This window comes from Dendrobium catenatum, unplaced genomic scaffold (genome assembly GCF_001605985.2).
Source record: "Dendrobium catenatum unplaced genomic scaffold, ASM160598v2 fragScaff_scaffold_1016, whole genome shotgun sequence".
Taxonomy (NCBI): Eukaryota; Viridiplantae; Streptophyta; class Magnoliopsida; order Asparagales; family Orchidaceae; genus Dendrobium; species Dendrobium catenatum.
Genome location: NW_021319478.1, coordinates 378,226 through 450,314, shown reverse-complemented (window position 1 = coordinate 450,314; position 72,089 = coordinate 378,226). Strand labels below are relative to the sequence as shown.

The following is a 72,089-nucleotide window of genomic DNA, read 5'->3' as shown; positions in this document are numbered from 1 at the left end:
CCCCGTGGATGGAACTGTCCCGGATAGATTGTTGTTAGAAAGATCCCTGCATATACAAGACAGAAAAACGTAAGCTCAACTGCCAGAGGAGACAACACATAATGGTGATAGGAAAAAATATGAAGAGACTATCATAAACTTACAAAACTTGGAGGGCATTTATATTGGTTAAAGACGTAGGAATGGTACCCGTCAAGCTATTGTTGTTGAGCCGACTATCCTTCCAAACAAGTTGCAAGAAAAAAATTAAATGAATATTCATAATGATATCAAAGAAGAGAGATTAAAAAAACTGAAGTGGTGAACCCATGACTCAGTTCTCGGCTGTGTAAAAGAGTAGTGCTTCCCTTTCAAATTACTTCAACAGATATGTCTATTTTCTAATAATGAGAATGAGGCGTGCAGAATGGTTTTTAGGATTTTGAATCAGCAAAAATGATTAAGAATTGAAACTACAAAGCCTTTATGATCCCCTCAGTCTACCGCTGTTACTATAGAGCTAGCTAGAACTAGGGGTTATGCAACACCCAAATCACAACCAAATTGATTCTGCTAAATGCAAAACATTTTCCAATTTAAAAACTCCATCCCTCCATGCTACTGCAGTGCAAGTTAGTCTTTTAACTTTTGCGAAAACTGCTAAGATAAGCTGCTGCAATGCAAATTAGTCTTTTAACTTCTACAAAAACCGCTAAAGATAAACTGAACATAAGGGTAAATGATCTGAAAGGAGCTCATGGTGCGATCTATTTCCTTCTAGTACTTTTGGAGCATCGGGAAAAGAAGGTTAAGCAACATAGAATTTATAAGGCATATGAGAATATGGTCCCAAAGATTTCATCTGGCTACCTAATGAAAGCGATCAAGTTTTATTTTAATTACTGGGGATCAAGTTTTCCCATGAGCACACTCCCGTCCTTAAACCCTAAAGCAAATACTCGAGAAAACTCCTAGATAAGGATGTCACTACGTTGTAGATTGGCAACGACCAGAAGTTAGGGTTTTAGTTGGGGGTGTTTGATGAGAATAGATGATAAAACATATCAAAATCTCATAATATTGTTGTACCGGATCAACTTGATGGACCCGATCTACCAATGAGGAGAGATGAAATATCATATCATCTAAGGAGTCAGACTAGTGATACATGGTATGGCCACCTATCATGCCCAAAAAGGTCCGAGGGGACCAATATAATTAATTGTGGATCAAAGATTCAAGGATGTGGATGTCAAAAGTACAATTCACTAAGCTTGACCAGTTCATGTTGAAGTTGGCTCATAGACACAACATATGATTGAGTGCACTTTGAGGTGCACATATATATGACCACTCCTTGCTAACAGGCATTGACATAGTCAATTCGATTGTCTAAGATGAGGTTAGGCTTTCTAAGGGGAAGGCATATTAAGGCTCATTGGGTGAGTTATGTGCTATAGGGCGCCTTCTTCATGAGGCTTAATTCTGAAGTGTCCCTCTCTTATTGTGAAAGTTCGCATCTTGCAATAGAGGTTGCATATAAGAGTTGCCTCAAGTGGGAAGCCTTGAGTTAAACTAAGCTAGCTTACATCAAAGCCAGGTCTCAAGCACAGAGTAAAGAGGCCTATTGATTGGCTTTAAGGCATTACCTCGCTTTTAATTAAAATGACAACTAATTTGAAATTTAAAAAAATGCTAACAATGTCTAAGCCACAATATATTATATTTTAAACATGTATTAGGATGATGTCATGACTATCTCTGCTACAATTAGTAAATTCACCAAACTGTTACAATAGACAAAACAAAGTAACCAGAAGTATGAGTAAAAACAAACATCAGCAGCCATACAGGAAGCGCAATTTTGACAGATTTCCCAATGAATCTGGTATGCCACCAGTAAAATTATTCAGGTACAAATCCAAGCTCACCAAGCTCGTCAAATTTCCAAGTTCTGGAGGGATTAATCCACTAATATTGTTACTGTAAAGTTCCCTGTCATCACATGATAGAAAAAAGTCAATAACACTTCAACAAGACAAATCATAGAATCCCAGCAAGAAATATTCGAAGGTTATTATTGGTTAACTCCCTAATTTATATCTTTAGGCATTCTTACCATAAGAGAAGAACGTTTGGAATTATATACAAAAAGAAAATCATACTTGAAAAAACATATCAAATTATCACCCCCACCAAGCTCAAGGACTTCAGTCTAAAATTACTCGTAAAAGTTTCAGTTATATTCATATACAACAAAAATGACCTAAATCATAAAGAACTTAATCAACTATTAACATAGTGCAATGAGAAGAACTTTATCGATCTAATAATTTCTCAAAATAATTGTTATCAGATACTTACAAGTGGTAAAACGGGCATTATTCTTTTTCAAAATGTACCACCTTACTGGAATACTTTGATATTTAATTGTACAAAGTTTAATAAATGTCATTAAGATTTGTATAAGTGAAGCTGAGCAAAGATGATAATTGTGATGGAATGGCACCCGTAGAAAGATCTAATTGCTTAAAAGAAATATTAAGTATGCAGAACTAGCTTAGCTTATCCCACTGCAACTTCTGAATCAAATCTTACTGCCTTTGCTTAATTCTCTCATCAAAACTGCAAGCTTTAACTACTTAACATCTAGATTCCGGGGTGGGTGAACTATAATTTTACTAATTAAAAGAAACAACATACTTCTTGATCAAATTCAAACAAAACATCTTTCAAAAAAAGAGATCACGAGGATAGATCGCACTAACAATTGAATATTACACTAAGTTCACACTGTGCTACATCTAAATTGCTTTCCAAGAGATAATTGATAATATCCATTATCATTTTTTATATTTGACCTTTACAACACAAATATAAATGCTTAGCTGTTATTTTTATGTTATCAAAACTTTTGGATATTTCTAATGTCCTAATTATTAACAAAAAAGTTTAAAACCAAAAAAATAAAAAGACAAAGGAATCAACGAAAAGCCACAGGTTGCCTGGTGGTAAACTAAACCATACCAAACAACTATGTTTAAGGTTCAAAACCTGATTTAGTCACATCAACGTTTCTAAAGCATGGTTTCCTCAAGGATAGAAACCCAAAAAAAAAAAGAAAACCACTTGAAACCAATATCCAAATTTCGGATCAAGATCATGCTTTAATATTCAAAAACTAGCCTTAAAAAAGACAAGCTCAGTGGCATTTAAAAACATGCATCAGATGCAAAACTACATTACTGTCGCTCGTGGAATCAAAAAGTCAAAACCCCTCAAACACGACAGCTAAAGGTATGGACTTTAAACATCATAGAAAAATGTTAATAAATGCAGAAATCAAATATTAGGTTCTAAAAGCACATCCCAATTATGATGAAGGATTTGCAAGAACCAACAGGAATGAATCAATTCACTAATAACAAAAGGCATAGGCAAATTATGCATTTTTTCTTTAATTATGTCAGTTTCAATTTCAACATCACACAATTAAAAAAATCATTAGCTTGTCTTCAAGAATCTCTTTTTCCTACAAACTGCCACCAAGACTCAGATTCAATTATTCCATCTACAGGTAATTTGGCTTTGTTGCCTTCAACTGTTAAAAGCTGGTCAATTTTTTATCATATTTTATGCAAAGGAATTATATTGGCACAGAATTGCAAAATTTGAAGATAAAAAACACTCTTTATAAACATCATTAGCCTTATTTCAATAATAATAATAATAATAATAATTTGGATGAATCCTTAATTAATGTCTATTCAAAGCTACTTGACAAATTAACTTCATTTGTCACTTCCCTTTTGCAAAGCTTCTAGACATTACTTTCGTCTACTACGTTGCTTAAAAAGCAAAAGCTAACAATTTCACGTTGGATCCACTAAGCCATAAAAAATTCACATATTTATTTACAGATAGGATAAATAATTGAAATAAAATAGATCCAAATAATACCTTCTCATAAGGTAAATCTGATTTTAGGGCATCTACATAGTTGAAGTTAACTAGCTGTTCAACACCTTCCACATACTAATTACCAACTGATTTTATCTTTACAAAGTTTCTAATATTACCATGAAACTTCAGGCTCTATCATTAGATAAAACAATGTAGTATCAATAAAATCAGCAAAAGTATCGAAACAGAGAGCACAACCAAGCGCCACCAACAGCATGGAAATGGGTAATTAAAGGGCATCTAAATAACTTGGAAAAAAATCCATGAGAGATAAAGAAAGAATGACAATGAGAACAGAGAACAGAGAACAGAGAACAGAAGTGCTTAGAACCACTTCTTTAATATTATATACACAGGTAGCCAAGGTTAAAATTTATGCCATAAATGATATACAGATAGAGCTAGGGTTTATACTCTAGAAAAGGTAAAGAATATTTCTTCTTTACTCGACTGACTAGAATCATAAGCTAAAACAGTCTGAAACATGGTGGCCATAAGCTGTCTATAAAACCATCATTGGTAGCAGAAGCATTACTGTCATGCAAGAGAAATAAACAAACCTATAATCCTGATCTTTCCAATATCCTAAAACCCTCTTTTCCTATGAACTAGTTTTTCTTTTCTTGAATATAATTAGAGCATCTTTACCGAAGTCTATAAGAGTAAGTTGCAGATTTTCCACATTGGAACCCAAACACGTGTAGCAAACTTAACGAAGTGTTGCAATCAAAAGACTGAACCATATTCCTTATATGCCCAGCATGAGATATTCAACTAGTTGAGCAATGCAATATGTATGTCAAGTAAGATGGTAACCTCTGAAACAAGTAATAGATATCCAGCAAGAATAGAAATATATAGGTATCGCCAAATCGGTCTAAAATCATATTTTTTATCTGAAAATAATAACGTAGACTTCAGCTTTTTCAGAGGAAGGAGATTCAAAAGAACATATAAAATATAGAAAATATGGAAAGCTAGTAAAATGCATCATATGCTAAGAAGTGACAACTTGCACAAGGATGCTGCATTTTATAATACGACTTACAGGTATTGCAGATTTTTAAGCTGACCAAGCTGGGGGACTAGCGTTCCAGACAATGCTGCATTCCCAAGATCACTAGATGAAATAAACATGGTACAAATCATCAGCTAAAAAGTAGTCCATGTATTTTCTATCAGTGCAAAACATGGTCCATTTCTTACACTCTAATTACACTATTATCATTGTTGCATGTAACATGAAACCATGTGCACGGATTAACCAGGGTGGGATCCCAGCTTTGAAGAACATTATTAGGATCATTCAAGTTTGTTCGTAAACTGTGCAATGCATCACCTGTTGAAAAAGAATAATTTCATCAAGAAATAAAGAAAACAAGCAACATTCTGAGAAATAAAATCAATAAAATAGAACTTAGATAATGAAGTTCTACGTGGGAAGCCAAATGATGGTGAAAAAATGCAATTAATAGACATGCCTATAAAACTTTTATTTTTGATATTCGTCTCTCTACTTAGCTTGGAATGCTTGTTATATGTATTTTGATATGGCTCAACATTATTTCAAGTTAGGTAACAGTTGGATTGAAACCGATCTGATGAGGACATCCATAGAAGATTTCGGCACACGTACCATTGGAGGGGTCGTCGAGCGACGACCATGATTCAGAGTCTTTATTTTTGATGTTTTATTTTATTCATGTCATTTTATATTTCCTGTTTTCCATTTGTACCCCTATGAGTGAGTTAGTGTTTATTATAGCCCAAGGGCAATGTCGTCATTATGACTTTTATTTTCGGTTGGCCTATATGTAGGCTATGTCATTGTATTTGAGTTTAGTTTTTGATAAAATGAAAATTTGCTTTTTGTTCTCTTTGTGAGTTCATTCTTCCAAGATCTCTTAGTGAGTTCGTCGGAGGAACTAAATCTCTTTGTGAGTTCTAGTATTCGTCCAAGTTAATAGTGTGGAAATCTGGATTGAAGAAATTTGAGGTTAGTGAATTCGGAGCCGCTCGAATCCCTAGAAAATTCCCTCTCTTCCTCCCCTTGCCCTTGCCGCCGCCTACCCCTAAGCCTCCCAAGCCGCCGGCCACTTGGCTGCCACCTCCCGCCGTCCAGCCAACCCTCCAGGTCGTTGGCCACCACCCATGTATTCTCCCTAGTAGCCCCCCCCCCTGCCGATCCCAGCCCTCACGGCTGGTAGCCAAGCCGCCTGCAGTTACCTGGCCTCCTCCCTTGCCGCCGGCTCCCCCTTTTGACTAAGGGGTGTCATTCGGTCAACCGTCGGGTTCGGGTCGAACCCGACCCGACCCGTATATAAAAGGTCAACCCGAACCTCGACCCGTTTTATAAACGGGTCGAACATTCCAACCGGACCCGACCGAGCGGGTCACGGGTTGACGCCGACACGACCGGACCCGGTTTTTTCCCCAAACTCGCGGCCTTGGCGAGGGCCCCAAAAGCCCGGCACCGGAATAAGCCGCAGGTAGCGGCGACGTCGCGGTGCGCGGCACGCTGCAGGCGCAGCGAGGCGCGCGACAACGCGGCAGCGGGCGGCAGCGCGGCACGCGGCAGCGGCAGCAGCGCGCGGCACGCGCAGCGAGGCGCGGGCAACCGCGGGGCAGCCGGGCACTGCGGGCAGCTGGCAGCCGCGGGGCCCGCGGGCACGCGGCAGGCGGCAGCGCGGCAGGGCATCGGGCAAGCCAGCGGGATTGGAAGCGGTGAAAATTCATTTTTTTAATTAAAGTGGGTTTTCGGTTGACCGGCAAAAACTCCGCCGGTCAACGCCGACCCGACCCGTTTTATTAAAGGGTTTTGATCTGCAAGACCCCTAAACCAGGAACCCGACCCGTTTATCAAACGGGTCGGGTCCAACTCCCGCATTTTCCGGGTCGGGTCTCGGGTCGGGTTGTTCGTGTGTGTCAAATATGACACCCCTAGCTTTTGACCCCAAGTCCATTCAAATTTCAAAATCTCTGTGCTCTAATTGATTGCCTAATTAATAACCCCTATTAAGGCAAGGCAATCAATAGCATTTAGACCTATTTGAAATTCGAATTCTATTTCCCTCTCAATTCAAATCAATTTGGGAAGTTACTTAACCCATAATTAAATCTGAAATTACAATTTCAGATTTGATTAGGATTTATTTATTCTACCTTGGGCCCAACTTAATTAATATTAATTCCCTCTCCCCCTCTATGCTTGGCCAAACCCCCTCTCTTGGGTTTTCTCTCTCCATTACATTAATTACCTCTCCATTAAACTCCCCTAACTCCTCATAAACCGCCGGCCCCCTCCTTTGGGAAATAATTTGAATTCTCAAATCAATTTTCCCCATCCCACCTAATTAGAATTCCAATTCAGAATTCTAATTTTCTCAATACCCTTAGCCCACCCGACCCCCTCTCTCCTCTCTCTCACCCGAACCCTCCTCTCTTGGGTTCTCTCACCTTGCTCTCTCATCTACATGCAAAGGATGCATGGTGGATCCTGAACTTGAAGGCGTACTCGTATTGTCTACGGAAACATCCACGTTCTTCGATCTCCATTCTTCGACGTGGGGTTTGACCACGACGACACAGTTGAAGGTTACTTGGATCGAATCCTCCCCACCCTTGTGCACATCATCGAAGGCCAATTTGCAGACTACGAGTGGATCATTGACGGTCATCCTCCCTTGCCACCTCCACAACCTACGCCTCCATCTCCATCTCTACGGATCGTCGGCGCCGTCTACCTTGGAGTGATCTCGTTTCTTGTGTGGTTCTTCTTCCTCCGACAACCCTACACATAGAAGAGTGACTTTGAGCCTCGAGGTGAGACGATCGCTTTGTTAACCGCCGGATTCTAGTTGGCTAATCATTTCATTACTTTTTGATTGAGGTTGTTATTTTAAAGATCTTGCAAACTTAGTTGTAACGACTTACCTAGGCATTGTTAACTTCTAAGATCTTTATTGATTTGTTAAATTTGAGAAGCATTAAATTGTCTTATCATTGCTCTAAATTAATTTCATTAATTCCTAAGAAACAATTCCTGGTTTCACATCACGAACTCATTTGATCCACAAACATATTAGTAAGTTGATATCGAGTCAATGCCAAATTGACCAAAAATTAGCCTGTTCTCACTCCCAGACTATGATGCACCGACACTTCTCCTCAAAGAGGCGTGCAGTGTCCGACACCGTGTCCGACACTCCTCTGACACGTGTCGGACACGCCGAAAACGTGTCCGATTAAAAAAATATTAAAAACAAATTGGACACGCGTGTCCGACACGCGTATCTTAAATATTTTATAATTTTTTTTAAATATAATTTCTTATTTTGGCGAGATTTAAACTAAATTTCTTATTTTCTATCCACAACACCAAATCAACATCTGCATTTAATACCCTTCATCGAATATTCTCATTTTTATTTCTCTTTGGCAGTGAAGGTATTTTCATCTCCTGTCTTTTTGCACAATTACAAATCTTTTTCTTGTTGAACCAGAGTTAATAGCAGTGATATTCAATGATGATGATATTAAATGCTAAAAACAAACCTCTAAAGCTAATCCTAGTAGTTGAAGCTTGAATGCTTGATGTTGTAGTAAGTGATTATTTGTTTATATTTTTATGGTTGTACTAGACATTTTGTACTAAATATTTTATATTATAAGCTAGAAAAGTTATCATGCATTCATTTATTATTGTATGTCATTTTTAATATGATATTACATTAATATATATACACTATATAAAAAAATGTATTGCCGTGTCCGCGCCGTACCGTGTCCTATATTTTCAAAAAAAGCCGTGTCACATGTCTGTGTCGTGTCGTGTCCGTGTCGCCGTGTCCGTGTCCGTGCATCATAGCTCCCAGATCATGCTGATGATCAATTAGCTTCCCTAATGTTTGCTGCCAACTCATAATTGAACAAACTCTATCTACGCTTGATCGAAATTAAACTCAATCAACCACAAGCTAATTTGAGGCGCCTATAATTTGAGCATGCTAATCTCGAACCAGTATCGAGTTGTCTAAAAATTAACTCATTCCCACTCCTAGATTCCTTAGGATTGGCTCACTTTCTTAGCATTTGCCTATAGCTTGGGATAAATTGAATTGACTCTTGATTTAAAATTATGAGAACGCTAAAAATATATGTTCTAGTTTCTACTTATACTACGTGCAAAGGAATTTCTAGGTATTAGGAAAGGTGATTATAAGAGAGTCCAATCCAGCAACCATTCACAAATTGTCAACTTTGATATCCATGTCGGAAGAACAATTGATCTACTCCATACATTTTAGGATTATCTAGCAGATCCACTTGAACGACAAAGGTTATTAAGTATAAGCCAATAGAGTCATGAACAGGGTTGCAAGTGAGTCAATTTAGCTTGTAAGCTCAGCTCATTAATGGGCTCTTATTAAATTGTAATAAAAAGCACATAAGTCAAATTTGATTTCTTAATACTTATTACTCGACTCAAGAGCTCATTGAGCCAACTCATATATATAAGATCATATAACATATATAAGACTTAAAAACTATAATAACTTATCTCTATCCCTCTACCTCCCTATACTCGAGAATTCTACCTCCAGCTACTCTTCCCATTTCTACACGGTATGCACCACGTCTCCTCCTCTAGTTCAATTAGCACCACCACCTCATATAACTCCTATAACAACTCTTATATCAATTCCCTCGGTCTACTCAAAGACCCTGACCCCAACTCCACTCATTGAGCTTAAGTTCATTAATAAGCTTGAGCTCAAGCTTCAGGAAAATTAGTTGAGTTGATATCGAGCCAAGTGTGGCATTAACTCGAATTTGACTTGTTTACACGTTTAGTCAAAAGGGATGTTTGGCAAATGATGTCAAACTATAGCATGTTAGATATGCATCGCCTTTTAGCAGAATCAAGGAGATTATGATGATGATTAAGACCTTTTTCAATATAAAATAAACAAAGGAATGAAGTTAGCTTACCTTTGCCCTTAGGAGAAGCATGTACCACTAAAATAATCTAAATAATCCAAAAATGTCCTATTTTACAATTATAGAGGGGTTACCTTTCTTAGAGTCCAATAACTTCTCTACTTTCACCTAGAATTTAAGAAAGGCTACAATGAAAAAAAAAACTCACAATAATGATGTCATTATAACATTTGTGAAAGGACTCTAGACAAGACAAGAAAAGTTTGAAATTCAAGTCTAAAAACCATGCAATTACCAAAATACTTTTAGTACTAAAATGGAGGCACAATTGACTAATTTAATCTCTAGATTATTAAAAATTATTAACTAGAATTTCTAAAATAAATGGAAACAAACATTAGGTTGGCCTCAAGAAGCATAAGGGGATCATAATTACTGATAAGCCATTCATTTGCAAAGAGTAAGGTATGTTCGAGCACATCCAACTTGGGATTTTTGCATCTTTAATTGATGATTAGCATGTACTTGGTCAGCCTCGAATAAGCCATACCTATTGGTATGGGAGTAAGAGTTCCAAACTAATTATTTTTCAATTTGCTATCTTAAACCTATAGTTATCATGATCATGATTGGGAAAAGCATCTTTGGCAGCTGTTATGCCTCAGCCAAGGATGCATGATCATTACAAGAAGCAAATGAAGGCGGGAAATGACTAATATAGGTGATGACGACGAGAGGTGCACCTTCATCCTTGGTATAAGAGGGTAGAAAAATCATTCTAAAGATCATAGAAAGGGATGGTGGCTACAACCACTTCATAAATTTTTTTAGTGTACAACGAGGAGCCTTAAAAGCCTAATTAAGATCCAAAGAGGTTATAATGTTTGCAGTACCAAGTGGTGTAATATTACTATGATAAATGCTAGTCATGTAGGACACTCAAGCTAGCACAACTTTACTTGGTAAATGGGGGAAATAGAGGGTCATTCCCATACTCATTTAGTAGTAGCACCATAGAATAAGAACTACAATTGCAACTTTTTTTCTTGTTTCTTTAACATTATTGTTTAAAGGATTATGAATCTCTCAATCATCATAATGTTGGTGGCATCTTCAAAGCCACAGGTCGATAAGGCTAAGGTAGGCAACCTTAACAAGTGGTATGAGAAGGAGATGTTTCATCCAAGATCATCATTTAAGGAAAGGAAGAACTTTTTCACAAAGGGCTCCTATGCTACGTCTTTTGACACCCTTTGATACTTCTTGCAAGCTCTGATCTACCCTTGTCAAGTATCTTTGAGATTTGGGTTGATTGGAATGATTTTTTATAGGAAACCGTAAAGTTTTAAAAACTATAACTCCTGCAATAACAAATTCATCTGACAAACTCAACAACAAAAACAACATCAAGCCATTATCCCACTACGTAGGCTTGGTTACATGAATCATTTCTCTCCACTGTGTCATATTAAGTGACAAATTCTCATTTAAATCTAATAAAAACATCATTTTTAATATTTTCTGACCAAGTCTTTCAGGTCTGCCTCTACATTTCTTAACATAGGTTAAATCTAATATATTTACTCTCCTAACCAGGTCAACGGAAGTTCGGCTTTCTATGTGACCAAATCATCTAAGGCGACTCTCTCTAATCTTATCTTTCACTGGAGCTACTCCAACATTTTCACGTACATGCTCGTTTTACATTCTATCTCTAAGAGTAAATCCACTCATCCACTTGAGCATCCTCAACTCTGCAACTGTTAACTTAATTTTATGCTTCTCTTTTAATGGCCAATATTCTACGTCATAAAACAATGTAGGCCTCACCACCATCTTATAGAATTTTCACTTAAGTTTGAGGGGTACTTTTCTATCACATAACAGGCTTGATGCATTCCTCCACTTCAACAATCCAACTTGACTTCTATTAATAATATCCCCAAACTCAAAATCATTAAAGATTCAACTCAATTTTGATATCTCAAGGCAAGAAACATGGTAGTTGCAAGAAATAACTTCTAATTAGAACATATCTCTACAAATTTACTAGCCTTGAAGATGAAACATGATCAGATATCTCCCTGTACGATCAGTTATAGGCAAAATAGATGGCTAAAAAAAAAAATATATAGCAACATAGTAGACTATTTCCATTTGACATCCAAGTTTTCTCAAGCCAAATAAACGTGAAATGTCGAAGAAAGCTAACAATAAAGAAGCAGGGTCCGAATCTTATCTCCCTTCCCTGCTTGAAGACCCTCAAATTTCTTCATTATTGAGCCTTTGATTTTTTTTAAAGAAGGAAACCATATCCAATACAAAATGCGTCAGCCCTAAACATTCCCTACTAAATCACTCAAGCTGCCCAGTTCCTACAAGCTCTTCTTCATATTAACAACTATACTCCAACCAATGTGACAGGAAATGCTCAAAATCTTAACACCAAGCATGCTTCACCGGAATTTCATTCATCAACCACATTGAACTACCACAAATCTCCCATATCCCTTTCACCTCGAACACAAATCTAGCACCCATTCAAGCATTCTCCCCGCCAAATCTAAAAAAATTAAACAAATCCCCGATCTCAAACACACCACCAAACAAGAGAACATTGAAAGGAAAAATAAAAAAAATAAAAGCACAAAACTAACCTTCCAGGTTGGCCAAAACCCTAAACACGGGGTTGACCACTAAGATCAGCCATACAACCCACGCCACCTCCACTGCCTCCTCCATACTCCTCCCCCGCCTCACAGCCATCTCTACTCCGTCAGATCCATCCAATACCCTCTGAAATCCAGCATTCGCCGTCGAACCATTTCCGGTCAAAGCACCGCCCACTAGATCTCCGCCGCGGCACGGATCCGGCGGCTACGATCCCCAAAGAAGATAAGCAAGAAGATTCCAGTCGCTATCCTCCCTTCTGATCCAAAAGAATGAGTATTTCTTCTTCCTCTTCTTCTCTTCCTTTTCTCACCGCTTAATATTTTTCCTCATTCCACCCTCGAGAGGAGGAATAAGCCAGAGAACGCAAAATGGAAGAAGGATATCTCAGTTTCAGAAAGCAGAGAAGTCTGACCTGAACGGGGCTGCCCGTTGCCCGAAGGGAGAGTCAAAATCCCCAGGAGCAGAGAGGAGGACGGACGGGGAGGCTCGCCGGGTCTAGGACAGGTAGGCCTCCAATAATGCCACGTCGGATCAGTCAAAGCCCCCCTCCAACCCCAGATCACACAAATCCGTGCTTACCGCGAACAGCTGCAATTTATTAATGCACCGAAACGACACCTACCTTCCCTATGGATGAATGGGAAACCCCACGGTAAGTGGGTCAAAGTGAGGTTTTGTCAAACAATCGGATAAATCTGGCGAAACGGGACGTGCGGACATTGCCGATTTTGTCTCTCTTTTTTTTTCTGGAAAGAAATTTTGTAGTTTTGGTCCCGAATTGGGTTACCCACTCATTCCAAGTGCACATAATATAATATATGGGTCGTCCAAATTTGACACAACACGAAAAATTTAACTCAAAAAATTCGGGTGACCCCAACCCGTTTAAAAAATTGGGTCGGGTCGGGTTTTGCAGATTCGACCCGCTTGAAAAAAACGGGTTGGGTTCGGGTTGACCTCAGCGGGTTACCGGGTCAACCTGAAAACGCCACTTTTATTTAAAAAATTTTGAATTCCGCTGCCCCCGACTCGGCTACCCGTTGCACCCACCCGCGCTGCCCGCTACCCCGCTGCGCCCACACTGGCTCGTCGCGCCCACTTGCCCCCGCCCACTGCCGAAAACCCAGTGTTGCCGCGTGCCGCGCTCGCGCCTTCGCACCGCCTGCCCGCTGCCGCACTCGAAGCTCGTGAAACCCTGAGGTCCTTCTCTGCCTCGTCAGGTCGGGGTCGGGTCGGGTCAACCAGTCAACCCACCGAGTCGGGCCCGGGATCGAATTTCCGACCCGTTTACCTACTCGGGTCGGGTCCGGGTTCAAATTTCTGACCCGTTTGAACCCGGATCAGTTTCGGGTTCGACCCGAACCAGACCCGTGATCCGAAATTGACACCCCTAATGATATATATACATAAAATTTCAACTTTTTTTTTAACATTTTAAAATTTATAGGACGTTCCAATATTTAAAAATGTGGACACTTAGCTTTGTATGAAGATTCAACAATCAATTAGATGAAAGAGAATGGTGTAGCATTCATAAGAGACACTATAGTGTTTATGTGGAAACCCCTAAAAGGGAAAAACCCCACTGGCTTGACCCAATTTGAATGAATCCACTAGTATTTGCAGTTGATTACAAATGAGACCCTTTGGGGGCAAGGCCTTGGCTTAATGTAGCAAACATGATATAGAATGCATTATATGGTGGGAATTGGAAGAATTAGCATTGACATGTTTGTTTGGTTGAAAAGACCATAGTTGATAGGCGACGTAGGTCAAAAAGTTTGTAGGTGGGTGACGGTGATATGAAGGATTTCAATCGACAGGTAACGGAGGTTAGAAAAATTGTTATCAGTATTAGCTCATATGTAACGGCATTTATATTCACTGTATCCAATAGCTGTAGGACACGTATGTGGCTGTTATCTTTATATACCCTGTAATCAGAATTAATGAATACAACTTCTTCTTCTTCTCATTCCTCTGTCTTCTTGAACAGAGTTCCTCTTCTCTGCTTTCTTTAATTCTTCATGGTATCAGCGACCAGGTAACACCTTGGCCCTCTCCGCAGAATGGCGACACCGGCAGAAACATCTTCCGCGACCGCCGGAAGCAGCGCCGTGTCCAACGACACCTCTCCGATCTACCCGTCACTCAAATTTGTAGTTTCAAATCTAAAAACATTGGTACCCCATCAACTGACATCGGATACCTATCCGATCTGGAGAACGCAGATTCTCAAAGTATTCAAGGCAAATGGGTTTGCAAAGTTTCTTGATCTAGCAGCGGCCCATACAGACTCGCAAACACTCTCCGATCATGAAGCCGATGAATCAAATACCTGGATCATCACTGACCAGAACCTAGCGGCGGCTCTCTGTTCAACTATTTCCGCGCCCGTTCTACCATACGTCATGCATCTCGAAACTTCACATGAAATCTGGATTGCGCTACAAACAAGATTCCAATCGTCCTGCAGATCGAAGGTAATTCAACTAAAGAACGAGTTACACACTATCTCCATGAAAAATCTCTCGATGCAGAACTACCTATCCGAAATCAAGAAACTGGTAGATAATATTGCGTCGGCGGGAGCTACCATTGATACAGAGGATATCATACTCCACATCCTCAACGGCCTCTCACCGGCATATCAATCATTCAAAACTACTGTTCGTACAATGCAATCCAGCATGACTCTAGAGACTCTTTATGCTCTCTTGATAAGTGAAGAAATTCACATTCAGGCAGATCTTCATCGCCTGGCTATCAACTCCGAAGCTCCTACAGCTCTATACACGAACAGGGCTCGAAATAACCGTGGGCGCGGTCGAGGTAAAAACATCCAGTCATCAACAGGAACAACCAAGAACACAGCAAGAACGTCGCTACAATGTCAGATTTGCACTAAACGTGGCCATACAGCGGACATTTGCTGGCATCGTCACAATGCAAATTACATAACTCCGAAACCTTCATCCGAGCAACCCACCGCCATGCTTGCCACAGCTGACACCTCGTCCACTGATTGGTATCTGGATTCAGGAGCGTCTACCCATATGACAAATCGTTTCGAGAATCTTGATCAAGCGACGACATATAACGGCTCCGATCATGTTATCGTGGGGGACGGCAGAACAATACCAATCGCTCATTCCGGGTCTGGTATTCTTCCCACCCCCGACCGTAAGTTATTTCTAACCAATTTAATTCATACTCCAGAAATCTCTCACAACTTGATTTCCATTTCGAATTTGGTGTCCACAAATCAAATTTCTATTACATTTTCTCCTAACGGTTATGTGTTTAAGGATTTACAGTCAAACAAAATCATTCTTCAAGGACCATGTAAGAATGGCCTATACCCGCTCACAATTAGGAATGATCCGGCTCAACACTCAGCTATGACTGCTACTCAACGGGAAGGAATCAATTGGCATCAAAGATTAGTCCATCCTCATCTTCGGATTACTCAAACTATTGCTTCTACGAATCCTCTACTTCATATACCAAAATTCTTTAATTCTTGTGTTCATTGTAATGTCTGTAAGAGTCATAAACTCCCTTTCGAGAGATCTGTACACAGAACAATGAAACCGTTAGATCTCATTCATTCTGATGTATGGGGACCCTCTCCGGTCTCCTCACGCAATGCTTTTCGCTATTACTTACTCTGTGTGGATGATTTTTCTAGATTCTGTTGGTTATTTCCTTTAGCATATAAATCTGATGCAACTCGAATTTTTATTGACTTTATCACTTTTATAGAACGGCAGACAGATCGAAAAATTAAAGCACTTAGAACAGATGGAGGCGGGGAATTCATAAACCACACGTTTAAAATTTTTCTACAATCTCAAGGCATACTTCATCAAACATCATGTCCATACACACCGGAGCAAAACGGTGTAGCAGAACGTAAACATCGACATATAATGGAAACAGCAAGAACACTCATCCAGACGGCATCTTTACCTCTCGAATTTTGGACAGATGCTGCATCTACTGCAGTCTATCTTATTAATCGTCTTCCTACTCCTAATACGAATAACATTGCTCCTCTAAAACTCATGTTTAATATTAATCCTGAATATTCTCATTTCAGGACATTTGGGTGTGAGTGCTTCCCACTGTTACCACCGCAGTCCAGAAATAAACTGCAGCCGACTGCTGCCTCATGTGTATTCATTGGCTATGCTCAGCACCAAAAAGGATACAAATGCCTACACAGAGACACAAATCGGATCATTATATCTCGCAATGTTAAATTTATTGAAAATTCATTTCCATTTGCTCAAACTCATGCTTCACCATTATGTTCTGAACAGGAAATACCACCGTCTATTCTCATACCAGCCTCAACAGTGCAACAACAATACGCGTCTCATCCCAGCACCACCCAACCACACTCATCTCTCTCACTCAATCATAATTCTCGGTTACACTCTGTCACTCGTACCATTACTCCAAGCTCTCCACCAACTGAGAATATATCTCAACTTCCAGCTCCTCGACAACGCCATCCCATGATCACGTGTTTTCAAACGGGATCACTCAAACTGACATCCAAAATGAACCTTCTGCACTCTACCACTGCATCTGAAATCAGTTCAGATCCTACTACATTTGCTGAAGCAAACAAACATCACGAGTGGCGCAAAGCTATGGCTGACGAATTCTTAGCTCTACAACAACAGGGCACATGGGAACTGATTCCGCAGCCGGCAAAAGCTTCGATACTCGGCTGCAAATGGACTTTTAGAAAGAAATATAACTCCGACGGCTCCATAGCCAGATTTAAAGCTCGGCTGGTTGCGCAGGGTAACAGACAAGAGCTTGGCCTGGACTACGATGAAACCTTCAGTCCAGTAGCTAAGCTTCCAACAATTCGAATCATGTTTGCTGTCGCTCTTCACTTCGGATGGCAGGTACAGCAACTTGATGTTGCAAATGCCTTTCTCCATGGCACGCTCAAGGAAACGGTGTATATGCGGCAACCCATCGGATTCGAAGACTCCGTGCATCCAACCCATATCTGTAAACTTCGCAAAGCAATTTACGGGCTTAAACAAGCCCCCCGGCAATGGTATACCACATTTACCGAGCATCTACTACGCATAGGATTTCAGCACAGTAGAGCCGATCCATCTCTGCTTACATTCACTCAGAACAGCAATCGCATTTTTCTTCTAGTCTACGTCGACGACATCTTAATCATAGGCTCAAGCGAACAAACCATTGCTGAACTTATCACCAAACTCAACGAACAATTCCACATGAAAAATCTGGGCCAGGCAAAACATTTTCTGGGGATAACTATATCCTCGGAACCAGCTAAGCATTTCCTATCTCAAAAATCATATGCTCAATCAATTCTAGCTCAAGCTAACCTTAACTCGTGCAAATCTCTTGCTAATCCTTCATGTACTAAGATACAATTGCAACCGATGCAGGATCGAGAACTGCAGGATCCAAATATCTATCGCCGAATTACAGGAGCTCTACAATATCTCACGATCACGCGTCCGGATATAGCGTATGCTGTCAACATTCTATCACAAAATATGCACAATCCGGGCACTCAACACTCCTATCTCCTCAAGAGACTTCTCAGGTACATACAGGGAACGATCTCCTTCGGCCTACCTATCATTAAATCCAATCTGCATCTTCGCTCCTTCTCCGACGCTGACTGGGCTGGAGATCCGCTGACACGCAAGTCCACGTCAGGTTACTGTACCTTTCTCGGAGCTAATCTGGTATCCTGGACTGTGAAAAAGCAGAAAACAGTCTCACGCTCGTCGACGGAATAGGAATACCGGGCGTTAGCTGCTGCCACTGCAGACATACTATGGCTCCAACGGCTGATTTCAGATTTCGGGATAACGTCTACTGAGCCGACTCAATTATTTTGTGATAATACATCGGCCATTGCTCTTGCCCATAACCCGGTGTTTCACGCTAGAACAAAACACATTGAAATCGACCACAGATTTATTCGCGACAATATTCAGAACAACAATATACATTTACAACCTATAAGCACAATTGACCAAATTGCAGATATATTCACCAAACCGTTGTCCACGGCTCGGTTCAAAATGCTAAGGGACAAACTAACGATCACAATGGGATCATAAGTTTGTGGGGGGCTATTAGCTCATATGTAACGGCATTTATATTCACTGTATCCAATAGCTGTAGGACACGTATGTGGCTGTTATCTTTATATACCCTGTAATCAGAATTAATGAATACAACTTCTTCTTCTTCTCATTCCTCTGTCTTCTTGAACAGAGTTCCTCTTCTCTGCTTTCTTTAATTCTTCAATCAGTCGATGGAGGTCGGAAGGACCGTTGTCAAGTGATGGAGGTTAGAATCACCATAATTGGAAGGTAACCGAGGTCGAAAAGACCGTAGGATAGCGACGGACGTCAAAGGACCGTTATCTAGAGATGAATGTCAGAAGGACTATTATCTAACGACAGAGGTCGGAAATGCAATAGTTTGGCTACGGAGGTCCGAAGGATAGTAGTCGGTGGACAATGAAGGTTGAAAATATTGTATTTAGCTATGAAGGCTAGAATGATCGTAGTTGACAGATAACGGATGTCAAAAGGATTGCTATCTGACAACGGAGGTCGAAAGGACAATAGTCAGCATGTGACTGTGGTTAGAAAGACCGTTGTCGACTATGGAGGTTAGAAGGACCATAGTTCGCGGCTAATAGTGGTCAAAACGATCGTAGTCGAGGGACGAAAGTCGGAAAGATCATAGTCGGGCAAAGGTGGTCGAAATGACCATAGTGGCGGGTAACAAATGTCGAAAAGGTCGTTGTCGGTGATGGAAGTCGGAATAAAATCTGATGATAATTGGTGGTCGGTTGTAAGTCTGGTAATAATTGGTGGTCGGGCGAAAGTTCGATAACAGTCGATGGTCAAAGAGGAGCTTGATGGAAAGAGAGGTATTAGGTTTCTCTACCTCTCGTCTCTTCTTTTTCTTCCTTGCTTGATCTCCCCTCAATGAAGAATGAGAAATTTATTTATAACATTTTGGGACTGACATGATCATTAAATAGGAAGAAGATCAATGACATATTTGCAGTGTTTTGAATGAATGGCCTATATCAACTCCCTTGATTATAGACCGTTTATCAAGTATTTTGGGTGTCTTAATGATATAAGAATTCAACGATCCTTGGCTCGTTGGGTTTGTCTCGTTGAGTCGCTCTATTTGACTATAACCATGTCACATTTAGAAATTGTTTGGTCATCCAATTTATAGTTCGAACTTTTCAAATGCACTTTGGGTTTTCGATATGGACCCATTCGGACTTGTACTGGATCAAATTTGATGTCTTTGGGTTTGTCTTTTTGAGACGTTAAGTTCGACTATAAGTTTGCTGAAATCGTAGTTTGATGGTTATGAATTTAATTTCAAAAGTTTTCAACTTAATTTTACCTTGAGATTCGTGGCCGATAAAGATAAATTTTTGATGATATATCAAACAATTAATTTGTTTTTCTATATAATATATAAATTTTTATTTAAAATAGTTTAAATTTATAGTAAACAGTCATTCATTATTGTTTTTAGTTTTCTATTACGAAGTAGACAATGATATGAAGTATTATAATTATTATCTTGTATTAGTTTAAATGATATTATTATATTGATAGAATTTTATTAATCACATGTAGTCCCCAACGCAATGCAATTATATGAATAACAATAATATAATATATATTAGATTTTTAAAGGAAAAAAAATTATTCCAATATTATTTCTCCTTTGTTTTTATTCTTTCGTATAGTTATTTTTTATTAGTAATTGATTATTACTAAATTTTCTTGTATTTTTTTTTCAATCTGATTATAAGATAATATCATAAAGGTATAGAAACTAAAATTCAGTTATTATCACATACAGAATAATAAAATCCAATTTTATTTGTGTGTGTGTCATGCGACATATGTGTGTATAACGAACAATTAGGAAGTCTAAGTAATCTTTGTGAATAATAAAAATGATATGAAATTCAAAATATATCTTTTAATTTCTTTTTTTATAAGGTTAAAAGAGTTACAAGAAAAACTATATTTCTAAACATGATTTATAATTTCAAAAGTACATACTAATATAGACATGAGAACCAATTAAGCTGAAGCATATGCACCTGACCATCTATCTTTTACATGACTTGGGATCTCTTGAGAATGCTTTGTATGGGTGGAGAGCTTTCAAGGGTTTATGTCTTGGGCAAATCCTCGAAAGTAAGTGCCCTAAGCGAGTCCTTCATGATAAGTATATAAGAGAGTTCGTGAACGAGAGCACCCTGGTCAAGTGGGTGAGTCTTTTGGGGTGACTGAAAAGTTTTCTTATGTGATGTGGTTGTGAGCTAGGGATGGATGTAGTTGATCATGTGATCATGGGCTCTGTACATGTGTGCATCCTATAGCTTTGACAAAGACATTCATGGAAGATGAATGTCTTTAACTTGGGAGGCAAGTGGCTCTTCAAGTAAATGCTTGCTAACGCGAGTTCTTTGATCAAACTTGTTCAAAATATGTGCATCATTGATCGAGCTTCTTGGGAAGAGCTCGTGCAATACAAGTTTCATTATGCAAATATATAGATATCTTCAAATAATAACATAATCTACAAAGGTGAAAAAAAGGTGGATGCCGGTTAAAACTCTATGTATTCATATGAGACAAAATAAATATGTATTTCACATAAACAAATATTTAATGAAATTTTAAAATCATATGGCAAAAAAGAATTTATTAAAGTGAAAGGATTAACAAATAAAGAATGACCAATTATAAGACTTTAAATAAAATCCCCAGTAATAAAATATTAATTTAAAAACAAAAAACCTGATATCCAAGCCTAGTTTTAGCAAATTTCTTGGCTAGGTATTCATTATTTTTAATGCTAAATTACAATCTAATCCTTTGAATTAGGGGTGACAATATTTGTCACGACACAAAAATCCGACCCGGCCCCGACTCGAAAAATTCGGGTTGAACCCGACCCGATTTCAAAATGGGTCGGGTTCGGGTTTCCGGATTCGACCCGTTTGAGAAAACGGGTTGAGTTCGGGTTGACCTGACGGGTTGGCGGGTCAACCCGGAAACCCGCTTAGAATGAGCTGCCCCGGCTACCTGCACCCGGCCGCTGCTGCCCGCGAGGCCGCCAATGCTGCTCGCAGCAGAAAAAGTTGCAGCAAATGCAATTCTAACTATTCATCCTCAACAAACCAATTAATGTTAGCCTCTCACTCCAGTAACCACTCATCATTGAAGATGTACTACATATCATCCTTTTTAAATATAATTAAATGCATCAATTGACTCTTACTTAAATATAATTAATATATAAAAAAAAAAATGTCATGCATTTAAATGAATAAATGAAGTTAATAAATAGGTTAATTAAATGTATAAATAAAATGAAAGGTTGAGATTCATCTTTGATAAATTAAATGGAAGGCTTGGATTGTATTTGAAAGGAATCCCAAACAACACTTATATAGTAGTATAGATATGCATGGAAATGTAATACTGTAGCAATTAAAAATATGAACAATGAAATGCTTAAAATAATGAGATTGACTTTATTTATTAGTATAATCTTCTTCTTTTTTTCAATTAAGCTAAAGTATATGATTAATAAATCAATAAGAATCTATTTTTAATCAAAACGGGCTAGCAGATCGGATTCGGGTTGCTAGTGGGTCGAGTTCAATTTCAATTTTTTGACCTGTTTATTAAACAAGTCAGTTCAGGCTAATCGGATTCGGGTGAGGTCAATTTTGAGTTGGATCAGAATCCGACCTGTTGACCCGTTTTGACACGGCAACCCCTACTTATCCATCATATACATGTATTAAAATGTAATATTATAGCAATGAAAAAAATGAGTAATGAAATCCTTATTTAGCAATGCATTTCCTATAGCCTCTTCTCTATTCTTCAATTCCAATATTCTTTGAAATCTCTTCATTGCTAATTAACTATAAGGGGTTACTTAATTAGAACTTTATGTTGAATTTTATATAAAACTTCAAGTTTTTCTATGAGACAGTACTATATATATTGTCCTTAGTCAAGAAGATGAAGAGATACGTTCAACTTCTCATTGATTTCATCACTAATTAATCTCTAAATATAAGCGTTCGGCTGCTAAAAAGCTCCACAAAATGGACAAAGGTCCTGATAATCTGGTGAAGAAGTAAGTGGAGGAAACATTCCTGCATGGCATCCACCGAAAGATGGATGATTTCTTTCGAGTGGCCGTCACTTTCGAGCAGTTTTGAGGCTTTCAGCCATGCCTGCCTTTGAATATTCTGCCAGTAATGGTCAGGCAGGCATGAAGTTCATCAATCATGAACAGAGGACCTACTTGCAAGTCTTGAACTTTATTTATTCTCTTAGTCGTTTTTAATCACTTGTTACTATCGAGAGCTCTTATGGAATGATTAAATTTACAAATTAGTCTGAGTCGGATTTGAGTCATAGCTAACTTGAACTCGATTTGCCTATTTGAAAGTATGCAGATGCATGCTAAAGCTTGAGTACGTTGACTTACCATGTCTTCGTAAGGCTTGAGCTCGACTTGCGAGCTCGTTTCTCTCGTATATTTTGAAATCCTCATTAATACTAATGAAGACGGGAAGTCGTGATAGGAGCTCAAGAGAGAAGTCAAAGTCATAAGATCCTATCGTTGGAGAAGGCGAATTTGTGCTATAATTAGCTCACCAGAGAGTTTGAATTTGGGATTGGAGCTCAATGGAGAAGGCAAAGTTGCCGCGAGAGGTTGCTGAAGAAGATGAAATCGCGATGTGTACTTATGTATTTGTATAACTAACACTTCAAATTAGAGAGAGAGACTTTTTATTTCTAAATCATATTAAGGTATGTACATAAAAATATACTTGTTATCTAAAATAAATAAATATTATTAATATTTTTTATCTGATCAGAAGTTTGATTGTGAAGTTGGGCTTTAGCTATTCATACACAATTACCTTGAGTGGGAATTGGGCTGAGTAGAACATATTCCATTTAGTTAATGGAACCAAGTTCAATTTATGCTTGATCTAAGCACTAAGCTTGATCTCAAGCTCGACTCGAGCTCATTTATTGAGCTCGAGGACTTGAATGCCAGAGCTTGAAAGTAAGCTTGAGTTTTACTCTTTTTAAGAGCTTGAGTTTTTATTTTGAATATGAACATGAAATGCATTGCAGCTGTTAGAATACTTTCTAATAACTCAGAAAAAAGTTGGCCAACTGGTCCGAAAAGTGCTTAGAAAGCTCCTTTACAGAACCCCATCATTCTCATGGACAACAAAGCACCGCAAAAAGTATGTGGCCTAATTTTTATTAATAGAAAAAAATAAAGAACAAAAGTAGAGGGACTAAGAGCCATCTCAGATTTTTAATGTGCTGATTAGCCAAATTTAATGAATCCATATGAGCTGAATTTGAGTCATAAACAAGCTCAAATTTGAGCACTTTATGACTTAATTCAGCCACCTCGTTGATATATGATCTTCTAATATCTTACATATTACTACTGATTTTTGAATGAAACAGAAAAATCTTAATGATTTAATGTAAATCTCATGAGCTACCCCTCAAGCTCAAGAGCTCGAGCTCAAGTTTTGCCCATAAATTCAACTAGAATTCAAACTCAACTTGAGTCATTTCACACTTCTAAGAACAAGCTAGATAGCAAAGAACTTTTCTATGTGGAATATGATTGTGTTGATCAATTGGGTTGTTCAGTAGCCTCGGGCCTCAAGTTTGTCGTATTTTGTTGGGGGTGAGGGGGGTTTAACCCCTGCTTGAAAGCACCTGATTTTCTTTAGTACAACACCCCGACGTTATGGACCCGAGCACACCGGCGTTGTCTACATGAGCGCCCCAGTATTAAACGACAGAGAGCGGAGCACCGCAATGGTCTAGATACGACACCGCAGTGGATCAAAACAGAGGTTTGAGCGTCGCAGAGCCCCAAACTGATGCCGCAACACTTCAAGACGGACTAAATGGTTTTCTTTCTCGTTTTTCTAACGGGTTGCGCCCCTTCGAATTATTTAACTTGGCTTTCTCTTGTATTTCTAATAGTTAGATATTAAGAACGGCACATGTGCGAAGAGAAGCAACGAGAGATCAATAGAGAAGAGAAATCTGTATTTATTTCTCATAATTTTCAAAATAGATTTCTTGGTATGTTGTGGCTCCATGATTTTTTCCCTATTTTGAGTTTTTTCACGCTAAATCCTGATGTCTTTTATTTCTCTGTTGCTTTTATTTTCTTACTTGTTTTATTATTATGATGTTTATTTCTCCTCATCCCAACAAGAACCTATTAAAGAAGAACAGTTCATGCTTAATAATTGTGCAGACAAAATATGGTGATGTTTTCCTTCCTCTCTCGTGTACCTGAGACATCATCTTTGTTCCCCACATTCTAATTTTTCAGGTCTGATTGATTGCATGTACTACTGGCTTCCACATTCCAAACAAATTCTCCTTAAATGCAACTTCTTCTTTGCGTCTAAGGCTAAGCTTCTAATTTTTTATATAGAAAGACTAAATGAATTTTTTTCTTTGCAAGTCATCAATGGGAATTTTGATGTAATCGAGTGATCCAAATAATAGCTAGAAGGTGTTCTTATGAAACAACTTTCTTACTGTTTTTTAAAATAACTTTTTAGCATATTTTTTTTTGTTAATATTATAACATTGATTAGATTTTCCATATTAATTTTGTTTCAAATCTATATAAAGAGATTTGAGGGCTATTGTAAGTAAGAGTTAATTGTAATCCTGTTTTTCTCGATAGTAGAAATAAGAGATCATCCCCTTCCTGTGAGTGTAAGCAATTCCTAAACCCTAAACCATATAAATCTCATCATGTTGATTGTGCGAATTTCTATTTTTTTCGCTTCGTATTGCTATGTAAGGAAATCCGATTATTTTAGCGGTTAGAAATTTTGCTATTATTTGATAAAATTTGAAACGAGAATTTTGAGCTTGATTCGAGCTCGGCTCACTCGAACTCGATTCAGATTCTTATTAGTGGCTCCTATAAAATAATATTCTTATTCTTAGTCCACCATTGCCTCAATAGCCTTATTTAAACCGGAACAATGAAAATTCAGAAGGCAAGGTAATTTCCTTCTCTCCTATATACAGATACCTCCATGCCTAAGCTTCTTCTGCCTCAAAATAGCAATGCAAATAATCAGCTTGAAGAAGGTTAGCATTTCATTAAAAACTTAGGCTTCGTTTGGGACGGTTTTTTTATTGCTTTCTAAAATGGAGTTTTAGTACAAATTTTTTTATTTTTTAACTAAAACTCCGTTTTAAAAAGCGATAAAAAAGCCGTCTCAAACGAAGCCTTAGGCTCCATTTGGAACAACTTTCTTAATGTTATATAAAGCAGCTTTCTAGTATAATTTTTTTTAATTTGAAATTTTCGTACTAGAAAATTATTTTAGAAAGAGTAGGAAAGCTGTCCAGGCTTGGCTTGGGACAGCTTTCTTAAAGTAACTTTTTAGTATCAAAATTTTAAATTTTTATACTAAAAAACTGCTTTAAGAAGCAATAAGAAAGCCGTCCCAAACAAAAATTTAGGCTTCGTTTGGGACGGTTTTTTATTGCTTTCTAAGAAGCAATAAGCAAGCCGTCCCTATAAGAAAGCCGTCCCAAATAAAAAAAATTATACTAAAACTCCGTTTTATAAAGCAGTAAAAAAGTCGTCCCAAACGAAGCCTTAATCACTCTTCATAATTCCTTTTCTTCCTAATTAGTTTTCCCATTCCTTACTATTAACAGTATTGTTTGAACAACATGGAGCAGGTAATGCAAAGCTGAAGATCAATAAAATGGTAAGTTAATTATCCTCGACAACAATGCTCTCACCGGCTCAATCCCTTCTGGTCTCAGCAATTGCACCGATCTCAACCGGATCTCTCTCTCCAGTAACCACTTCACCGGCGAGACACCGTCATGAATCGGCCGGCTTGAGAATCTCGCCATCCTTAAGCTTGGAAACAATTCCTTCTCCGATTCCATTCCATCGGAGCTCGGTGACTGCAAGAGCCTCATATGGTTGGATCTTAACAGTAATCGGTTGAGTGGTACTATCCCATCCACTCTATCAAAGCAATCCGTAATATAGCCGTTGGATTTGTAACTGGAAAGAGATATGTCTATTTAAAGAATGATGGGAGCAAGGAGTGCCGAGGTGCAGGGACGGTGAAGAGATACAGAATAACACATAGGGTAATTCCTGATTGAAGCAAAAAACTTTCCCAACCAAAAACAAAACTCTTACTGAATTGGAACCATTCGTAGTAAGGTGGATCGAATATGCCTTCGACTTCAGATTTTCCATCTGCGGGGAACGGTGCGTCGGCGAAGAAGAGATCGAGGCCTATGGCTTTGGTAGGTTCCGTAGGGACGGTGAAGAGGCGAACGAGGTCGGAGAGGGCGGAGTTGCGACGTTTGCTGTGACCAGAGCGAACGGAACAAACGGAGTGGTTTTTTTTATTAAGTTAAATGTTTTGAGGTGGTATATTAGTAAATAGATAACTTTAGGTGTTTAATAGGTAAATATGATAGTTTTAAGTGTTATACATGTAAAACCCCCTAAAATTATTACATTTTTATTCGGTGTAAATGAGAATTTTATTCTTAATAGGACACAATGAAAAAAATGATTCTTATAATTGACCCCACGTAGTAGGATAAAGATTTATTGTTCTTGTTATTTTTATTTTGAAAAAAAAAAACAATGTAAAAAAAAATCATTTAAATTTAAGCCAACTCGGCTCAATAATCAATCCAAATTTGATAAAATTTGAAACGAGAATTTTGAGCTTGATTCGAGCTCGACTCACTCGAACTCGATTCAGATTCTTATTAGTGGCTCCTATAAAATAATATTCTTATTCTTAGTCCACCATGGCCTCAATAGCCTTATTTAAACCGGAACAATGAAAATTCAGAAGGCAAATTAATTTCCTTCTCTCCTATATACAGATTCCTCCATGCCTAAGCTTCTTCTGCCTCAAAATAGCAATGACAATAATCATCTTGAAAAAGGTTAGCATTTCATTAAAAACGTAGGCTTCATTTGAAACAGCTTTCTTACTATTATATAAAGTAGCTTTCTAGTATAAAAATCTTTTTTAATTTGAAATTTTCGTACTAGAAAATTATTTTAAAAACAGTAGGAAAGCTGCCTAGGCTTGCCTTTGGACAGCTTTATTACTGCTTTTTAAAATAATTTTTTAGTATCAAAATTTTAAATTTTTTATACTAAAAAACTGCTTTAAGAAGCAATAAGAAAGCCGTCCCAAACAAAAATTTAGGCTTCGTTTGGGACGGTTTTTTATTGCTTTCTAAGAAGCAATAAGCAAGCCGTCCCTATAAGAAAGCCGTCCCAAATAAAAAAAATTATACTAAAACTCCGTTTTATAAAGCAATAAAAAAGCTGTCCCAAACGAAGCCTTAATCACTCTTCATAATTCCTTTTCTTCCTAATTAGTTTTCCCATTCCTTACTTTGAACAACGTGGAGCAGGTAATGCGAAGCTGAAGATCAATAAAATGGTAAGTTAATTATGACTGGAAATTTGTTGCTATGAGCTTTACAGCACGTTAAAAATAAAATAATGAAAATAATTAATTAAATTAATGAATTTTTAATATAAATATTAAATTTTTATGTCAGGATTACAATTATAAGTCTCTACTGGTATCAGTTGATGGAGCAAAGCTGCCTCAGCCATCACCGAGCCCTCCACCGCAGCATCATACTTAAAGCAGCAGCAGCAGCAGCAGCGCAGTAGCAGATATATAATTACTACCACCATGCTTTCTGATGTATAAGGCCAGCATTATGGATACTTAATTACTGATCATTAGCTGCTAATTATTTGGGTGTACTCAGCTTAATCAGCCTAATGCTTTCATTATGAAAATATAGTTTATATGCATGAGTAATAAATTAATTATTATATAGTAATTATCTCAAAGTGAATTGAATAAGTAGAAAATTCATTCTGAATCAGATAAAATTTTTTTTCATGATTATGAATTTTTTGTACTAAAAAGTATATATATATATAAGACTCAAACCCAAAACCTCTTAGTTAGTAGTCAAAGCTCGCAACTAAGGGCATCTCCAACCGAAAATCCCATCTTTCACTCCAAAATGAAGTGAAACTAAAAAATGCCGTGATTCATCTCCAATCGAACTCCATTTTGCGCTCTTTGGCGAAGATAATCATTTTTCTCCTCTTTCGCATGTTTCTTCGACAAATCCGGCTGAAACAAAAAAATCACGTAGGTGAACAGTGCAACACTGTTCACCTTCCACCGATTAGAAATATTTTTGCTATTCGAATGGAGCAAATCAGATACACCTTACAGTTGTTTGGAATTCAACGTACGTTCCTGTACGTTCGGCCACCAATGTATTAGCGCCACGTAGCAGGAAGAAAAGACGTCGACCCGATCTGCAGTTTTTTGGGTTCTTGCACGTGCATTTTTTTAAATCCTTGACGAGCCGAACAACACCCATCACCTTTTGGATATATTTCAAATACCTAGCATTACCGAGCAAATACCGAGTTGTACCTGGTTTTTTCTAGCAATACCGAGCAAATACCTAGCAATACCGAGCAAATCCCTAGCAATACCGAGCAAATCCTGAGCAAATACTGAGTTGTACCGAGTTTTTTCTAGCAATACCTAGCAAATACCTAACAATACCGAGCAAATCCTGAACAATACAGAGCAAATGCTGAGCAAATACCAAGTTGTACTGAGTTGTACCGAGTTGTAAAAAACTCGGTACAACTCGGTATTTGCATGGTATTGGTCTTCACAGAGCGGTATTTCTCATTTTTACAAAGCAATACCTAGCAAATACCGAGCAATACCGAGAAAATCGCGAACATAGCATTTCTGGGTTCCGCTCCGAGTCAAGTCGTCGGGCCGCACGATTTAGAGTAAGAGCACGTGGCGACATGTTATTGGCGGCCGAACATAACTCTACGTCAGATCATGAGAGGACGTAATAATTGTTCCCCTAAGAGACCAAGTTATGTTGCCTAAAATATCTTACAAGCAACTTTCGATCAAGACTTTAAATGACTTCAGATTTGACAAGTTTCAGACTTTTAAGATTCAAATTATTTCATAATCAGCAATTTACTGAATCGCGTTCATTTTTTATAATAAGCCAATTAATCTGATCTACATAAACATGAAAGTATGTCTCTATCTCTCTCTCTATATATTATACAAGAAAAATTAATATTAAAAAAGATAAGTTCGGTTGATTCTTCCTATCCACATCAACTTGGGGCAAAGATGACTTCCACGCTCTGCGATCAATAATAATTTTTATTTCAGAAATATTTCTCTCTCTCTATATATTTTTTTGAAGTTTAAATGTCAAAATAATCCCTTTATAATTCATATATGAGCATTTTAATTCTAATAAAATAATATTGTTCTAATTTAATCCGTTCATTATAAAAAAATAATTTAAGATAATTTCTTTGATATTAAATTAATATGAACTTCATATACAATTATAATATGAGACTATTTAAAATTTTTTGCAATTATTTTGATTTGTATTCTGCAATCAATTTAAAAAAAAAATATTTTATTTCGAAAAAAAATCATTTAAGGATAAGATATCGACTCATCCTAAAATAGATTCAAAAACATTAAAATTTATCCTAATTCTTTTTATTTCCCATCTTTGTTATTATCCCGTTGAACCCTATCCTTTGCCTGTTTTTCGGCCCGCGATATATAACGGACTTGTCCTCCCCTCCCAGTTTGAGTCGCCTTCTTCTTCCCCACCTCTCCCCAAACTTCTTCGTTACAGCCAGCCATGGCCACTGCTCGAGCATTGCTCTTCGTTCTTTTCATCTCCTTTACATTGATCTGTTCATCTTCTTCAACCCCGAGGAAGACCGCTAGAATCTATGAACTCAGGAAAGGGGATTTCTCCATCAAGCTCACAAACTGGGGAGCTACAATACTCTCCGTTATCCTCCCAGATTCCAAAGGTCTGTTTTTTTTTTTTCTCGTAATTTTCGTCATGGATTTTTCTCTCTGATATAAATCATAATGCATCAAAGATGCAATTTTTCGTCATTCTTGAGTCGAAATAGTGGTCAGTTTATCTGAATGTGATTAACTGCTTTCTCTCTCTTCAGGGAATTTGGCTGATGTTGCTCTTGGATATGAAGGGATTGGTCCATATATTGTAAGCCTTTTGAGGATTTTGTTCACCCCAATATTTGTCTTTTTGATTTGATAAGCAAGAACTATTTGTATTGATGAGGTCATCTTTGGTCCATTGCTGATTTCACTTGACTTTAGTTTATCAGTCTATGTGTTATTTGCACAAAACTTCCTTTAGTTTGGGTTATTTTATTTGTTAAAGTGCAATAGTTCTAAAATTTTGCAAAAATAATAATAATAATTGGGGATTAGAATAATCAATCATACCTATTACATAGCTAGGGGTTGCAAACAAGGATAGTAGTGTATATGTTTGATTTTGTTGGTTTAACAAGTAAATAAGAACGCAACTCATCTTGATCTGTTGGTTGGGAGCTTTGGTTATCAATCGAGAGGTCTTGTGTTCGAGTCTCCCGTATGTGATGTATGTGTGAGTTTGACTTAATTGACCTAAACGCTCCCAAATAAGTAAACATGACAAATATATGTATAATTTTTTAGCTCTTTTACACACCTTATGCTAAGAGGAAATTAATCTACTATATCATTGACTGAATATGGAGGTAAGAAATAATAACCTCCAATTTTGGGGATATTACATATAAACACCTACCATTATTGGGGGTCCTACCTATTCTGTCTTTATTATGTAATAAGTCAACATCTACCTCATATTAATATTGCCGTTTATGTACAATTATGACATTACTTTTAAGGTTAGATCTAATTTGCATAATTTCATAATAGATTCTAATAATAACATATAATAATAATAATAATATCAATGTTTCAAAGCTCTGACATTTATGTCAGATTATCAAGAAATTCTGCATATATGTTAGAATATGTTATTCTTTTTTGCAAAAATAGTAAATTATTATCTTTGTTTATAATTTTTAAAACTGATCATAATTTTCTTCTATATTATAATATGAATCTTAAAACTGTTCATGAATTTCCTTGTAAGTGCTAACCTGTAGTTTTTGTATTCTGATCAGAATGGGACTACTAACTTCGGAGCATTGATAGGTAGGGTTGCCAATAGAATTGCAGGGTCTCGATTTGTTCTAAATGGAACTGCACATAGATTATATCCTAATGATGGAAAGAATTCACTTCATGGTAAATTTAATTTTCAGAATTTTTTAGAATTGGCATGTAATTTTTGCAGAGCTTCTTTATGATTGTTTTTGCTGAATTTTTAGGTGGTCATAGAGGATTTAGCCGTGTGTTTTGGACAGTAGACGAGAAGGTAGATGGGGAATTTCCTTACATTACATTCTATTACTACAGTTTTGATGGGGAACAAGGTATGGCTTATCTATGCTGATATTAATTGGTCAAAAAAAATTTTTTAGTAGCTCTTATAAATTTGAAATGTGAATATGATTGAAAAAATCAAGGTCACAAGCTTTGGCTTTTGGATTTTATTTGATAAACATCTTGTGAAGAGGTTTAATGCTTAATAGTCAACAAACCATGATATTTCCAATGCATTTCTCTTATTTTTTCATTTCAAAGGTCCCTTTCTTTCTGTCTAATTTTAGCTATAAATTATGAAGTTAATGTTAATTTGTGGAGTCTAACTTTGACCCTATGAAAAAATATGCAATGAAAATTTAAATTGTTTATCTTTTTGTCTATTGGGTGAACTTTTATAAAGTTTTTTGTATGTTTTTTAAGTGTTAATATTATTCTCTGTTTTTTATTATTTTTTCTCTCTATATTTGAATAGATTTCGCTGATTAACCAATAATTCTTGAGTTCAAATTGAAGTTATCTTATTTAAACACTTTGACATTAGGGGTGTCAATTTCAGGTCACGGGTTGGGTTCAGGTCGAACCCGAAACTAATTCGGCATTATTCGGGTCAACCCAATCCCAACCAATTTTTGCAAACATGTTGATTTTTTGGACCCAAACCTGACCCGCTTCGAGTCCGGGTCAACCCGAATGACCCGGGGCCGTGAAAAAATTGCTAGTTTTTGGTTAAAAAATGGTTCAATCTCCACTTTTTGGGTCAAAAACCGGTCAATATTCGGTTTCTGGGTCAAAACGGGTTTTCGGGTCAAAACAGGTCAATTTCAGGTCAAAGGGTCAACTTTTGAAACGGGTCGAATTGTTGAACCTGAACCCAACCCATTTCGGGTACGGGTTGATCCTAATCTGGAATTTTTGGGTCGGGTTCGAGTCGGGTTTTCGGGTCATGTCAATTATTGACACACCTATTAGCATGAAAACCATGACATTCGAAATATCTTTCCTTATTTTCATTGTAAACATCCTCTCTTTTTTAAACTTTGGTATGAAGATTTTGGTTCTTGAGTTGTTGATATCATTGTGCGGCAACTTAAAACAATGCAAACCATCCAAGCATGCTTGTTCTTGGGAGCTAAACACAGTGTACAAACCTTGATGTACTTCAAAGTCAGTAGAATGCTAATAGTGACTATTCTCTTGTTCTGATAAAATAATATCCTGTGATGGAGCAATAATACTACTAGTACATCAAACGCTTGAACAGGCTTTCCCGGCGATCTCAACGTTTTTGTCACTTACAAAATTTCGGGTCCATATGAGCTAAGTGTCATCATGAAAGCCTCGCCGAGGACGAAAGCCACGCCGGTAAACCTTGCCCAGCATAATTACTGGAACCTTGGTGGACACAACTCTGGCTCAATTCTCTCCAACAAAGTTCAGATCTTTGCTTCACTTATCACTCCAGTAGATGAAAATCTAATCCCAGTTGGATCAATCTCCTCAGTCACTGAGACTCCTTATGACTTCCTCAAGCCGCAGACTGTCGGAAGCCGAATCGATGAAGTTGAAGGCGGCTACGACATTAATTATGTTGTTAATGGTAATGGAATGAAGAAGGTTGCTATTGTGAAAGACGAAAGATCAGGGAGGCAATTTGAGCTCTGGTCAAACCAGCCTGGAGTCCAGTTTTACACTGGGAATTTCCTTGATCATGTTGAAGGTAAGGGAGGGGTGATATATGAAAAGTATGCTGGATTGTGTTTGGAGACACAAGGCTTTCCTGATTCTGTAAATCACCTGCAATTCCCCTCACAGATTGTTAATCCTGGAGAGGTTTACAAGCATGATATGGTGTTCAAGTTTTCATTTTGATGTTAAGGAAAAAAAAAAAAGCTAATTCTTCGTTTGGGACGGCTTTCTTACTGCTTTTTAAGACAATCTTTTATTATAAAAAAGAACAAATTTTGCACTAAAAAATTGCTTTAAGTTGCAATAAGAAAATCGTCCCAAACGAAACCTAAATGTGATTATTGCGTGTGGATGTGGCACAATATAAGCTATTCTTGGAATAAAATTTTGTGTGTTTTTGTATTTATCTGTGTATAATGTTTTGAAGTACTTGAATTAAATTTCAAAAGAAGTTCATCCATGAGAAGCTATGTAGCAAATATACGTGTAGTTTGTCGGATGAGGGGTTTCAGCATCTTTGCAGATAATTGAACTTTATACTACATTTATTTTATTTTAAATTAAATAAAAAATATTCATCTATATTTGATTTTTATTCATCCTAATAATTTTAAAATATTCTTTTTATACTGTATTTTTTTTACACTGCATTTCATGTTTTAGCAAACTAAACCGCCCCCTTATAGCATCTGTTTTTGGTGGGCCATTATGTAAATCTTCGGCCCAGCAAATAAGTCCAAAGGAACTATTACTTCGTTAGATTTTTTTGTGGGCCATTGTGGACTCTGTTAGTTTGCAGGTGATAGCAATTCATAGTGGCGCTTTAATGGAAACTATGCACGATTATTTAATGGTCTAATTAGGACATAAAATTAAGCATGTTTATTTAATCACGTAGAAAAAAGACCAAAAGAGCTAAAGAGTTAAATAATTTTACCCTTTTTAAATATATTTTTACCCTTTTAAATATATTTAATTTTACCCATTTTAAATATATTTAATTTTTAGCAAAAATTCTTTTTAATAAATATGTTAACTTATCAAGCTTTGATTTGTCTTTTTAAATATTTTTACCCTTTATAAATATATTTCATTTCATATCCATATAATGATATCAGTTCACTGCAGGAGTATTTAAGAATAAGATTTTTAGAAGTTATAAAATTTTTAAAATATAATATTTTATAACATTGATTTATAGGCAAATAATATATATTTCATGAGCAATATATTACATTATTAGAATATAAAATACTAATTATTGTGTCCTAAAATATTTATGGTGATAGAGAGATATAGAGTTTAGCTTTCAAGTTTGTACGTAGATTTAACACAACCAAATAAAGAGATAGGGGTGCAAGAGTAATAAGAGACAACGAGATTTTTACATGAAAAATCCTAAAAAAAGAGGGAATGACCCAGTTAAAATGATTATATTAGTATTTATTGTTGATTACAAATGAGATCCTTCAATGGGGGGAAGGTCTTAGCTTGATGTAACAAATATATATAACAGATATAACACATTGCATGGTGGGAGTTGGAAGAATCAAGTAATATGAGAGTTTTTCTCAAGAGGGAGTTGACATATTTGTTTGGTCAGTAGGACCGTAGTCGGACGAAGGTGTTCGGAAGGATTGTCGTCAGTGCTAAAGCGTATGGGCTGTGTCGGGTCATTACGGGTATTTGAGGCTGCCAGGTGTCGCGATTTGAAACAATACCGAACGTATAGTTGCGTCAGGTAACCTGAGGCAATAAAAATTCCGGTGCTAGTGGGTGACCCAGGTGGTATTCTGTTACAAAAGTGTTGTGATGTCGGAGTTAGTGGGTAATCGAGGTGGGATTCTGTTATGCCGGTACTAGTGGGTGCCATGATAACAAAGATATTTGAAAATCTGAGCCTAAGAGCAATTCTAATAACCATTATGATGTATTTATTTATAATTCAATTAATTTCAAGATTTATTTAATTGAATTCAATTTCAGCATATGATTCAATTCATTTTTCTTTCAAGTGCTCTTAGTATTTGATTTATTATAATACTTTTAGTTGTTTTGATTTTAGTTATTGATTTCTATTTTAGACTATAATAGCCTACCGAATCGTGTTAATTCATCCTTGCTTTTCCTTTTATTTTCAGGACCATAGAAGGATAAGAAAAGAGCTGAGTAGGTTGGATAGTGTGCTCCAATCTATGATGTAGGTATGTTTACGTTAGTTTTGATTTTTGCGTGTTTGATTTTTATTTTGTTATTCTCTCTTTTGCCAAGTGTTGTCTTAGATAGCTTTTAGATTCCTTTTTTTGGATGTTATATAGGAAATCATGTTATGATTGAGTAGTCTTCCATTTTATATTGCATTCAATAATGACTTTGTGTAATTAATATATAAATTAGAATTTTTATTTCAGCACTTATCCAACTAAATTTTAGGGCTAGTCTTGTCACAATGTGACACGATATAACCTGTGTGATATCATGCATATCGAGTTGGGTTGTGATAGAGCAAAGTTCTATTTATAGATTTTTGTGAGTGACATACTCCGTCAATATGAAGAAGATCAAGACAAAATCGGAGTGGTTAATCACATGGCTAATATCAATTCTCTTCATCATAGCGAGTTCATTAAGCATTTGAGTACCAAAATGATGTTAGAATTAGGCGATTTTGAGCACGTTGGATTCGTCTTGTCGAGCCGGTCGATTCAATTATAAGCATGCCATATTTGGATATCACTGGACATCCAATTTATGCTTTGAACTTTTCAAATATGTTTATGTACTTTGAATTGTGTCCATTTGGGTTTTGATTGGACCGATTTTAGTGTCGTTGGGTTTATCTTGTCGAGATGTTCAATTGGCCTACAAGCTTACTGAAATTGGAGTTCGAATGGCTCTAAGTTTAATTTAAAAAATTGGCAACCTATATATGCTTCAAGATTTGTCTAATTAAAACAATTTTTTGTGACATATCAATAATAAATATATTTCATCATATTAAAAAGTACATCTTATTTAACATTAAGATTTCTTTCATGTTCTCCAATGAGGACGTATATAATTGGCTAAGGACAGCATTGCAATTTTAATCAACTTCCCAAGGGACTAAGCATGCGTTGCTTACTACACTTTACAGAATTAATCAACGCGTTTTTCTTATAATTATAAAAATTAGGAAATCATTAAGAAAGAAAAAAAAGACTAATCCGCTAAGGCTTTGCCATGAGATGATGCGTTATGCTTTACTGAACCATATTTTTTTTACTGAAATATATATATTTTATTAGTGCAGGAATGTTTTTTATGTAACTTAATAACTTTATTAATTATTATTTGCATTAGAATGTTTTAAAATTAAATTCAATATCATTAGAGCATTTACATTATTTAACTCCATACAAATTTGCATAAAAATATTTTAAAATTAAATTCAAGATCATCTGAACATTTACCCGAAGAAACTTCTAATTACATATTGATGATGCGAATCCATCAATACGAAAAGTTATTTGATCCGAATCGAAATGAGACCAAATCCAAATATAATTAAAAAGTTTAAGCAATAATTGAAGGATGAAATGTTTTCCAAATATCTCAGACTTATAGTCAAATTAAGCATCTTGATAAGATAAATATAAAAATCCAAAATAATGAAATTTTGATGTAGTGTTTAGCATTTTAATTGTATTTATGGGAAATCTTACTCTTAAAAATTTATAAATAAGCCACTAATCCCGACAAGAAGTTTGAACTTGGATGTTGGCTTGAGCTTCAATAGAATTTTGATGCATAAATAACCCTAATGCTCCACCTGAGCATCACCGCTCGACCACAATCATTGGATTGCCGCCCAATTGTGATTATTGTTAAGCATAAATTAAGCGTAATGAAATCATTTATAATCATTGAGATATATTCATAGAATCATTTAAACTGATGTATATGAATTTATGTGTGAAAACTTTGATCTCTTACAACTCTTTTTTTACATGCATTTGTGTTGAATTTTCATGCAATACTAAAATAAAAATCACTGCCGTTTATAAGTTCACTTAACTTTCTTGCTTTGATTTTTTTTTTTTGAAAATTTCATTTATGCGTAATAAATGTAAGGATAATGATTTAAGTGTATAGTATCTATTAATTTATTTTATTAAAATTTCATTAATGTCTATTTAATTTCATATCCGAAATATTTATAAAGTTTAGCGGTTCGGTCTGTTCAAATTGAAACTGAATTGCCATTTGCCAAACTTAAAATCAGGCGTTATTTTTTCGAAGCTGTTATGTCATAATTTTAAATCTATGAAATATATAAATGGGCTCTTTTTCAAAAACATAAAATATTAATTTTTGATTATTTTTCATTTTTTTAAAATTATTAAAATGACTCATTATTTTATGATCATCATACTACAACAACAACAACCTTTGTCCCACTACGTGAGGTCGGCTACATGAATCCTTTTTGGCCATTGTGTATAGATAAAAGTCAAATTCTTATTTAAATCTAATAAAGAAAGATAATTTCTAATATTTTCTAACCAAGTTTTTTTTTTGTCTACCTCTACCTTTCTTAATATAAGTCAAATCTAATACATCAACTTTCCTAACCGGATCATCGGAAGACCTCCATTTAATCTGACCAAACCATCTAAGGCGACTCTCTCTAATCTTATCTTCCACTGGAGCTACTCCAACCTTTTTATGTATATGCTCATTTCGTATCATATCTCTAAGGGTCAAGCAACTCATCCACGTAAGCATCCTCATATTTTCAACACTTAACTTAGTATTATGCTTCTCTTAACATTTATTTAGCAATTAATAACATTTTAATCAAAACTAAGGGTCTATTTGGGACAACTTTTTTTGTTATTTTTTATATATTACTCATAATTTTATTTGGATACTATTTCCTCATTATTTTCTTAGAAATTTTTGTGATGAAAATTAATTTTTACAACCAGAATAATTTAGTTAGTTTCCTCATAGCAACTTCAAAATCATTTTATAAAATATTACAGTTGTCACATACAAATCATAAGTGAACTAAATAAGCCTATCTAAGGGTCAATGTAGGGGCAAATTATTGCATCCGGTCACCTGACAGAGAGATCCGTCTCTCTCTGTCTACAGTAAAGCGCATGTAGGTGATCGGATGCAATAATTTGCCCAATGTAGGACATCCTTCTAACTGCTTTTCAAAAAATTTTGAGATTTTTTTTTTTGGGTAATTGGAGTATATAAATTAAATTTTTTATAGTAATTTCACAATTAATTTTATAAAATAAACATACTCTTATTCAATTCAAAATAATTATGTAAAAAATTTCAAATCATTTATGAAAAAAATTATTATATAAGTGGGAAGTGAATCTTTTTTATGCAATTATTCTTTTTTGCTTTTTAAGGTTTAAGATTTTGTTTTCGATGACTTTTTTGTTTCTTCTTAAAATAATTTTTTAGTAAAAAATTAATATTTTATGATAAAAATTATTTTAAAAAGTAATAAAAATCCGTCCCAAACAAAATCTAAGAAGAATTATCTATTAAAAGTTAAGATTTGTTAAAATGTCCAGAAAGTGATATCACTGGCAAATGCATTAACTTCAATAGAAAATATTTCACATTTATTTTCTTAATATTAAAATATCCGTTTCGTTTAAGAAAAAAAAAACAAAAAAATAAAATTTTAATGCAAAATCTTCATAATATACCTCAGAAAAATCCTTCGTAATTGATTTTTTTTTTTTGAAAATTTCATTTATGCGTAATAAATGTAAGGATAATGATTTAAGTGTATAGTATCTATTAATTTATTTTATTAAAATTTCATTAATGTCTATTTAATTTCATATCCGAAATATTTATAAAGTTTAGCGGTTCGGTCTGTTCAAATTGAAACTGAATTGCCATTTGCCAAACTTAAAATCAGGCGTTATTTTTTCGAAGCTGTTATGTCATAATTTTAAATCTATGAAATATATAAATGGGCTATTTTCCAAATACAAAAAATATTAATTTTGGATTATTTTTCATTTTTAAAAAATTATTAAAATGACTCATTATTTTATGATCATCATACTACAACAACAACAACATCAAGCCTTTGTCCCACTACATGGGGTCGGCTACATGAATTCTTTTTTGTCATTGTGTCCGGTTAAAAGTCAAATTCTCATTTAAATCTATTAAAAAAGACAATTTCTAATATTTTTTAACCAAGTCTTTTTTGGTCTACCTCTACCTTTCTTAACATAAGTCAAATCTAATACATCAACTTTCCTAACCGGATCATCGGAAGACCTCCGTTTAATCTGACCAAACCATCTAAGGCGACTCTCTCTAATCTTATCTTCCACTGGAGCTACTCCAACATTTTCATGTATATGCTTATTTTATATCCTATCTCTAAGGGTCTAGCAACTCATCCACCTAAACATCCTCATCTCTGCAACACTTAACTTAGTATTATGCTTCTCTTAACATTTATTTATCATTTATTAACATTTTAATCAAAACTAAGGGTCTATTTAGGACAATTTTTTTGTTATTTTTTATATATTAATCATAATTTTATTTGACTACTGTTTCCTCTTTATTTTCTTAGAAATTTTTGTGATGGAAATTAATTTTTACAACCATAATAATTAAGTTAATTTCCTCATAGTAACTTCAAAATCATTTTATAAAATATTACATTTGTCCCAGACAAATCATAAGTGAACTAAATAAGCTTATCTAAGGGTCAATGTAGGACATCCTTCTAACTGTTTTTCAAAAAAGTTTACGATGATTTTTTTTTGGGTAATTGGAGTATCTAAATTAATTATTTTATAGTAATTTCACAATCAATTTTATAAAATAAACATACTCTTATTCAATTCAAAATAATTATGTAAAAAATCTCAAATCATTTATGAAAAAAATTATTATATAAGTGGGAAGTGAATATTTTTTTATGCAATGATTCTTTTTTGCTTTTAAGGTTTAAGATATTATTTTGGACAATTTTTTTATTTCTTCTTAAAATAACTTTTTGATAAAAAAATAAAGTAATAAAAAATTCGTCCCAAACAAAATCAGAAGAATTATCTATTAAAAGTTAAGATTTGTTAAAATGTCTAGAAAGTGATATCACTGTCAAATGCATTAACTTCAATAGAAAATATTTCACATTTATTTTCTTAATATTAAAATATCGTTTAAGAAAAAAAAATTATATTAACAAAATTTTAATGCAAAATATTCATAATATACCTCAGAAAAACCCTTCATACAATTTTGTATAAATAAAATCCTTCTCCCAAGGCCCACACCATATCGGTAGCGGTCTTTCTCTCCAGCTCTTCGTCGCGTTCCTTCTTGGCTTCTTCTTCTTCTTTCTCTGTCTCTCTCTCAGGAAAGAACCGAAAGGTATTCTTGGTTTCGTCGAAGAAGGTTTCATTTTTTTTGACGAACAGCGCCTCCTCTTCTATTCTCCCAAATTTGTCTTTTTTTCACCTAATTCGATATTTTTAATCGCTTCCAATTCCCTTTTCATGGCCGGCAACTACTCCGTCCTCGCTCTCGCATGATATGATATTATGATCCAATTGGACTTAACTGCTTTTACCAATTCTTATCTTCTTGTCCTTGTTTCTTTCTCCTTCTTCTTCCTCTTCTCTTTCTCTCAATTCTTCTACCCGCCTGATCGACGCAGATCCCTTCCATTTCGCCCCGGATCCTACGTTCAATGAGTTAAATTTTCATTCTTCGGTGATTTCATTTCCAGTTTTTGCGCGTTTCGAATGTTCTCAATCCATTTCGCTTAGATCCCGAATCTTTCTCGAAACAATTCTGATTTTGCGTCTATCTATTACTCAAAAAGTCTCGCCTTTCTCTGCTTTCCACTGTTTTCCTCCAATGGGTTGTATGAGCTCGAGAGAAGCGACACTTGATCGCCGGCGCAGCCGGCTGTCGGATGGGCGGAGCCTTTCCATGCCCGTCGTCCATGGCTCTAGGCGCAAAGGGGACAGTCTCCACGTCGTTTCCCTCACGTTCTCCACTCTCGGCTCCATCAGACTCGATCCAAACCAAGATTCATCCTATCAGGAAATGATGAAGACCAATGATGACGATCAGAAATCCCACAAATCCATTGCCGCCTCCGCCGGCCATGTTGATCCACCGGAGCCAGAATCGGAGACGATCAACTCTTGGGAGCTCATGGAAGGCCTCGACGAGTACGATAGCCCTCTGCCTCTGCAGCCATCTCTTGCCGACCGATCCTTCTCCTTCGATCCCATGCGAGAATCGCCGGAACCTCCTCCGGCGAGGTCTAAATCATCAGTAAACTCCACCGCTGGCTCCCCACAACCATTCTGGATACAGACCGATCAATTCGATCCCGAAGTCATCTCCAACTTCCAAAAAGCTATGACAGAGCTATCCCCTCAACACCCAACTCTCCTCCGTCGCCTCTGTACGGTGAGGTACCGCCCCGAAGAAATCCCCAAATTTCCCGGAATCGTAAAAGCAAGGGTCGCCGCTTTCGAGGAGAAAATCGACGCGAGAAGAGGCAGTTTCAAGTCCACAGCCAGCTTAAAAATCACACTTTCGGAAAAGCCTCCGCCCGACGGAAAAGGAAAACTGGTTCTCTACTCCACAAGCCTCAGGGGAGTGAGGAAGACATACGAAGATTGCTGGAATGCCAAAGTGATTCTTGAAAGCTATGGAGTTCGAATAGACGAAAGAGATGTTTCTATGCATGGAGGATTCAGAGATGAATTGAACGAAATTCTTGGAGCTGGAACCAAACTTCCCAAGATTTTTTCTAACGGAAGATTTTTGGGAGGAGCAGAGGAGGTGGTGAAAATGCATGAGAATGGAGAATTGAGAGAAGCTCTGAAAGACTGTGAGATGGCGGCGTGTTTGAAAGGCAGCAATGGAGTGAATTGTGAGGGTTGTGGTGATTACAGGTTTCTGCCATGTAAGATCTGTTCGGGGAGCTGTAAGGTGTTTGTGGAGGAGGAAGAATATGACATTGGTGGGTTCAGAAGATGTGTGGATTGTAATGAGAATGGCTTAGTTCGATGCCCTCTTTGTTCTTGAGCTTGGATTCTAGCAGACTGTACAGTAAGAACTTCACGATTTGGAGCAAAATACAGAGTTTATTTTATTTTTATTCTCGATTAAGAATTTGCAGAAACATTCAAAATTGTTTCTGGTTTTCTCAGTTTTGCTATGATCTCTTCTTCCAAGCTGCCTCCTTTTCTTCTCTCCTAATTTGAATATTTATATTTATTTCCCAGAAATTTTCATTATGCAGCAATGCTTTTAGTTCTTACACACAGATTGAGCAATGGAGGTAATTTTTTAAAACTCCTAATCAGAAATATAACACGGGCTAACAAATTTCTAATTTGAATCGACCCAATACATTTTTGAAAAGTCATAAAGGAAGGAGATTAGTTACCTGTAACGTTTGAAATTTCAAAAGTAGCAGTTACATTTCGCTGTTCTTTTGAATATTTTGAAATTCAAGATCTCTGAAGATTCTGAAGTGAAAGACGTGTAAATATTTTTTGACAGGTTCAGCATATTAATGTTTAAATAATAAATGGCGGATCTAAGCATTAATAAGTTCTCTCAATTGGTGAGATATAATTGGAAAAACTTCTTAATTTATTACAAAACCATCAATGAGAAGCTATTAATCTTTCAAAAATATATTGGTACAAAAAACTAAAAAATTTTAATTTTTTATAAAATGCATAATTGTATCATGAAAATTACTTAAGAGATTTATGAAAGTTAGACATAGATTATCGTATTAAAAATTATCAGAAATAAATTCAACACATTTGAAAAATTACATAAGAGATTTAGGACTCTCATTCCCCACCCTTCAAACTTCAAAGGCAGGCTTCACATTCATCAGTGCATTGATCCGAAGCTGCTACTCATCAATGTGTTGCGAGAGAGCTTTGGCAATAAAGCCAGACCTACAAAGCCACCAACAAATGCAAGAGCTGCTGCGAGCCCGAAAGCTGGCACATTTCCCTTGCCAAATAGTGAATCCCAAGGACCAGCACTGAGTGCAATGATCACCTACAAGTTTAGTTTCACCATGTCATCACTCATGAACATGCTGCCAACATGCGTGCTAAGGTCTTATCCGACCGAACTCCAAACGCATGAATGATGTCGCTCGCGAGTTCTAGCAGAACGGCAAAACTTCCGGTATTTGGTTGCGGGTGAACAGTACGATGTCAATATTCGTGTTGCACTGTTCACCTTAGTTATTTTTTCTGTCTCTACTGGATTTGCCAAAGAAACGCATGAAGGAGAAAGACGGTTACCTGGGCGCAAAATGGAGTTCAATTGGAGATGAATCACACCATTTTCTTTGTTACATTGCATTTTGGAGTGGAGATTTTCGGTTGGAGATGCCCTATGAAAATCTCATTTTTTCACTCCAAAATGCCGTGGAACTAAAAAGTATCGTGATTTATCTCCAATCGAACTTCATTTTGCCCCCTTTTACAAAGATAACGGTCGCTCTCTTCTTTCGCAAGTTTCTTCGGCAATTTCGGTAGAGATAAAAAAATAGCGAAGATGAATAGTGCAACGCCAATATTGGTGTCCCACTATTCACCCACAACCAAATAGCAGAAGTTTTACCCTTCGGCTGGAGCTCGCGAGCGACGCCAAGCTTTTGGAGTTCGGTTGGAGATGCCCTAAGAAGCATACCTGAGGAACCACAATGGAGACATTCAGAACTCCTGTGCATAACCCTGCAATTTCATCATAATAGAAGCTCTCTTTCAGAATTAGAAACCTTAATGAGAAAAGAGTCGACAAATATGAGATGAAACCAATCAAACCTTGTTGAGTGCTTCCTTCGTTCGCAACAAGCTGTGCAGCAGTTGCAAAAGGAATGCTATATAGAATCTGCGGAAAGAAGTAAGAAATTATATGAAAATTACTTTTGTCAGGTAAATGAGATGGCATTAGAGGGTTAATACTAACAGCTAGAGGAAACCCAAGGGCTGTGAAAATGGCCAAAGCTCCAATTTTTATGCCATCAGGTCCCCTGACGGCGGTGCTGATGCTTCCTGTGAAGCTTTTATTAGAAATAGCACTTAGGACAGTGATGGCAACCATGGCGAGGAACAGAGTGAAGTTGCCGATGACCCACACGACTCTCGAAGAAAACTTTCGGCACATTGGCTCGAGCAACGTTGCAGTGATACCAAGAACAATCTTACAATGGGAAACAAAATGTATCAGATGATGTTAAGCCTCCATGGATTTCTCAAAGGATTTGAACAATTTGTTGTTGATTACCGAATTCAGCAGCAGCCCAAATGCACCTTGTTGAACTCCTTTATTAAAAGCTTCAATTTCTTCTTTTGTGCCATTAGGATCGCCATGGTAGATCTCACGGCCCATCCAGTCAGTGTCGTAGAGGATGAAAGGGAACCATGCCATCTGCAATTAATATTATTAATATCAGTTGAAAAACTCTCCATGATCAAAACAACTAAAAGAAAATGATTTAACATACCCATGTGAGAGATGTCATAAGAAGAACAGAGAGCATTCCAGAAGGCAAGTTCTTGAAAGCTTTGAAAACAAAAAAGAATCCAGAATTCTCCTTTGATGCCTCTGCATCCAACTCCGACAGCGGAACTTCTTTTGCAGATATGAGAGTAATTGCTAAACAAATTCCAAGGAATATCTGCAAATAGAAAAAGAAAACTCAACAGAAGCATTTCTCTATCATCTAGATCATGGAGTATTGAAAATCTTTGATTCCAACATCGTAAGCGAGAATTCTGAGACCTATCAAGCTTACCACTGCAATCAAGAAGGCACCCTTCAGATTCGCGCATGCTTCACAACAAGAATTTGTCATCAAGAATGGGAACCACCTGAAAGAGGATAAAAAGAAAAACTTTGAATCTGTTAATTGAATCTTGTTATGGACACACTTGTTTAAACAAGAAGAAATATGAAGCATACTTGTGCCAACTTCCACTGGCACCAGAAGCATAACCGAGGATGTTTCCAAAAGCCATCCAAAATGCATAGATTATATTTCCTGTGCTGCATCCATGGCTGCCTATCATAGGAAAAGCTTATCAGATCACATGAAAATGGTAGTCAACTGAGGCATCAAGAAGTGAAGAACTAAATTACCAGAGAGATCAGCCATCATCGCTCGAGCTGGACCCTGTAATTAGGAATCCAAATAGAAGGAAATATCATTCTTAGTGTGCAAAGAAAAATAAATAAGAAAGAAAGAGAAAGAAAGCATTGAGCAACTTACTTGAACAGCATTGTTAGAGAAATCCAGCACCCAAAATCCAACCACATAAATAAGAGCTGCTTTCCATCGAGGACCAACATAGGTGCTGTACTCATCATCCAAATTATCAATTTTCAGTCATACATAATCACATATTTATAGAACAATTAAGGTCTATTTAGGAGCACTTCTATTTTTTTTTAATTTTAAAAATATACCTGTTTATCATAATTTTTCACTATTTTATTTCTTATTTTTAAAAATAAATCAAGTTTAATATGTCATAACAAATCTTTTTGATCAGACAATGTCTCAATATATATTTGAATTGAAAATGTTTAAAATTAAATTTATGAGCATCCAAACTTTGATTTCAACAACTTATAGTTGAACTGAATGTCTCGACAAGGTGAAACCAACGACACGAAAAGTAGTTCAATCGGAGTCCAAATGAGTCTTTTAAGCACTTGAATCACAAATGAAAACTTTAAGATATTAATTAGAGAATATATGATCTCCAAATCTTGCATGCTTATATTCGAATCAAGCGTGATGAGACAAAAATTCAACGAGCTCAAGTTTGTTTAATTCTGACATTATTAAGACACTTAAAAGCTAAAGAAACACTTATGATCATGAGAATTAATAAAGGTTATCCGTTGGCGTATGCCAGAATGTTTTCTATATTAATGGGGTATGCACCCCACGTTGGGGGAAAAATGCTTGATGTTGTTGTTGTTGTTGTAATGGGGCATGCAACACCAATAAAATTTATAAATAGGCCTCCAATTTTTATATCAAAGGGGACTTGTAGCTTAGACTTTGCATTGGAATTCAAGAGAGCATAGAGACTACAAGAATCTAAGAGCTCCACTCGAGCACCACTGCATGACCGCCACAACCCAAACATTGGCTGATCGTTGTTATCAGATCAAACCTTGATCGACGCATTAAGATCATACATGATTGACATTTCCACACAACCTCCAAATTGCTAGCAGTAAACCACCACCTTCCAAAACACCATCCGATCTTCACCAATGGACAACTGCCCAACCACCGTTGTTGAACCACCATTCGACTGTCACTATGGAACACTGTCAAACCACTACCATCGGAACATTGTCATACCACCATCATCACATAATAATCTCCAACCACGGTTCTCTGACCATCATTTCCTGATTATAATCCTTTGACCATCTTCACCTGACTACAATCCTTTGACCACCATTGTCTGATTACATCCCTTGATCAACCTTTTTTGCCAGATTAAGGCCCCTTGACATCCATCACCACACTATAGTCCTTTGACCATTTGAATACAACCATTCGTCCATTATCGCTCAATCATGGTCCTCCAACTGATCAATTGCTTAACTGTAATCATCCAACCATCATCGCAAGACTAAATTCATCCAAACACTATCGTCGAACAATGGTCCTCCAACCACCTTCTCTCGACTACGGTTCTCCAACCACCTTTGCCTAATTACTCTTTCGATCATCATTGTCTGACTATGGTTCCTTGATCTCATTCACCCTACTACGCCTTGCCAACCTTCATCATTTGGCTATGGTACCCTAACCATAATCTCCCAACTATAATCCTTCGAACATCATCACCCAACTACTATCCTTTGAACTCCGTCATTGAACTATGGTCCTATGACCTTTTTATGACCATTGTCTGACTATGGGCCTCCGATCACCATAACCTGAATACAATCCTTCAACCACCATTGTCAGATTATGATTTTCTAACCTTCATTGCCTAATTACAACCCCCAACCTCCATCACCTAACCATAATTGTTTGACCATGCACCGTCATCTAACTATGGTCCTCCCACTGCAATCTCCTAGCTAAGATCCTTTGACCTCCATTGCCTAATTATGATCCTCTAAGTTTTTATATATCACCATCGCCCAACGTCGGTGTTGGGATTTATGCTAGACTTCTTGGTCTCTGGTCTTCTCTTCTCAAAAGAGTATGACTAAAGAATCCAACAATCAATATCTTAAAGATGACACTCATGCCACAAGACTCTCCCAACTTCAATGGCATAATATGTTATATACATTGTATATTTACTTCATTGAATCAATGCATTTTCTTGTGGAAGGGTATCTTTTGTAATTGATGAAAAACACGAGTGAAACCATTTTATTTGCATAATCACATATTCATAGAATAATTAGGGACTATTTTGGGTCACTTCTATTTTTTTATTTAAAAAATGTACTTGTTTATCATAATTTTTCACTATTTTATTTCTTATTTTTAAAAATAAATCAAGTTTAATATGTCATAAAAAATCGTGTTGATTAGAAGAAATCTAGATATGTATTTGAATTGAAAATTTTTAAAATTAAATTCATCAGCATCCAAACTCTGATTTCAACAGCTTATAGTTTGAACTAAACGTCTCGACAAGGTGAACCCAACGATACCAAAAGTACTTCAATCGGAGTCCAAATGAGCCTTTTGATCTCCAATTTCTTGCATGCTTATATTCGAATCAAGCGTCTTGACGAGACAAATTCAACGAGCTCAAGATTGTTTTATTCTAACATTATTAAGGTACTTAAAAGCTAAAGAAACACTTATGATTACGATAATCAATAAATGTTGTATGTTGGTGTATGGCATATTTTTTCTATATTAATGGGGTATGAAAAACTATTTTTTTTTTAAATAGCCTCCAATTTTTATATCAAAGGGGACTTTGTAGCTTAGACTTTGCATTGGAATTCAAGAGAGCTTAGATACTACAAGAATCTAAGAGCTCCACCAGAGTACCACTGCTTAACCACCACTGCCCAAATATTGGCTGATCATTGTTATTAGATCAACCCTTGACCGACACATTACGACCATACATAATCGACATCATCACATAACCTCCAAATTGGTGGCATTAAACCTCCACCTTCCAAAATACCATTCGATCTTCACCAATGGATAACTGCCCAATCACCGTTGTTGAACCACCATTTGATCGTCTGTCTCTATGAGAACACTATCAGACCCAATGCCATCAGAACACTGTCATACCACCATCATCACACAATAATCTCCAACCATGATCATCTGACCATCATTTCCTAACTATAATCATTTGACCATCTTCACCCAACTACGATCCTCTAACCACTATTGTCTGACTTTGGTCACTTGACCTTTATTGCCATATTATGGCCCCTTGACCTAATTCACCACATTGCAGTCCCTCGACCATCTAAATACAATTATTTTGTCTATCATCGCTCAACCATGGTCCTTCAACTCAATTTCCTAACTGTGATAATTCAACCACCATCGTCAGACTTAAGTCATCCAATCGCTAACGCCCAACTATAGTTCTTCAACCACCATCTCTCGACTATGGTCCTCCAACCACCTTTACTAAACTACAATCTTACAACCATCATTTCCTGACTATGGTCCCTTGATCTCATTCACTCGACTATGCCTTGCCAACCTTCATCATCCGGCTTTGGTACCTTAATCATAATCGCCTAACTATAATCCTTAGAACATCATCACCCAACTACTATCCTTTGAACTCCATCGTTGAACTATGATCCTCTGACCTTTGACCACTATCGCCTTACCATAGGCCTCTCACCACCATAACCTGAATATGATCCTCTGACCAACGTTGTCGGATTATAATTCTTTGACCTTCATTGCCAAAATATGACCCCTCAACCTTCATCACCCAACCATTATTATCCAACTATGATCATCCTACTATAATCACCTGTAATATCAAAATCTGCTGATTTTTGTACGGTCATGGCTTTTCTTCTGTATTTCTTCTGTTAGCCATGTACCGTATTTGTAGATGATTGTTTTGAGGAAAAGAAAGAAAAATATAGATGTTTTATTCCGCTGCAATTGACGATTCATAGTAGCTCTGGTCTGTGTCTGTGTGTTGGTTTTTGAGTTGAAATAATTTGGAAGATTCAGTTCAGTAAGCAAATTCCAAAGCCATATCCTGGATATAAGGTTCGGTCGCGGCCCGGTGCGAGCGGGATTCATTCCGTCTCGGGTCGGGTCGTGACATCACCTGACTAAGATCCTTTGACCTCCATTGCCAATTATGATCTTCTAATCTTTGATCACCATCACCCAATTATAGTATTTTGTTACTATCGTCTAACTACAATCCTTCAACCTCTGCAATCCAACTATAGTCCTCTGACCACCGTCACTCAACTACTGTTGCTTAACTATGGTCATTTGACCACATATCTCCTAATTATTATCCTCCAATTATAATCACCCAACTATAGCCCTTAGACCATATTCAATCGAGTACAATCCTTTGACAATCTTCGTTTCACTACAATCCTCTGATCTCCACCATCTAAATATGATTCCCTGACCTCCATTGTCTAATTATAATCCTCTAACCACTATTGTCAGAGTACGATCCTCTTACCACACTTGCCCAACTATTGTTATATGATCTCTATTACTCGACTATGATCCTTCGACCTCAAAGCAAGATCCCCTGATTATAATCCTCAGCTAATCATCATCCAAGTACAGTCCTTGCTCCGACCACCATCATCTAACTTCCCTTCGTCGCCTAACCACGTCCCTAACCTCTTTTTTTTTTTTTAAATTACAACTATATTATGACTAAGGTCCTACAACTATCGTCACCCAATTACGATCCTCCAATCTATGACCAGCAACACCTGACTGTGATCCTCAAACCATTGCCGCCCAATTAAAACTCTCTGACCTCTGTTGTCTGATTATGATCCTCAAATCTTCGACCTTAGTTGTTGTACTATATTCGGCTTATTACAGTCTCCCGACTATAGTCCTTCTCCATCTATTCCTCAATTACATCCCTATGATTATCACTATTTGATTACAATCTTCTGACCACTATTGTCTAACAAAGCTCCTCCAATCATTGTTACTTAAATAAACTCTTTAGATTATTGCAGGCCAACTGCAGTCCTTTGATCATCGTCATCTGATTATGGTGCTCTGACATCCATCATCTTACTTCGAACGACCCTTCAACCTCCTTGGCAAAATTATGACCCTCTATCATATGATTTTCTAACCGTATCACCTAAATACATCAACACCCACTAACTTTATCACCTACCATCTTGAATAATGTCAACAAATGTCATCATTTACTATATTGATGCGTGCGATCCACACTAACTCTGACTCTCAATGCCAATATTGAGATTTATACTGGACTTCCTAGTCTCTAGCCTTCTCTTCTCAAAAGAGTATGATTAAGGAATCCAACAATCAATCCCTTAAAGATAACACTCATGTCATAAGACTCTCCCAACTTCAATAGCATAATATGTTATATAAATTGTATATTTACTTCATTGAATCAATGCATTTTCTTGTGGAGGGGTATCTTTTGTATAATTGATGATAAGCACTATTGAAACCATTTTATTTGGGTCTTTCCCAAGATTTTTTTTCCCATTCTTGAATTTTTTCACGTAAAAATTTTGATATATCTTGCGACTCTTAAATCTGTGTGTGTGTGTTGAATTTTCGTACTAGTGCTAAGATGTTATTTTTAAAATATGACAAATATTTTATTTCATGTAATTAAAAAAAAAAATCAAAAGTGAATAACAAAATAGAAATGACCTTTAATATATACCTGCAATTTTCCATTGTGTCACCAAGTGCAGAGCCAATGTCAGACGAGAAACCAATAACCATTACCTAAACAAATAAATATCAAATTTATATGTTACCTTCAATAAGGCAAAATAAATAGAATGAAGAGAAAGAAAACAGACTCTCACTTACAGCACAACATATAATAAAGCATCCAGCAAGAATGAATGGCTTTCTCCTTCCAAATCTTGAACCACATCTGTCGCTCCACATACCAATTGTAGGTCCAACCTATCCTCATGAAATAAAATAATATATATAAATGAGCTTAATGAGCAGGTGACTGTACGTCCATTGTAAGAAAACAGAAGGAAATCTTATCAATCCGAGCACTCACAACAAAACCTGCTATGGGGCCACAAAGCCACATGATAGAAGCCAGAGAATGAGGAAGCCCAAGTGTCTGCATCGATTAATCAGATTACATACAAGACAGAAAAGATTGCTTTGCAATATATAAAAAAGCCAATTTTTTTCTTCTCCTAGCTAGTTTTCTTGAAAGTACATGCAACATGCAGGTCAAAATTCCATCTTTGATCACAAATGCGTTGTTTTGTTCAAATGAAGGAACGAAGAAGGAAAAAGATGAGATCTTTACCTGTACATAAGGTGTAAGGAGAGAGAGCTGAAGCGCCCAGCCATATTGCACTCCTCCGGCGACCATACAAGAAAGGATAAGTCGCACTAAGCTTATTTCCGGATCCTGCACTCCATTTTCTGACACCATTTTTGTACTCGTTACGATTCGCTCTTTATTTTATATTCCGATAGCCAAGTAACGTCGCCGGACACAAAGGTGATGGCGTTGCCCGGAGCTCTGGTTTGTTCTCCTTTTATAGCCTTCGCTCTGGCTCCCCACCGGTCTGTTGTGGCCGAGGTTGCGCATATTTGTGATAGGGGTCAAGGGAAAATGAGAGGGAAGAGGGGTACCACGTAGGTGGAGTAGGTTAAGATCAGGGAAGTAGAGATTTATTTGCGCTCATTTTTGTGGAGGAGAAGGGACTGCGGTCACCTTACGGTTGAGTTACCGCTGACGCCAACCGCCAACGTGTGCATTTAAGCATAAAATAATAATTAAATTTCCGTAAATATATTTTTATTGGTATCATTTATCTGTTAATTCGATTAAAATGGCCCACTCAAATAGGTTGGTTTGATGGATTCTTATGGGCTTTAATGGCTAAATTGCGGCCCATTCCAAGCAAACCCAGTCCAAAAGCAACTCAATTATGCCTTGTATTTTATAAGGTTGCCCCATTAGCTAAAGTTTATTTTGTTGTCTTTATTGTCTGATTGGGTGACTCAATTTGCACCTCAAATTATTTATATTTAATCATTGAAATATTTATTAAAATAAAATATGAAAAATAGTTAAAATTTAGAGAGATAAATTACAAATACATAAATGCCACAATCTTAAAATCATCATAAAAAATATTGTTAACTCATATAAATATTTTATCAATTTATTATTAGTGCAATCAGAAATAAAATGTACAAAAATTTATTTATTTTCTTAGTCAAAATTTTTGTAATTTAACCCTAAAGATTTAGCAAAAAGCTCCCTATATTCCTTAAAATGACATGGCATTGATTTTTCAATTTTACATTTCTCATTTTCTTTTGCCTAGATTCTGATAGATAGTCAATTACTAAAAAAAGCAAGCAATTGTGTTAGGATATTAACTTAGATCAGATAAAAAATATTAAAAATTTGTTTAGTTGTGATACGGATAAGGATGAGGATATTGTGTTCATCATCATTACCACTTTGATTGATGTATAAGCTTTGTTTTATAACTTTTATCAGTTGAATATTATCGATTAATAAAATATTGCTCAACTTAGTGTTTGTATTTTTGTGTGAATTTCAGTGTTCAACTTAAATATTTTTTGGCAAGAAAAAAAAAAGTTTTTAATTATAATTTTTTTGTGATTAAGTAAATCTTGAATAGATAAATATAATCCGGACACAACTCCAGTCCGGACTCCACACTTAATAATCTCTCCAATTATAGATAGTTGCTTCATCTTTTACGTACCTTAATAATCTCCAAATTAAGCAATTTTTGGCTTGTTTGATTTGTCTTATCAAGGATTTTTGTTTTAATATTATCATTGAATTAGAGATTTATTGGGTAGGTGATGTTCTGAGTTGGGAGAATAGTTAGGATTATTTTAATTCTAAGATTTTTAATCTTCTATTTAAGATTTGTTGGGATATTGCTGACTCCCTTCTCCCTCATTTAAGATTTGTTTTATAAATTTCTGATTATTTTTTTTATTTTATGTGATAATTAAATCATAATTTTTAAAAGGAGTTTGCATCTCTGATAAGAAAATATCCCAAAGTTGTTATGAAATAAAGTTAAAGATAATAATTTGATTAGAGAGCCACAAAAGGTTAAAAAAATCATAATCCTCATTAATATTTTAAATTTATTCTCCATTAATTATAGAGGCTGTGAAATCAAATGCTCAGGTAAAAATTGTCTTCTTTCTTTTGTTTTTCAGTCTGCGTTTGCTAATTACAAGTTGCAACTCCTCTACTGATCTATCTCATTTCATTTGTCCGTACTCTCAATGAATTCTTTGCCTTTTTCGTTGGCATTTTGTTCTCTCAACTTAATAAGATTTAGGCATTGAAAAGTTATTATTCTTTATGACTTCCTCTTGAGTTGAACCAATCAAAACTGAAATTTTAAATTATCATTAGTATAATTCTATTTAATGTAAGAACAAGAGCAGCTTTGATAACTAAGATAAAGTTCCCTCAAAAGAAGACAATTTGTAGCATCTTTTTAGGATCATGAAGGCACTTTAATGTTGAATGTTCAAAGAAGTTAATATGGGCCGTTCAATGAAGTTTCAGAAAACGTTGCTCCGAAAATACTATAAAGTCTATTCTTCACATTTTGAGGACTTAGATTTGAGATTGGAAAGAGCTTAAAGATCTAAAGAATTCTAAATCTCTATCAAACATTCGAAATCAAAGTTCATTGCAAAGCCAAGTGCTATAAGAACAAGAAACTATACCAAAAAAATAAGATTAAGACAGAGTAGAGGCTCATATAGTATAACTACAAAATATGAATTATATGCATATGAATATGTGTGCAAAAATTATAATAGCCCAATCATTCGGCTACCAACGTACAAATATAACACTACGGGCTTTCGGCCCAAGCCCAATGGAGATACACAACATGACCAGCTTTCGGCCCAAGCCCAATGTAATGCACTCAGCTGCTCTTTTTCTTTTTCGTTTTTATCAGGTTACTGAAATAAATTTTAAAAGTAGCCATTTTTAAAATTTTAAAATGGAGCAAATAAATTTTATAATAAAAATTGAAGAGCGTTCATATCAGAAATTAAATGCTGCCGTTTTACTGAATTCAAAATCATCTATTTTAAATTTTATATTTATCGTGATAATATTCTAATATTTTGTTCGAATAAAATAATTTAATTTACTAGTTTTTATATCGCATCTAAATCACGTGATCTGAAACAACTCAGCCTACTTACTAAAAACAAATTTGCTACAATAACCTTCTACTAAACACTTTCTTTTTCAACCTTACTTTATTGACAAACAAAAGGTACGTATATGAACACAGTGTAAGAAAAATGATATATTTTTTTTAAATTTTCCTCCACACATTACCAAATATTTTCAAGCATCACACTCTATAGTGTTCACATTTATTAATTTTTGTACTGTTTAAGAAATAGTAAGAAAATCTTCCCAAAAGAAATTATAATCTCAAAACAAAGACTTTGAGAACCTAAAATAAGTATGGAGACGAATCATTATACTTACTTCAAGCTATGGAGAAATTATTCTGTACGGACGCTAGACATAGCTTCACGTCCGAAGGCGAATCTGGTGTAGCCACATCAGCGGTATCGAGCCGCGGTACTGAGCCGTGGCATCGAGTAAAGGGGCGGCATGACTCATTCTGGTTGGTCTCTGGATGGCATTCGGCGTCAGCATAGAATAATTTTTTAAATTTTCCTCCACACATTACCAAATATTTTCAAACATCACACCCTATAATGTTCACATTTATTAAACTTTCATGTAATTTTACTTTAAGAAACCGTAAGAAAATCTTCTTAAAAGAAATCATAATATCAAAACAAAGAATTTGAGCCTAAAATAAGTATGTAGACTAATCTTTATCAGGGGTGTCAATTTTTGACACGACCCTAAACACGACCCAGAAAAAATCCGGATTCGGATCAACCCGTTTTAAAAAATGGGCCGGGTTCCTGATTCGACACGAACTCGAGCCGCTGACCCAAATTGACACCCCTAATCTTTATACTAACTTCAAGCTTGGAAAAAATTATTCTATGCAGACGCCTGACGTAGCTCTACGTCCGGAGGCGAATGAGGTGCAGCCACATTAGCGGTATCGAGCTGCGGTACCGAGCCGTGGCACTGAACAAAGGGGCGAGGTGGCTCATTCTGGTTGGTCTCTACATGGTGTTCGGCATTAGCACAGAAGAATTTTTTCAAGCTAGGGGTGTAAGTGAGTTAAGCTACCTCATGAGCTCGACTCGATAAATGAGTTGTGAGCCAGCCCCGATTTGACTTATTAGCTTGCAACCTGGCTCATTTAAAATACATGAATATAAACTACACTTTCTTATATAAGTGATTTTTTATCATTTTTCTTCTGATTTCATATATTTTTTTTATCATTTTCCTATAATGATTGCTTGAAACGAAAACATTCTCTCTTTCGAAATAAACAATTAGGCTCGAACTCGATTAATTAAACAAGCTCAAGCTCGACTCACTCCTTATCTTTTGAGATTACCCGAATAAATTTAAATCTAAGACTGAAAGCTTTAATTAGTATTATTATATTAATTTCCTATCAATGACAAAAAAAAATTTTCTTAAAATGCTGAGATCACAAAGTTTAATTATTTGTGGAATCTTCTTTAAAAAAAAAAAAAAAAACAGCTCATAAGAGGTAATTGAGGGAACATATAATTAATTTAATAATTTTCCAAAGCGTCTAAAATAAAATTGTCTTTTATATTCCATAGAAAGCCCGACTTAAATATCATAAATAAATACAATAAAAATAGCATTTCCGCTATTTTATAGTTTTGGGAAACGCCTTTGGATATTAAATTAAAACGAATAAATAGAGAAAATTTCGTTGCAATTAATAAAATTGCAGTATTTATGAAAAAGATTTTCGGTTGGGAATAAATGTTTATTTTTTTTTTGGTTCTTTGACATTTCTATGTATCTCTACAAAAATGAATTTCTTAACAAAGGAAAAAAATGGTATGCTATACCGAAGTGGGCCCCAGTTTGAAATATACAAAGAATTTTATATCGTTGATAGAAATGTTCTAATAAAAATATGAATAGAAAATTAGAAATGGTGTCATCCAAAGGTGAATTGGGAGATTAAAAAATGAAAATTAAAGGGGAAGGGATGAGGATGGAGTGATTAAATGGGACTCGTAATCCATGCCTGAAGCAAGATTTTTGGAGAAGAATCCCATGGGAGAAGGGGGTATGGATAAAGAGTTCAGAGTTCACAGAGAGAGTTAGGGGGAGATTAGAACAGATTAAAGAGTGATAATAGAAATAAGCCGAGGAATTCTGTTCGCTACCAGTGATTTCCTGCTTGTAAGTTCCTGTTTGTCTCTTGTTTATACTTGATCTTCTTTTCCGATCGAAGAACGGCGAAAGTAGAGCAGGAAAAATTCAATTTTGTGAAGTTTTGGGGGATTTTTTAGGTTAATCGGTAGGTGTTTAGAAAGGTTTATAACTATGTTGTTGGATCGGCATGCGGCTATGCGGGTGAGGAAGGGTTGCTTTGTCGATGGGTCGCTGGTAGATTCGCTTCGTTTCTAAGAAATCGTAAGATCTGCATCCTTCAAATCTATGTTAAGCTTTTCGGCCCTTCTTCCTTTTTTTTTTCCTGTTCGGCTTGCTAGAAATAACTCGGTCAGTAATCATTCGATGTTTTGCTCTGCGAAAGATTTTATTTTTCTGTTAAGTTCTTCTCCGTTGCTTGTAAATTCTGTTGATCCATGTATTTTATATTAAAGAAGGGCTTCTCTGTCGATTCTTGTTTGATTTCTTTCGTCTTTTTTTTTTAATGTTGCAGTTCTTTTCTTTCCATTCTAAAATAACTATTCTCTTGGTCAATCTAGGTCAATCTATGAACATATTTTGAAAGAGGAAACCAGAGTTTTGATTTTGAGATTGGGTAAGAAAAACAAAATCTTCCTGAGGCCACAGGCTCCTTCAAGATGTTGGAAGGCAGGGCTTGCTTGATCTCAAGGGCGTTGCCGAGCTCATGCGAACAAGAATCCAAGTGGGCATATATGACCCACCACCTTCTTGAGAGAACCTGCAACAAAAGACCCCTAGATGTTTCATCTGGAGATCAAGGAGATTTTTTGGACAAGGATATGGAAATAAGAACCAAATCCATCAAGTTAACAGAATCCACCACCTCCAAATCTGACTCCTCAGACTCCAATAACCTAATCAGTTCAATTGGGCGAGACAATTCGATTAGCTGCCTCCTTCGATGCTCGCCCTCTGACTATGGCTCATTGGCCTCTGTCAATCGCGGATTCCGCTCTTTGATTAGAAGTGGAGAGCTATATCGTCTTCGAAGGATGCATGGAATTGCTGAGCCATGGGTATACTTCTCTTGCACCGTTGAAGAATGGGAGGCGTATGATCCTTACCGAGCTCGGTGGATTAATTTACCTAAGATGCCTCATAATGAATGTTTTATGAGCTCAGATAAAGAGTCTCTTGCTGTGGGCACTGAGCTTCTTGTCTTTGGGAAGGTTGTTTATTCCCACATTGTACTGAGATATAGTATTCTCACAAATTCATGGTCTCCTGGAGTTGTGATGAATTTACCTCGATGCTTGTTTGGTTCTGCAAGCTTTGGAGAGAAGGCTATTTTTGCAGGAGGTTGTGATGCTCGTGGAGCTATTTTAAACTCTGCAGAGCTGTATAGTTCAGATACAAAAACTTGGACAACACTGCCAAGTATGAACAGGCCGCGGAAGATGTGCTCGGGTGTTTTTATGGATGGAAAGTTCTATGTCATTGGAGGTATGGCTAGTCATACTGAGTTGCTTACATGTGGAGAGGAGTTTGATATAGAGAAAGGAACATGGAGGATCATTCCTAATATGTCGTTAGGTCTCAATGGCGCGAGCGGGGCGCCTCCGCTTGTTGCGGTTGTCAATAATGAGCTATATGCTGCTCATTATGGAGATGAAGAAGTGAGGAAATATGATAAGAAAAACAATGTATGGATCACTTTGGGGAGACTGCCTGAAAGGCCTGCATCAATGAATGGATGGGGACTTGCATTCAGGGCATGTGGGGAACAACTCATTGTAATAGGTGGACCGAGGGCATTGGGTGGCGGGGTGATTGAGCTTCATTCATGGGTTCCTAAAGATGGGGAGCCGCCTGAATGGAAGATGATCGCAAGGAAGCAATCGGGGAGCTTTGTCTATAACTGTGCAGTGATGATCTGCTGATTTATTGAATTCTTTCTACAGATGCGCGAAACATATAAAGCAAGATTGTTATGCTCAGGACATTGGATAATGGACACTGATTCTTCTTAATGGGTAATCTCTGCCTATTTTGGAAATCAAGATTTAGAAGAACTCTTTCCTCAGTGTAGCTTTTCAACTTCATTTTTTTTTTTTTTTTTACTTCTTCATCTCCATTGGTAATTTGTGCTCAAAGAAATTATTCTGCCCCAGTTTCTTTTAGGATAGAGGATTTTGGAGGTCTTGGGATTATGCAATGCAGTGGCAGATTAATAATTCAATGCAGTTGCTAGTTTCCTTTGACCATTGAGTTTCCGTTGAAATTTGCTATCTTTTAAGAGTTATCTTATTTTTATCGAATGTCCATGTTGAGGAAAATTTAGAGGGCTCTTTATTTGGTTTCTATGTTTTGTTTCGCTAATGAACATTGTCATGATTTTGTTAAAGGTGGGCTTGTTTATATATTCTTTTCCCATTGATTCAAAATCTAATTATCCTACCTTTTAACCATTTATTTAGTTGATGTTCATTTCTTTTTTTGGCTTTTATGCTTCTCAGAAAATCTACTGTGTATACTTTTTTTTGATTTAGAATCTTGTTGTCTTGGACTTATTTGTATATGCTGAGACTGTGGAAGATATTTTGAGTTCTAAAGATGCTTCTCCTAATTGAAATTTTGGCCCATAGATCATTAAAGCTAAGATAAATAGTCTTATTGGATTTATTAAAACTAATTTTTTTTTAATCGTTATTTTTGGTTAGATCACTAGTTAATTTTATAGAACTGTAATATTTATTTCTAAATGAGTTTCCACTTTTTAGATTTATGTTCCTCTTGAATTGGAAATTTGTATGGTACTGAAGTTCCTTCTCATGGAAAGGAGAAATTTTGAGTCAGTATATTCTGAACTAAATTTGATCAGGATGAGTTGTTTATTTATTTTATTTGTTTTGAGATTAGTATTATATAAAAATTGTTTGATTTGTCAGGTATTATACTTATCTCAAGGAAGTTGTAGCTGCTATCATACAATGTATTTGTCTAGATGAAATTAGGCATGAATGATCACAATTTATTCTTTATTACCCTGCCCTTAACATTCGATGATACAAATCTAAACTCCTAGATTTGCAATGTGATCAATTAAATTAATTCTAATTCATTGTATTTCTTGTTTCCATGGTAGATTTGCATGATATTGCTCTTTTCTCGAGACATTGTTTTTTGTGCTTCTTTTGGGGGTGATGGATGGGGTTGTAGCACAGCCAACCTGTTTGCCTTATAATAACCACCCAAATACTTTGGCCAGAGGTGCACTAACCAGCTAAAGTCCAGTTTGTAGAGGTTAAACTGTGAAAGAAGGCTGGTTTTACCTTCTTCCCACATCTCTCTCTCTCTCTCTCTTCCCCATACCCACCCATTCTTAGTTCTTTGAATAAAAAATGTATTATTTGCTGATCTAAATCTGGTTGATTTTTGTCATTACTTTGCTGAAACTGCGAAGTGAATTAAATTTTTTTTGGTGATGCTGCTGTTTCAGCACACTGTACAGCTGGGCTAGCACAGTGGCTTCTACATGCTAACTGTGGCAAAAGTTAAATCCTCAATGCTTATTCATCACTATGTTAAACTGAAAAAATAATAGAAAAAGACAAGAAAGTCGCCTAAATTAGCATTATGATGTCAGTAGTAGTTCAAAAAAGAATTGATGAACTACATTACACACTTGAATGTCATAACTATACATAAAGTTATTCTAAAATGAAAAGGAATTAAAAACTGGACAAGTAGCAACTACTGGTTGCATCTGGAAGTGGGATAGAGCTCTAATACTTTCATTTTCCTAGACTTATCTGCATATTGCAAGTGGATCCTTGTTTAATTCGATTGTTTTGTATAGTATCATAAGGCTTAAGTCCTTGTTTTATATAGCTTGATATAAGACCAAGATTCAACAGGGGATTAGAAATCATCTTGCTGTTTATAACTATATTATTATATTTTCTTTCTCTTTGATCCAAAGATTAGTCAACTAACATTATTAAATATTATGTTTGTAGCACAAGCACTATACTTGTATCTGTTCATGGCATGTTTTTTTGAAAATTTTGCCATTGCTGATTGAATGTTAGGGCTTCAAAAAGATGATTCTCTTGAATCAATTAAAGACAAAGTGTGAAAACGACAAGGCAAAACGTGTTGGAGAAATGGCCATATACACTATACTCAAGTTGTGCTTTTTTATGCTATTCATCCTGGATATGTGTTGATTCTCTCTTAAATTATTTGATTTGTTAATTGTTTTCTCTCGGCGTTTAGTAAGCTAGTGGAATAATGGTGTAGTGTACCATATACTGGTGTGTTTAACTCAATACTATTCTATTCTATATGAGTCTTTTCTTTGACACTGTTGTCCTGGATCTGGATTTTTATTTGTTTATGCTTTGACTACTGTTGAAATAAATTTAAATGGCAGCTACTCGGTAAGTTTATGCTTTGGTACCTACCATTTTAATTGTTTTTATCAAATCCCTATAATTTAAAATAGTTGCAATCACATTCATAAATTAAATGGGATAAATTACATTACAAAAGATATCAGATTCTATCCAAATGAAATGTCAAACTGTTGACTTATTAGCTGGAGATTCATTCTCCAAAATACCATTTCCTTCATTCGATTTTTTATTTCATGTCTTCTTCAGCGAAGCCAAGTTTCAAATTAGATGGAAAGTGAAGAACGAGTGTCATCAAAGCAATCAAATGCAAATCGAAGTATCAATATTTGCCTTTTAAGTTGAGTGGTGGGTCACATAAGATGTTTAGTATTCATTTGGATGGAATTTGGCTTCTTTTGTTTTGTTATTTGTGTTTTGGATTAGATTTCAACAATTTTAATTAAGCTTGATTTGATTGAAACAATTGAAACTGTATGGATGAAAATGAAACTAGAGCCAAACTACAAGGACTAAAAAGTAAGGTTTTGTTTGGGACGGTTTTCTTATTGTTTCTTAAAACAGATTTCTAGTACAAAAATAAACTTTTTTTTAACTAAAAAGTTACTTTATGCAAACAGTAAGAAAGCCGTCCCAAACATATTCTAAGTCTTAATTTCTTATATTTGATAACATTACTATTTAGATAACAATGTTATCTTTCAAAATGCTGTGTTTGGTCGTATATTATCTTCCTTAATAGTGTTTAATGTTATCTAAAAAGATCAAATATGATTTTGATTTTCTTCGGTATAGGATCTGACATCTAGTTGATGTCAAATTTTGATGTTCTAATAATATGAAACGGATATAATTTATGAAAATTTTTATGTAAAAATATCAGTAAATAAAACAGTTTTAAATAAATAATAATATGATATTAACCAAACAATTCGTTTGAATCATCTGCTTCTGCTATTTGGTTTCTGTACATGTAGTGTTGTTTCAGTGACTTTCTCATGAATAAGAATTTTTTCTATTTTAGATTGCTGATTCTTCTAAAGTTCTAAAAACTACATATTCAGAATATTCTGATAGTGAAGTTGGTAGGATTTGTTCTTCTCAATTAGATGGTAAGCTATTACAGTGTTTCTGCATGCCCTACAAACGCTCTTAGAAGCAGGTGAAAGGATGTGATTAGATATAGAGACTGGAAAGCCACTGAACTGTGTTATCATGTAAAGTCTAGTCATATGCTCCTTTTCATATATTGGAATAATGGATGAAAAGACTCAAAAAAGCATTCCTCAACTTCAACCATTAAGCTTGATTTTTACTAATAATATACAAGATTTTTATTTTTATTATCATATTAATAAAAATCGAAGATAGAGAGGTTTCAAAGAAAATGATGTGCGAAAAAAATAGTAGAGTTTATTGATATTTTAATAGAAGTGTGAGGATATTCAAGAGATAGAAGGAATTTTTTTTTACTTTTTAAACACGGACCCATCATGTAAGACATCAACATTGTTGAGAGCTATAAACTGCATAAATCGTTTCTAGAATTTTTATGTTTGCATAAAGTGTTGTTTTAGTTGCTTTTATTGTAATTCAGGGTTAGATGAATTCAAATCATGAAAATATTTTTTTCTTTATAAAGTTTTGTTTATCAATGCTTTATGGTGCTGAATGTTGGTCATTAAAAGAGAAGCATAATACTAAGTTAAAGGATGAGTGACTTTATCCTTAGAGATAGGATACGAAATGTGCATATACGTGAAAAGTTTGGAGTAGCTCCAATGGAAGATAAGAGAGTACTTGCCTTAGATGGTTTGGTCACATAAAACAGCAGCCTTCCGATGACCCGGTTAGAAAAGTAGATGTATTAGATTTGACTTATGTTAAGAAAGGTAGAAGTAAATGTAAAAAAATTTCGTTTGAAAATATTAGAAATTATCTTTCTTTATTAGATTTAAATGAGAATTTGACTTTTAACATGACACAATGGAGAAAAGGATTCATATAGCTGACCCCACGTAGGGGGACCAAGGTTTGATGTTATTGTTGTTGTTGTAAAGTTTTGTTTATCAAATTAATTCAAGTCCTACATTGATAGGCTATATATATGTTGTATGTTATGATAATTACAATTTAGACTTCGTTTGAGATAGTTTTCTTCTTGACTTCAGAAGTATTTTTTGGTATAAAAATTTAATGTGACTCTTACATTAATAAATTTGATTGTAAAAGCTCTTTTTGAAAATTAAAGTTTTTAATAAACATCACCAAAAATATATATTTAGCAATGATTTATGAAGTAAAATAGGAAAGAAGCTGCTCCAAACATATAAACGAAAAATGTGTATGAATGACCATGTGATAAAATTTTTTTTAATAGTACTGAGAAATAGTTGGGTTAAGATGAATGATTATAATAGGCTACAAAGTGTCAGTTGGTGCTGGAGAAATGCAAAATAAAAGTACATGTTTCTCCATATATGCTAAAAGTAGTTAATATGAAGCCATGTGAAGATGTCTCCTTTTTTTTCAGTAATCAATTGAACATAGCAATCAATCAATGAGATTCTCCTTTTCTTTTTTTTCTTTTTCATGATGCTAACCTGTTTATTATTTTATTTTTTCCAAATTTCATCTTTATGTGTTGGAGATGTTCTCTGAATTGTTAGTTGGGGTATCTCTTTCCTCTATGAGATGTCCTGTCAGGATATGGGCTTGATTTACAAAATGATGAGAGGTGAAGTGGATGTCAGAACCAATCATCAAAGCTTTCTATCAAAGGAAACGCCACAAAAAAAAAAAAATTCAAATGTTACTGTCAACAGCCAACCAAATGTCAGCACCTGTAATTTTTCTTTTTTTTTTTTTAAATATATATTTTTAGTTCTATGCATGTTTTATGAAGCTTATTTAATTGCTTGAAATTGAAACTATAAATTGTCATATTTATTATTTGATATAGAGTACATATAAAATAATAAATTCAAAATATCATATTATGTTCATACATGTTCTAATTTATAGATATTTCTGTGAGTTTCACTTCATAGGATGATTTGAGAGAACATATAATCAAAACAATACTCGCTGAAAGGAAACTTTGCCCTGCAAAGTTAACGAACATTCAACCTTATGTAGATCACAATATGTAGACTTATCTAAGAAGATCAAATCAAATGTGCAACCGTCCTCAATAGGCTCCTCCTCTAAATGACTCTATCATATAGGCTTTCGCCGCAAAGGGCACTAGCCCAAATAGAATTTGCTCCCCCCACAGAACTCACAATCAAAGGCATCCTCCTCCCATGGGTGTCTCACATCAGACTATAAGATGCACCCACATACAAACTCGATAATCATAACTCAGACCGAACTCATCTTAGGCTAGCAGTGGCTTCTGCCCGCTCATGGGATTCATTGTTTGTTTTTGGGAATGTCTCATCTATTCCCAATAACTTGCCTTCACGAACTAACACTATATTCTACATCCTAAAGATTTGTCTAAATCACTCACCCTTAAAAGCTTACCCAAAGTACCCGCAACTATGGGGAGTGCAATGTTAGGGAGTTGGAATTTGACGCGGCGACGCTAATGCTTTTGTACTACAGTAACTCTAGAACGAGCATGTAGTGCTACGACACCGAGTTGAAGCACCGCGGCGCTAGGAAATAGTAAATTTTTCCAATCAGCCATCCCCATGGCGCCTTCTTTGGCTTGCTAGGTAAGGAAGGAAAGGAGGAGATGAGAAGGGAAGGAGGTGAGAAAAGAGAAAGAAGGCTTTCGAGGTTTTTTGGTCTATTGTTTATGTTACAAAAAATATCCTCATAATTGTAGCCATTTCTATCCTATATCTATTTTCAAATATTTTGATTATGGGGTTTATTCTTTTATCTAAATTGATATTTATTATTTTTTCTCCTATTTTATTAACTTTATATCGCATAACTTTTAGTATATTATAGTATTGACTATTCTTGTCATTTTGACAGTATGTTTTTGCCCTTTTTTACTTATTAAAACATTATTTATTTCATTTTATATTAATTGAATAAGAATTATGATTTTGACTTTTTGATCCAATCCTTTTGGTGAGATAAATAGTGTGAATGATTACAAGCACGTGAATGTATAAATGTTAATTTTTGTAATTTATTTATGTTGATAATGTATGTAACAAGTAAAGGCTCGTTATTAAAATATGATCGATAGGATAAGATTTTTTACTGAACATGAGGATGAGTTGACATGCTATTCTTAATTAAGAGGTATGTAGCGATATCTTATAAGATTACTAATATCAAGATTAAGATTCAAGAGAGAGTTATAAGAAATTTACATGTCAATGGGGTAAGAGTGATGACCCTTATTACCGAGTGACTTGACTATTAAATTAAGATTAAGATAATGATTAATAAACATGATAGGTACTATTTCTATAAAAATACCACACAAGTATTATTATTGATATGTTCTGATTTCAAGATTAAGATGTGTGAGTAAGGCAATTAAACGATACTGATAAATCAACAAGTGTGGATTACTTATGATATATTGCATGAATTATAATACTTTTTCACTGTTACGGATTTTGGGGACCAAGGTTTGATGTTATTGTTGTTGTTGTAAAGTTTTGTTTATCAAATTAATTCAAGTCCGACATTGATAGGCTATATATATGTTGTATGTTATGATAATTACAATTTAGACTTCGTTTGAGATAGTTTTCTTCTTGACTTCAGAAGTATTTTTTGGTATAAAAATTTAATGTGACTCTTACATTAATAAATTTGATTGTAAAAGCTCTTTTTGAAAATTAAAGTTTTTAATAAACATCACCAAAAATATATATTTAGCAATGATTTATGAAGTAAAATAGGAAAGAAGCTGCTCCAAACATATAAACGAAAAATGTGTATGAATGACCATGTGATAAAAATTTTTTTAATAGTACTGAGAAATAGTTGGGTTAAGATGAATGATTATAATAGGCTACAAAGTGTCAGTTGGTGCTGGAGAAATGCAAAATAAAAGTACATGTTTCTCCATATATGCTAAAAGTAGTTAATATGAAGCCATGTGAAGATGTCCCCTTTTTTTTCAGTAATCAATTGAACATAGCAATCAATCAATGAGATTCTCCTTTTCTTTTTTTTCTTTTTCATGATGCTAACCTGTTTATTATTTTATTTTTTCCAAATTTCATCTTTATGTGTTGGAGATGTTCTCTGAATTGTTAGTTGGGGTATCTCTTTCCTCTATGAGATGTCCTGTCAGGATATGGGCTTGATTTACAAAATGATGAGAGGTGAAGTGGATGTCAGAACCAATCATCAAAGCTTTCTATCAAAGGAAACGCCACAAAAAAAAAAAAATTCAAATGTTACTGTCAACAGCCAACCAAATGTCAACACCTGTAATTTTTCTTTTTTTTTTTTTTTAATATATATTTTTAGTTCTATGCATATTTTATGAAGCTTATTTAATTGCTTGAAATTGAAACTATAAATTGTCATATTTATTATTTGATATACACTACATTAAAATAATAGAATTCAAAATATCATATTATGTACATCTATGCTCTAATTTATATATATTTCCTTGAGTTTCAATTCATAGGATGACTTGGGAGAACATACAGTTAAAACAACACTAATCAGAACGAAACTTTGCCTGGCAGAGTTATCACCAGTATTAACTTGTGATCACCCTTATCTAGATCACAATATACAGATTTATCATCTAAGAAGATCAAATCAAATGTGCAACCGTCCTCAATAGGAACTTTTATTTGGTCAGGTGATCTGACGTAGCTCTATGTTCGGACGCCAGTAAAATAGTACCACGTATTCTTACAATATCGAGTTTTTCTAGGTATTGCTCGGTATTGATCTTGACAGAGCGGTATTTCTCGTTATTGCCAAGCAATATCTAGCAATGCCTAGCAATACGCAAACATAGCAATCCCAGGTTTCGGTCCGGGTCGGGTCGTTGGGCCGCACGGTAAAGAGTAAGAATACGTGACACTATTTTACTAGCGTCCGAACGTAGAGCTACATCATGTCACCTGACCTAATAATTGTTCCCTCAATAAGCTCCTCCAAATGACTTTATCATATAGGTTTTCGCCCCAAAGAGCACTAGCCTAAATAGAATTTGCTCCCCCACAACAAATGGTCACAATCAAAGGCACCCTGTTCCCATGGGTGTCTCACATCAGGCTATAAGATGCACCCACATACAAACTCGATAATTATAACTCAGACCGAACTCATCTTAGGCTAGCAATGTCTTCTGCCCGCTCATGGGATTCATTGTTTGTTTTTGGGAATGTCTCATCTATTCCCAATAACTTGCCTTCACGGACTAACTCTATATTCTACATCCTAAAGATTTGTCTAAATCACTCACCCTTAAAAGCTTAACCAAAGTACCCGCTAGAGATAGAGTTCATGTGTCATCATCTAGCTAGTCCCTGTATCTGTTTTAATTTGCATTTGTCACATCTTATATTTTATTTATTTATTTATTCTAGGTGTATTCTTTTTTATAGCTATCTTGATCCTAAAAATAAGATGTGAAGATACATATTTAGACTTTAAATTGTGGGAATTTTTCATTGAGATATTAGAGCTTTACAATTACTCTCCAACTTTCTAGCTTTCTCACTTGGTTCTCTAGTTCTCATTAGCTAAACACCTATTAGTAAGGTTGGGTATTTTTCATGAATAAATTTGGATCCAATATTCTCTCATGTGTGGCAAGTGTTAATTAATGCAAGTGAATGGACAAGCACACCATTAAGAGTGCTACAATATGGGGTCATCACTAAACATGGAGAATAAGAACCGCACAACTCACCATGATTTAATGGAGATTGAGAGAAGGGTCACCAAAACTATTCAAGATACACTACGGCAAGTTCAAAAAAATGACTCGAAGGAAAGTAGCCCAGAAGGTCACTTGACTTGGTAACTCGCTAAAGGAGACTAAAGGCTACGACGCTAACTTTAACGCCCAATACTAAACACAATCACATTAGCGATAAATACTACAACCATTTGCTTAGGCGATTGAAGAGTAAATCAACTAACATGTTCTCTAGGGAGATGAAAGAGGCAAAGCTACCCACCAAGTTTCAAACAAATCACCTATAATCTTATTGTGGGGAGGTCGAATCTTGCTAGCCATGTTGCATACTTTGTGTTGGCGACATCACTAATTAATACCAATGACACATTGAAGTGTTGGATGTTCTTCATCATCTTTAAGGACCATCTAGTTGTTTTATCATCTACTACTAGGCATTATCATCTCATTTTTTGAATGCAAGAGAATGTTTGTCACATAATTTGAAAGCACTCAAAGGCCACTTAAGAGCTCACGAGCTCTATTGAAAATGAGACGAGTGTCAGGTGAGTTACTGAGAAGATTTATCGACATATTCCAAACAGAGATGTTGGAGTTAAAAAATTTAGTGTCGACAATCACAGGAGCCACATTAATATAAGGGCTATGAGCAGGGCCATTTAAATACGCCTTCAATTTTTAATATCCATAAACACTAACCAAGCTATTGTGTGGTGGAGTACATGCATGGTATTATTCGCCTTGCCTTTTTCTATAGAATAGGGTGAGTGTGCATCGCCCAACCAATAAGCGACTTAACGAATACAAACTTCATCTTTAGGTCCCAGACATTATTATTTAAGCTACACATCCTCATTCAAAGAGAAGAAAAGTACACACTTTTGTCCTTTATAGCTTTCACTCTGAAGATGTAGAGAAGCTGTGAACCCAGAATTCTTAAATAGATTTATTTGAAAATTTTGAAACTTATGAATGGTGGTAATTTGACGTAGTGATTTTCGGTGCTACGGAGTACAATATTAGGGTGTTGGAATTTGATGCAATGACACTGATGCTCTATTTTATACATTAACTCTGGAATGAGCATGTAGCACTGTAGCGTCGAGTTAGAGCGCCACAGTGCTAGACAACAACAACAAAATCAAGCCTTTATCCCACTACGTGGGGTCGGCTACATGAATCCTTTTTCTCCATTGTGTCAACAAGCAGAATATCATCAGCAAAAAGCATACACCAAGGTACATCCTCTTGCAAATGTCTAGTGAGAACATCCATGACTAAAGCAAAAAGATATGGGCTTAAGGCTGATCCTTGATGTAACCCAACCGAAATAGGGAAATGCTTGGTCAATCCACCTTGTGTTTGAACACAAGTAATAGCTCCTGCATCTTTAATGATTTGAATATAAGCATTATTGACTCATTTCTTTTCAAGAACTCTCCATAGCACTTCTCTTGGAACTTTTTCAGTGCTAGGCACTGAAAAAAAAAATTAATATAAATTTCTCCACTTATTTTTTTAAGTCAAGAGAATGTTTATCACATAAATGCTGAGCACTCAAAGGCTACTCAAGAGCTCATAGGCTATGTTGAAAATGAGACAAGTGTTAGGCGAGTCATTGAGAAACTTTATTGTCAAATTCCAAACAGAGATGTTGGAGTTAAAAAAATTAGTGTCCACAAACACATGAGCCATGTTAACATAAGGGATATGAGCAGGGCCATTTAGACATGCCTTCAATTTTTAATATCCATAAACACTGGCCGAGCTATTTTGTGGAGTACATGCATCATAGTATGTGCCTTGCCTTTTTATATGGAATAGGGTGAGTGAGCATGTCACAACCTAACCTAATAGGACAGGTATTATCATTTTGAGCTGTGACAACCAAATCCTAATATCTAATTTTGAAATATTTTAGATTCTCTTCCAAAATTCATTTTAAATGAACCACAAACTACATGGATACTAAAGCATCCAAATATCAAAAATAATTTTATCCACAAGATTTCTTTCATTCATCAAAATGTATCTGCATTACATTACATGACTACATGGAGAAGGTATAAAACTGGATAATAAATAAGTCATAATTCTACAAAAATCAAAACAAAGAAATATTTATAACCTAAAATTTGATCCTAAAATGCTAATCAACAGCCTCTTTCCTCTTCCCAGATCCTGAAAATCACAAACAGACCATCGTGAGTTATAACAGCTTAGCAAGCCATAAAAATCAAACTAAAATTTTAAATTCATTTATTAAATATTTTACTGAATATTTAAAAAAAGTTAAACGCACTATAATAAATTAATATAAAAAAAATATAATAGGAGGATAACACATACAATTATTTAAAGAACCATACTAAGCAAATAAATAAATTGTAATTTATATCATAGAGCAGTTCATATCTTATTTTCCTGATCCAGACAAAATCTCAAAAGATCATGACCTCTTATGACTCCATTTTTGTGCTTATAGCACCAAAATATACACGTAGGCACTAGAATTTAACTTATAATCGATAGAACGTGCTTTACATACACTAGAATATTCTCTGACACAAATAGAATCTTAATGGATTCTTGTCCCTTATGACTCACAACATATATAATTTAATCATATATACTCATATATCATCACTTTATAGCAGCAAAAAAGTAATTGAGCATGTGTCAAAATTACACAGTTTTCTATACGATAGCAACATAAAATTCCACTAGACAAAAATATACATTTTTATAAAATACACAAATTACCATAGATTGTGTAAACAAATATTTTAATATTTTTATCGCACTATTTTTTATAGTATAAATAATTTTATATTCAATAAAATCTCAAAAATTTCAAAACCTATATTTTAAAATTCCAGAAAATTTTCAAAATATGTATAATTGTAATCTATATAACATATAAAAAATTACACGATGAAATTTTTACCATTGTTATCCACATTTTTTACTAACAGAAAGATAAATTTGATCAAAAAATTAGATAAAAACTTCATATTTTAAAAATTGACATAGACATAATGTAACCTATCTCGATTTGAACAATATTCTGAATTGCACTGACGGTTGAAAATGACAAAAAATTGCTAAAAAAATCTTCTTTTTTCTCTCAAAATCCTCTTATTGTAGCTTTTTCCAATCGGATCGGAACAAGTCAATCTTGATGCTGAACCTACATGTGTCACAGAGCACTGCCAAACTAATAAGCGACTTAACGAATACAAATTTCATCTTTTAGTCCCAGAATTTATTTGCCAAGCTACTCATCCTCATTCAAAGAGAAGAAAACTATACACTTTGTACTTGAAAACTTTCACTCTAAAGATATAGAGAACTATAAATCCATAGTTCTTAAATGGATTTATTTCAAAATTTCGAAACTTCTAAAAGGTGGTAGT

The 72,089-nt window shown here is 35.5% G+C and overlaps 5 protein-coding genes and 1 long non-coding RNA gene across 8 annotated transcripts in view; 4 read left to right on the top strand and 2 right to left on the bottom strand.

Moving 5' to 3' along the window:
- Positions 1 to 12,806, bottom strand: part of LOC110114305 (LRR receptor kinase BAK1) — a 19,494-nt gene extending 6,688 nt beyond the window's left edge. The window contains exons 1-6 of one of the 2 annotated variants that reach the window (XM_020847145.2): positions 12,540 to 12,806; positions 5,149 to 5,281; positions 4,991 to 5,062; positions 1,831 to 1,974; positions 144 to 215; positions 1 to 46 (exon numbers count right to left, since the gene is read on the bottom strand). The exon at positions 1 to 46 is cut by the window's left edge and continues 26 nt beyond it. In XM_020847145.2, coding sequence (XP_020702804.1) covers positions 1 to 46; positions 144 to 215; positions 1,831 to 1,974; positions 4,991 to 5,062; positions 5,149 to 5,281; positions 12,540 to 12,648 — 576 coding nt within the window. In that variant the 5' untranslated portion in view covers positions 12,649 to 12,806. Of the gene's footprint in view, positions 47 to 143; positions 221 to 1,830; positions 1,975 to 4,990; positions 5,063 to 5,148; positions 5,282 to 12,539 lie in introns of both variants that reach the window. The other variant, XM_020847146.2, reaches the window with a different exon arrangement.
- Positions 12,807 to 27,540: 14,734 nt separating this feature from the next.
- LOC110114325 lies at positions 27,541 to 28,603 on the top strand. Its single transcript, XR_002305231.2, has 3 exons — positions 27,541 to 27,674; positions 28,155 to 28,183; positions 28,305 to 28,603. It is a non-coding gene; the product is annotated as an uncharacterized LOC110114325 (long non-coding RNA).
- Positions 28,604 to 30,247: 1,644 nt separating this feature from the next.
- LOC110114297 (aldose 1-epimerase) lies at positions 30,248 to 34,183 on the top strand. The gene is made up of 5 exons (XM_020847134.2): positions 30,248 to 30,663; positions 30,814 to 30,863; positions 31,840 to 31,963; positions 32,047 to 32,151; positions 33,366 to 34,183. Exons 1-5 carry the CDS (start codon positions 30,486 to 30,488, stop codon positions 33,971 to 33,973), a joined length of 1,065 nt encoding a protein of 354 aa, XP_020702793.1. The 5' UTR covers positions 30,248 to 30,485; the 3' UTR covers positions 33,974 to 34,183.
- Positions 34,184 to 41,140: 6,957 nt separating this feature from the next.
- On the top strand, positions 41,141 to 42,957 carry LOC110114296 (uncharacterized protein At3g28850). The gene has a single exon (XM_020847133.2). It carries the CDS (start codon positions 41,699 to 41,701, stop codon positions 42,884 to 42,886), a length of 1,188 nt encoding a protein of 395 aa, XP_020702792.1. The 5' UTR covers positions 41,141 to 41,698; the 3' UTR covers positions 42,887 to 42,957.
- A 754-nt stretch (positions 42,958 to 43,711) lies between these two features.
- LOC110114304 (sucrose transport protein SUT1-like) lies at positions 43,712 to 52,500 on the bottom strand. The gene is made up of 14 exons (XM_020847144.2): positions 52,372 to 52,500; positions 52,111 to 52,176; positions 51,906 to 52,004; positions 51,754 to 51,818; positions 46,110 to 46,194; positions 45,980 to 46,013; positions 45,803 to 45,902; positions 45,636 to 45,711; positions 45,345 to 45,518; positions 45,125 to 45,268; positions 44,807 to 45,040; positions 44,662 to 44,728; positions 44,528 to 44,571; positions 43,712 to 43,885 (listed from the first exon to the last, which is right to left on the bottom strand). The coding sequence occupies exons 1-14, from the start codon at positions 52,498 to 52,500 to the stop codon at positions 43,712 to 43,714; spliced, it is 1,491 nt and encodes a 496-aa protein (XP_020702803.1).
- Positions 52,501 to 57,167: 4,667 nt separating this feature from the next.
- On the top strand, positions 57,168 to 59,859 carry LOC110114314 (F-box/kelch-repeat protein At1g74510). Of its 2 annotated transcripts, XM_020847158.2 has the most exons (3): positions 57,168 to 57,435; positions 57,546 to 57,669; positions 57,966 to 59,859. In XM_020847158.2, exon 3 carries the CDS (start codon positions 58,065 to 58,067, stop codon positions 59,325 to 59,327), a length of 1,263 nt encoding a protein of 420 aa, XP_020702817.1. In that variant the 5' UTR covers positions 57,168 to 57,435; positions 57,546 to 57,669; positions 57,966 to 58,064; the 3' UTR covers positions 59,328 to 59,859. The 2 variants fall into 2 exon arrangements, with proteins under 2 accessions (XP_020702817.1, XP_020702818.1); XM_020847159.2 differs by lacking the exon at positions 57,546 to 57,669.
- Positions 59,860 to 72,089: the final 12,230 nt, after the last annotated feature.

What these genes read in the sequence shown, in the direction of transcription:
- LOC110114297 (XM_020847134.2), top strand. Translation starts at nt 30,486, where the DNA reads ATGGCCACTGCTCGAGCATTGCTCTTCGTTCTTTTCATCTCCTTTACA. An exon ending in AAGGGATTGGTCCATATATT is followed by an intron (nt 30,864 to 31,839) that starts GTAAGCCTTTTG and finishes TATTCTGATCAG; the next exon opens with AATGGGACTACTAACTTCGG. An exon ending in CAGTTTTGATGGGGAACAAG is followed by an intron (nt 32,152 to 33,365) that starts GTATGGCTTATC and finishes ACGCTTGAACAG; the next exon opens with GCTTTCCCGGCGATCTCAAC.
- LOC110114296 (XM_020847133.2), top strand. Translation starts at nt 41,699, where the DNA reads ATGGGTTGTATGAGCTCGAGAGAAGCGACACTTGATCGCCGGCGCAGC.
- LOC110114304 (XM_020847144.2), bottom strand. Translation starts at nt 52,500, where the DNA reads ATGGTGTCAGAAAATGGAGTGCAGGATCCGGAAATAAGCTTAGTGCGA. An exon ending in GATGATGGCTGATCTCTCTG is followed by an intron (nt 45,903 to 45,979) that starts GTAATTTAGTTC and finishes TTCCTATGATAG; the next exon opens with GCAGCCATGGATGCAGCACA. An exon ending in TTGGGCTGCTGCTGAATTCG is followed by an intron (nt 45,041 to 45,124) that starts GTAATCAACAAC and finishes TCCCATTGTAAG; the next exon opens with ATTGTTCTTGGTATCACTGC.
- LOC110114314 (XM_020847159.2), top strand. Translation starts at nt 58,065, where the DNA reads ATGTTGGAAGGCAGGGCTTGCTTGATCTCAAGGGCGTTGCCGAGCTCA.